The 72,089-nt window shown below is 41.7% G+C and overlaps 3 protein-coding genes and 1 long non-coding RNA gene across 5 annotated transcripts in view; 3 read left to right on the plus strand and 1 right to left on the minus strand.

Moving 5' to 3' along the window:
• Positions 1–1,434: 1,434 nt before the first annotated feature.
• On the minus strand, positions 1,435–16,570 carry atp1b2a (ATPase Na+/K+ transporting subunit beta 2a). Its single transcript, XM_076289824.1, has 7 exons — positions 16,360–16,570; positions 8,163–8,291; positions 7,811–7,915; positions 7,458–7,675; positions 6,972–7,028; positions 3,575–3,670; positions 1,435–3,406 (listed from the first exon to the last, which is right to left on the minus strand). The coding sequence occupies exons 1-7, from the start codon at positions 16,457–16,459 to the stop codon at positions 3,239–3,241; spliced, it is 873 nt and encodes a 290-aa protein (XP_076145939.1). The 5' UTR covers positions 16,460–16,570; the 3' UTR covers positions 1,435–3,238.
• A 5,555-nt stretch (positions 16,571–22,125) lies between these two features.
• On the plus strand, positions 22,126–24,058 carry LOC143128153 (uncharacterized). The gene is made up of 4 exons (XR_012987830.1): positions 22,126–22,252; positions 22,397–22,456; positions 22,616–22,761; positions 23,234–24,058. It is a non-coding gene; the product is annotated as an uncharacterized LOC143128153 (long non-coding RNA).
• Positions 24,059–49,489: 25,431 nt separating this feature from the next.
• On the plus strand, positions 49,490–60,407 carry mogat3a (monoacylglycerol O-acyltransferase 3a). The gene is made up of 7 exons (XM_076289529.1): positions 49,490–49,855; positions 50,903–51,081; positions 51,858–52,062; positions 58,586–58,760; positions 58,886–59,085; positions 59,216–59,295; positions 59,548–60,407. The coding sequence occupies exons 1-7, from the start codon at positions 49,762–49,764 to the stop codon at positions 59,620–59,622; spliced, it is 1,008 nt and encodes a 335-aa protein (XP_076145644.1). The 5' UTR covers positions 49,490–49,761; the 3' UTR covers positions 59,623–60,407.
• A 196-nt stretch (positions 60,408–60,603) lies between these two features.
• The window catches only part of tsc22d4 (TSC22 domain family member 4), an 18,866-nt gene continuing 7,380 nt past the window's right edge, over positions 60,604–72,089 (plus strand). Inside the window, exons 1-2 of one of the 2 annotated variants that reach the window (XM_076289528.1) lie at positions 60,604–64,677; positions 66,517–66,674. In XM_076289528.1, coding sequence (XP_076145643.1) covers positions 63,808–64,677; positions 66,517–66,674 — 1,028 coding nt within the window. In that variant the 5' untranslated portion in view covers positions 60,604–63,807. The remainder of the gene's footprint in view (positions 64,678–66,516; positions 66,675–72,089) is intronic. The other variant, XM_076289527.1, reaches the window with a different exon arrangement.

Below are 72,089 nucleotides of genomic sequence, written 5' to 3' on the forward strand. Positions count from 1 at the left end.
ACTCATTTAACTACAACCCTGCCACTAGTATTTCCCATATGAAATATATGGCAGTTGCAACAGGCAGAAATACAAGACTGTCCCTTTTCCAGTCCTCATGCACTGGGAACAGGATAGCACTACAAGGGACAGTATCAATGAGGTGTTCTATGGATATGTGTGAAGTGGTTTGTGGAGACCCAGTGTCCCATACACAGAGGGCACTCCAATCCATGTTTGGTCAACTTTTTGCTCTATAAATGTTGTGGTGACTCTGCAGTGGCCTGTACTCTCTCCCTCCTACTGATTGCATGGGGAAGTGTTTGACAGGCCTGAATGGGAGCATAAAACTGCCATGGTATAGAGTGCCACTCTGCACAAGGTAAGAGTCTACAAAGAAATGGTGTTGATTCAATTAGTGCTGCACCATGTAAACATATTTTTTCCCATGAACAGACCAGAGTTGATATGAAGAGATTTTTTATGTCAAGGCGATGTCTGTAGTAATGTGTTTTTTCATATGTATTTAAATATTTATCTAGACGCTCTCTTTTTAATGTGAGCACATAAACACACATACATACTCACTCACACTTTCAAATTATGCTCAAAGTATAACTATGGTGCCCCCCCCCCAAAAAAACATAAACAATACGACACACAGAACAGGCGATGAGACGAGGGAATACTGAGAGAAAAAGGAAAGTGGTCTTGTGCCACAGTCAAGCCCCAAAGACGCTCATAGCAGCATCACTATCCTTATGGTGACAACAAATAAACTGACCAGCACCAAGTGAGCTAGTACTGTGCTTACAAGCACTAAATTGAAAAACGTGTTATGCTTATCTGCCTCTGTTGAAATCGATGCGGTTTCTTACTAGCGCCATGTTAACTAGCCCCATGCATATTAGCCATATGCTAACAAATATCAGTTTATTGAGTGCCAGGCTAACAAGAACTGAAATAGAAAAAAACTGTCTTTTTCCTCCCCAGTACTAGGCTCTAAAATCCAGTCTTGTTCAGTGCTGTGCTACTGAACGTTCTCTATACAATGGAACAAAAACAGTAAATCTAATAACTTGAAAAAAAGACGTGAATAAAAAACACCAGGATGCTATTTTTAGAGACTACCTTCATCAGTCATCGACACACTTTTAAGATCAGCATTGGCAAATCATATGGTTTGATATTTTACATACCTCCCCCTCTGTTCTATACTCTTTTTCCTCCTCTTTCTTTCTAAGAAAGAGAGGAATGCACCCCCCCCCCCCCCCCACCCTCAGTAATATGTACAGTTAGCCACGCAACACACAATCAAGATATATTGCTTTGAGGACAAAAAAGAGAAAGAAGATATGATTTCATAGAGGAATGAAAAGAAAAAAAAGAAATTGTCTAACATTTCTCATAAAGTGATCATTATGTGGCCCAATAGAATATGACTAATGTGACTGGTCCAGGCATTTCAACGTGGAACTTGATTGGTTGTTTATGAATTAAGAGCTAAATGGAGTTTTAGCCATTTAGAATCGATATAGTGCAACCATGATAACAATTACTGAATACACACTCCAGACTTTGGAGTACTGCATGCTTGAAAAATGTATGAGTTTATCAGTTTATCTATGTATGTATGTATATGTTTGTACTTGTATGTGTGTGTGTGAGTGTGTGTGTGTGTGTGTGTGTGTGTGTGTTAATGTGTTTGTGTATGTGTATGTGTTAATGTGTTTGTGTGTATGCATTAAAACAGATAATAAAGGTACTGTATGTTCGTGGGCTATATCAGTGTATCAAGTGTACCATTACTTTACCATGATATCATTATGAAACAACTTTAGAGGTCATCATAAATTTAGCCCATTAGCAGTGCATGAACATGGTCAAATAAATATGTATAAATGCAATCAATTTCATAAACAATCCAAATAAAAAACAACAATGCAATAAAGTCATAAATAAATATGTAAAAATAAATAAATAGGTCAATGAATGAAGCAGGAGCCTTCTTAATCAACGCCCCAAAACAAAACAAACAAACAACAGAGGTAGAGAGGGAATAATTGGTAAGAGAAAAGACAGCATGAGCAAGAAATCATAGCAAAGATAAAGAAGAACAAAAAACAAAAGACAAGAAGGAATAGAGGGGGAAATAATGGAGAGAGACTATTAATCAAATAAAAAAAACACTTTGGTAAATTACAAACAAGAATGGAGCAAAGAGCGGAAAAACAAAAATAGGAAAGGAAGGGGGAAAAGAAACTAACAGAGAAGAAAAAAAGAAGGGAAAAAAGAAAAACAGAGAGAAAGAGACAGCATAGCAGAAAGGAAGGGGGATGGAGAGAGGAGAGTGCCTCCAGATTAGGATTACAGATTAAAGGGATTAGATAGACGCATCAATAAAACACAGAGAGACACCTGCTTGACTAAAACAGTAACACTGACCCTGCCAAAGATATCATCATCTTCCTCATCATCATAATCATCATCATCAACAACAGCATTGTAATCATTAGCATCATTGGTGAAGTAGATTTATATGGCTAAATGAATTGACTCATAATTCCCTGCTCCTTTGTCAAGAACTACCCCCTCCCTGCACCACCACCTTCTGGTCCCTCCCCCTGCTTCTGATTGGGTGTGTTGCAATCGGATGACTGGCAGGAACTCTTAGTGGGGTGAACAATGGAGTAAACAATTTGACAGGTTCATCTATGGACACACACACACACACACACACACACACACACACACACACACACACACACACACACACACACACACACACACACAGAGAGACACACACATAAACACATACGCACACACTATAGCATGCCCCCCCTCTCTTTGTAGAATGAACAGAGGTGTAAATCGAAGAAGGAAGGACTGACAACTGGGATTGTCTGTACAACATTTCCCAGAATCTTCTGAGCCCTCTGGCACAGGAAGTAGTAAATGTGGGGATTTCACAATCACTACAGTTGAGGAGAGGACACAGATAGAAAACATTGCTTGACTGTGCGAGCGTTTATGCGTGCAGAGTGTGTGTATGTGCGTATTTATGTTTTTGCTTTTGTGTATTTGTGTGTGTGTGTGAATTGCAAAGTAAATGTATGTATGTGTTTTTGTGTATGTGTGTAAAAAGAATGCAATACACATGTTTGTGTTGAGCTGGTGTGTGTGTGTATGTGTGTGTGTGTGTGTGTATGTGTGTGTGTTAGTGGTGTGCACGCGCATTTGGTTGGCAGATACTGGCGCTCTAGTCGTTCTTGTTGATTCTCAGCCTGAAGGAGACACGTCCGGCAAACTTGTCCCTCTCACTGAGCTCAGTAATGGTGTCTGAATTGATCTTGCACTCCACATTCACATCCATGTTATAGGTGATATTCAGGAATTTGACAGCCACCAGCGGTTGAGAGTAATTCACCTAAAAGAAAAGATGTGGAGAAAGAGAGAGAGAGAGAGAGAGAAGAAAGTTCTGACTTCTGAGGTCTAGCGTGTCTAAATATTTAGACAAACATGCACATGTATTTGCGTGTGTGTGTGTGTATGTGTGCATGTGAGAGAGACTTCATGTATGTGGTGTGTGTCTTACCTGTGACCTGCTTCCATAGTAAGGGTAGTACATGAGATTGAAGCTGCCATTGGTGGGGAAGTATGCTATCTCACCAATACTGTCACTGTCCTCTTTCTGTGGAACATGAATACAGGTGTTTCACATGGGTCTGGGTTACAGAGAAGCCTTTGCTTTCCAAATGGGTAGAGAGGTACACTAGTTTTGCTACAGAGAAGCATTTATAGGGGATATGAAGCTTCTTCTGCTAAAATCTAGAAGGGGTCAAAAGGATGCAATGCTTCAAAAAATCCTGCTAAATAACAAATAACAGCATTATGCCCCTTTAAGGAACATCTAACAGATTTTTACAGATTAATAGATTTTATTTTTGATCGAAGGACAAAGGGAAGAAATCAGCAGTAAGAAACGACTACAGGCCAATGTCTACTAATGGCTAACTCCAGTCATCTACATTCTGTGGCTGTATGGTCTACTCTGTACAGCTTACCCATTCATTTTCTCCAATTTTGTATCTCTAAAGACAGATGTGTGGGAACAGAGGGATAGATGTGAAGAGGGAGATTAGATGGGAAAATGATGCGGGCACACACACACACACACACACACACACACACACACACACACACACACAGACACACACACACACACACACACCTTTTAACAAGGCTTATATGTTGATTGTGGAATATTTCTTCAGCTATGAGACTAACACATAGAGGTGGGCCATACAGTATATAGGAATGCATTTCTTTTCTTCATTCTTCTTTAGGATTAAAGCCCGATTTGATTCTGATTGGGCTATTGGGCACTGCAGTTAATACACAGGTGCGGCTTTATTCTGTTATACATCGTCCTGCGGTTCATACACGATGTGGCTAATACACAGAAAATTATTGTACTCTCTCTCTCTCTCTCTCTCTCACACACACACACACACACACACACATACATACATACTCACATACACACAAGTTCACAACATATGCAGAGTGAAATGCTCTTGGAGGGTGATATTTACATAAATGATGATATGAAATGGGGATATTAATGTTCCCTAAGGCCAACTAATCTTCATTAATGATCAGTGCTGGAAGAAGTTTGCTAATGAAAGTGGGTTGAAGACCTCAGTCCTCATACTCAGTTTCAGCTATTAGTAAGTCTACGCTACCAGCTGTCATTGTCATCCAAAAAAGTAATCATTTGCGCCATTGTGTTTTCAATGACACAGGCTGTAAGAGCAGCAGACATAGCCTAAACTAGGCCTAGCCTACATACATTATCACAATAACCCATTTTCAAATTAAAAGTCCCCATAAAGGCAGAAGGCCTTTTCATTCAAACAAATATATAATTAAATGAAAGGGGAAAAAACAAGAATATAACATGTAAACATATGCACATGTTATAAGGGGTTATTTGCAATGAGCTACCCCTGCCTTGACTACAGAATAGAGGTTAAATATAGGCCTGACAGTGTTGCTTTGTTTAGGCTATAAGATAAGGTTTAGGCTATAAGATTTAACATTTTCTACCCTCAGTAAATGTCATGTTAAGGTTAGTTTAACAGGTGTTACCTTTACATTATTCAAAGCTTGCTCAGAAGCTATAGGGTTACTCCCTTGATGTAGTATGTGATGAGATCAAAGTTCTAATAGACTTGCTTAAAATTAGTTGAATATAAGAACCTGTGTAGGTTTGTATAGGCTGTATAGTAATATGCTATCAATATATTATAATATAATATATTTTAAGTCAATTTGTCAATTAGTTTCCACAAAATTCCCCAGAAGTCACCATTTAAGGAATTATTTTTCAAAATTTTCGTCACAGGGAGCATGCAGGCCCAAGTATTTTATCACATGGGGCCCTCTTTCTCCAGCAGCACCCAATTAATAATTAGTATTTTTGTAAAATGTGACAGCCTATTTTTGAATGTGATACCTTGACTGGCAAATTATATGAGACAGCAAGGGTGTGTGTGTGTGTGTACTGCGTATGGTCGTGGGCCTTTTTAGAAGAAAGTCCAGTAAACCTTTTCTGATTTTCATTTGTCATTTTGTCTTGATTGAGAGAGAATGATATAATAGTGAAAGAAAGAGTGTAGTGCTGGAGAAGTGGTGTGTGCTCTTCCTACACATAACAATGAAATAACTTTTTATCTTGGGTTAGGATTAAATAACAAATAATTGTGTATAGGCCAGTGTTTTTATTGAAGCAAAAAAGGAACAAAGTATCCAGTAACTGTAACAGTAACATACTGTAAGTAAGATACAGTAAGATACTTGATTTGAATTGTAAGCATTGCTACACTTTCTTACTCAGAAAGTTAAGTAACAAAAATGACAGTAATCTGTTACTTTATAATTAGTCACCCCCAACACTGAATTTCGAAAGGTTGCCGCTAGTTGCAGCTCGAAGTTAAGAATTTCTGTATATACCCTGAATAAAGCTTAACCAACTTTATTATAAGGGTCCCCCATACTGATAGTTATATATTACTAATATATTAATTAAGCTTAACCAACTTTATTATAAGGGTCCCCCATACTGATAGTTTTATATTACTAATATATTAATAAAGCTCAACCAACTTTATTATAAGGGGCCCCACGCTTATAGCTATATACTACTAATATATTAATTAAGCTTAACCAACTTTATTGCAAGCGTTTCTGGCGCCGACAAGAGTGGCGGCATGTCAAGGTAGCTCCGTGTTTTTTTCTTGAATTTCCCCTTCGGGATTAATAAAGTATCTATCTATCTATCTATCTATTGTAAGGGTCCTATGGGGAGTGGTTCATATTGGGATAGGCAGAAGCACAGTTTAATATCAATTAGTTAAATAATAATAAGTCATTAGCTTTTCTATTAACATATAGTTTGTAAATAAACATTTAACATTTAAATGATGTAAGAAATAACTGTTAATTAGTGCCAAAAATACATTTAGTTAACTATTAACACATATTAATACAATATTAGTTAATAGATTTGCTAAAACATTAACATACAGATTTTATGCAAGCAACAAATATTGAATTAATGATGAAAAAACTATTAACTTGTGCCAAATAGATATGTTAGTAACAATTAACAAATATTAACAAAGGGTTAGGTAATTACTAGTTTGCTATTTATTATGGCACCTTATTATGGAGTGTTACCGTATAATTTTATGAAAGCATGGGTGTCTTACATTTGTTCTACAATGACATTATTTCATCTTACAATTCTGTATGAACTACGATGTACGATAATAATAATCTTTAACTTTGGATGGCCAAAATATTTGACTACTTCATGTCTATACAGATTGTTCCCTAAAACTAAATGAATTAACTTGTTATTAGCCTACATGTCAATAACATTTATCGATCACCTTTGACTAGTAATCTGAGGGTTAGTTGGGACTGACCTTAGCCCCACAAGTGACATAAGGAGATTGGCTTTTCCCTGGCAGCATTCCAATAACCTGTGGAAAGGTGAAATGTCAGAGTTTACAATGATTTAATTAAATCATCAAAAGGACACAGTGCTGTTCATTTAGTGCATTTGACAGTGATAAGTGGGTTAAGGTTAAAGTAGTTGTTGCTTTGGCTAAGCAGTCACTAGTTAACTAGTGCTCTAGTGGCTAGTTAACTAGTGCTCTAGCTCACTGGCTATTCAAACCTAAAAAACCTTGCCCTATTGATTCCTTAAAGAGAGGGCTCTTTCTCCAAAACTAGTCACAATCATAGGTTTTCTGAATGTATTGAAACGGATGAATCTACATTGGTATGAAACGGGAGCACAAATCAGGCTTAAGCATGTCTCTGTGAGGGGGAACTGAGGCACATGCACTGCAGCATGACTCACGATCATCCCCATCTCACCACACCTCTCTCTCCAACGCACTTATTACCCGGTTGAGCTTGATGAAGACGCAGGGCTGGCCGTTCTCGTAGCCAAAGGTGCGCTCGGCGGAGGTGGCGCCCAAGCCAGAGCATTCCCCGAGCATGGTACGGTTGAATTGGCAGGAGCGCTTGGGGTTGTTGCGCACCTCACCACTGTCCTCCTGCACGTAGAACTGGTCTGGGGGGCACACGTCGTTGTTCAGGGCTTGCAGGCTGTCGTTGTATGCTGGCAGCGAGAGAGAGCAAGAGAAATAAGGGTGAGGAGGAACGGAAAGATGAAGAGTTAATGAAAGAACACAAGTGAAGAAAAACATCGAGAAATACGTGAAAAGACACACACAAACACACACAGACTACTTACGGCCCAAGAAGCTATTCAGTTTCTGGACATATGTGTCCCAGCTCTCAGTTTGGTCAATGTTGTAGATAATCTCCAGTGCCTGTCCTTTTGGTCGGATCATCATTCCTACTCACACACACATGCACACATGAACAAACACCGTCATTAGAATCATTAGACACATTAGAATCATTAGACACATTAGCTCTTTCTATTCTATTTAACAGCTCCAGGTTGTCGAGTATCTGTATGTGTATCTGTATGTGTGTGTGTGTGTGTGTGTGTGTGTGTGTGTGTGTGTGTGTGTGTGTGTGTGTGTGTGTGTGTGTGTGTTTGTGTGTGTGTGTGTGTGTCAAGTGATCATTAAGTGTACCTGGAATGGCCAGACGGTCCTGCCAGGTGGGCTGGTAGTCGTTCAGAGTGAGCAGCATGACGTACATGGTGAGGGCGAACATCCCTGCCAGGAACGTGTAGAACACCAGGTAGAAGAGCAGAATCAAGCCTGCAACAAATACACACACACACACACACACACACTTCTTATTTTGCTTGTTTACCCATATTACATACATGACATCTACAAGATAACATTACAATTGAGGGCAGAGCTTCACCTTGTAAGGGGTGACACTTTTAGCTCAGTCTAGACTTTAGATTCAGACAAGCAGAGTCTCCACAATGCAAGCCCTCTGGCTTTGGCTCTTCACAGAAAGAGCAAGTAACTATGAAAGTGTCCTGGTTCCTGATCCTTTCCCATGTCAACCTATATGGAGGACCCAACTGAAGCCATTGAGAGTGATACTTAATTAGGGTTAAGTCCCATTTTTGGTGATCAGATTGTAGAATTTTGAAAACATCAGCGCTGTTCCTAAGTAGTTCCTTCTTTGCTGAGGACCTTGATGACGCTTCTTGCATCACTACCGGGATTAGTGCATGAACACAAGTCATGGCCATAAGTAGTGACAGAAAAACATGTCATTGTCACCCCCATGGATTGTCGATCAATGAATGAATCTATTTATTTAGAGTGCAAAATCACAATGCAGTATGGTCTCAATACACTATAAAATCCCAAATAATCCAATAACATGAATAAAATCTCTAATTGGATAAAAAAATATCTAGTGGTTTGAAGTCATGAGTCAGCATGTCTCTGGATGGCAGACTGTCCAACCTCAAATGTCCATTATACTCTTAGTTGAGAGTACTGAACTCCATGTCTTATGAGTTTTACATTCATAGTTTGTGTCCTGGTGTGTCTTATTTATGTTTGTTATTATGTGTTCTTTAACATATGAGATGACATTTTGTTCCTGTACCACCATTCCTGAGTAGATTCTTGTGTGATTGTGTTCTTGTGTAATATCATAATATGATGTTTTTGCAGTGTGTGCCACAGCTCTGCATGGGTGCATCCCTTAGGTCAGTATTGATCTGCTCTGGATTGCCAGACTGGCACTCATCAGGGTCTGATTACTTAAGCTGGGATGGCCAACAGCATCTCTCAGCAACCTGGGAGGATATTTAACTCTGATTATTTGCTTGTTTAGTTGAGCAGGTAGATCTTTATGTGAAGCAATGCTGTCTCTCCCGTGATGCAAACTAATTGGCCCAACTGGGTCTTTATTCATCTGTGGTATCAAAAATCATCAGCATACTACATAATTATATAGGTCAAACTTACTCCACACAGATTGTATATATTTTTAAATCCTCCAAAATTGCACCTCTGTGAACATTGATATACTGATCTCCAAAGCACACTGCACATGTGACTGAACTGAGTCGTGAGCTGAACTGTTGAATACTGGAAACAGCATCTCTTCCCCATATTGCCTATTATAGCTTACAGTGGTCTTTGGTCAGTTATAGCTTTACAGTGGTTTTTGGGCTTTTCTGGCCTTTGTCCTGGCTAGTAGTGTCATCTCTAATCTTCTCACAGCTTGCCTGGACATAGCCAAGGCCAAGGTTGACCGAGAAAGACTGACAGGCTGCTCTTGTAGCCACGTGCGTAATGCTTTCAGTTAACCCAGCCACATTAGCCTTTGCCTTTTCCTGTGCTTCCTCAGCATTATGAACTGCTTGTTCCACACTGGGGTGAAAGAGGGCAGCTTACCTGTCAAATGGACACCTGCCATGACTTGCAATGTTTGCTTTCAGCAAAAACACATGGTGTGAAGATATCAGAAGCATGCAGAATTGGACCATGTGAGAGCTCATGGACTTGGAAAATATAGTTAACAAATAACATTGTTTAATAGTATGACCTCAGACAGTGATGGTCCCACTATCCCACTGTCTCTACATACATCATTTTGTTTCTGAATATATATTCAGACGGGGGGGGGGTTCTTGTTTTGGATTGTCTTTTAATCCAAAACAAGAGGTTATGAAACTGAGTAGAAAGGATGAGATGTTACACCATTTATTCAGGATTCTATCAACGTGTCCGATATACACACACACACACACACACACACACACACACACACACACACACACACACACACACACACACACACACACACACACACACACACACACACAGTACTGAAGTGATAAACTGGACTCACTCACTCACAATGGACTGATTCTGAGATTGGATTGACCCAAGTACAACTCTAGTGGACTATTCACTGTCCAAGGATCACTAAAAACTGTACTGAGACAGAGATGTCATGTGTGCAGGCGTGTGTGTGTGTGTGTGTGTGTGTGTGTGTGTGTGTGACGTTCCATCATCAGTAGAGAGACGTGACCCAGATTTCCACCTATTGGGAGCCTCCTACATCCAGCCTTTGTGTTTTCCCTCCCACTTGCCCTTCCTCTCTCTCTCTCTCCATCACTGACCAAATGTCAGAACAGACCGAGGGTAATCCTCTTTACCTCTAAACCCTGTCGTCCTCTTTCACTCCCCTTCTCCCTGTTTGCCTCTGTCTACATCCTTCCTTTTCAATCACTCTCTCCATTTATCGCTTTTTCAATTTGCAGATTCAGCAGCACTTAGGTGGTCCATACCACTCATCTATCTATCTATCTATCTATCTATCTATCTATCTATCTATCTATCTATCTATCTATTTAGAGTAATGATCTATGAACACACACACACAGTCACATGCAGAATTCAAGTATAATTCTACTTAAAATTTGTGTTATTTGTGTATATACACATTTACAAACACACACACACACACACACACCCACGAACACACACACACACACACACACACACACACGCACGCACACATCCCCCCTGATGTGATTAATCCTGGTAGTTGCTCCCAGATTAACATACTGGAATGACTGGGATGGGGGGCAAAGAGACAGAGAGAGTGTGTCAGGATGTGTGCGTGTGCCTATGTGTATGCCTGTTTGTGTGTGTGTTTGTGTGCGTGCGTGCGTGCGTGTGTGTGAAAGAGAGAGAGAGACCAAGAGCGAGAAGGACAGAGAGAGATCAGTGGGGGGATGGTGGTCTATGCTGGATTAAAATAGGCAAGGGGGCAGAGCAGTCTGGCAGTCTGTTGACATTCAGGGGGAAAAACGTCACCATGCGTCCGCAGTGCCTCACCACACCATGCCACTGCCCCAGCCACCATTCCAGCTCTCATATGGCTGCCACCATCTTGGCTCTCACAGAGACAATATTGTCGGGGGAATTCTGGGCAGCTGAATAAGAGGCTGTTTCCTTGAAGTGCTCATATAAAGACGGACTTCAGTTGCTTGTATTCACATTTTTTAATTCTTTCACATATGAATATAGATAAACAGATGTGTGTCATTATCCATTTCATATTTCAAAGAGAGCATTTCTTATGAAACAAAAACTCCACTCACTAAAATTGAATGGCAAATTTATGGTGTGTGGTACTAAAATAACATACTTTTTACTGGAGAAAAAAAGGCAATAATCCAGAATCACATTCTGAAAAGGAATATTCTATATTTTGGTTTGTCTCTACCATAAATCACACACTCTCCCCCTCTCTCTACCTCTTTCTCTAATTCTTTTTCTTTCTCTCTCTCTCTCTTGCTGTCTTTGTCTCCATCCCTGTCTGAGGGTTACATAATTATGGAGGAACAAATGGTGAGTCTAGGAAACAGTTGCCCTGCACTAAAAACTCCATTCATTGTGCCTCATACCCCTCCTCATACTTCTTATAACTGATAGTAACAAAGGCATGTGTAATTTCTTACAACGGTCTCCACATATCTGAGGACTGGAGATGTATTTGAACTCACAGTTCAAATTGTAGTGATACCTGGCCTGACAGACTCCCACCATTCTCCTAAAACTAAAGTGCAGAATGACCATCAGCAAGGAATGTTTCTGTCTTCAGTGTACGTGTGTGTGTGTGTGTGTGTGTGTGTGTGTGTGTGTGTGTGTGTGTGTGTGTGTGTGTGTGTGTGTGTGTGTGTGTGTGTGTGTGTGTGTGTGTGTGTGTGTGTGTGTGCGTGTGCGTGTGTGTTTGCATGTGTGTGTGCATGTATGTGTGTGTGTGTGTGTGTACGTGTGCATGTTTATAGACACAGGGACAGGGAACCTAGGTTACTGTGAGTCATCTCAGCCCGTGGCTGTACTGTGTGTGTGTGTGTGTGTGTGTGTGTGTGTGTGTGTGTGTGTCTGTGTGTTGTCCCGGAGTATATGCTCTGTCATTTTGTATCAAGTCTGTCTTTGCTAACCCTGAAGCTGATGTTCTTCCCTTCCTCTCTCTCTCCATTTTCCATTTTTCTCCTTTTCCTCTCCTCCTCTAATAACTAATGGAGTTTTTACTTTCTCTTCTTCCACTCCCCTTCAATAATACACATCCCTTCCTCACACACACGCACACACACACACACACACACACAACATGTGTGTTTCAAGGCTGCAATCACAATATACAGTACTTGTGTGTATGGGGGACATGCCCCCCTCCAATATTGAAATATGCTGAAAACTCACTCACCATAATCACTTGCAGACATTATTAGAAACTACACTTAAGTTATTGTTAATAGAATAGTATTCTATACATAACTAGCCCATCCATTCCTGAACATCATGCAAGAAACTTGTTTACTGATCATATTTGCAATGCTTTCACTCTGGTGCACTTAGAGGCACCTAAAGGGAGAGAAAGAGAGAGCAGATGATGATGCCAATTGGGCAGGGATAGAAGGTGGCATGGAGTGAATGGGAAAGAGGCAGATATTGTTAGTTAAAGTGATAATGCAATTACAAAATGGATTTATAAAAGTTATTTCTTGGTTAGGGTGAGGTTGCATTGGTTTGGATAGTGTTTATGATCACATGGAACCATGGTAATAGCCACGCATTGAAAAATATTGCATGTTTTTAAGAAGGAGGATTCAGTGTGTGTACATGGGTGTGGACATGGCTTTTAATGATAAAATCATGAAGTACCAACCCATACGGACAAAACTATGTGACCTAGGCTATCAATGCAAGCTAGTGGTGTTGATCTTTGGCAGCTTGGGTCATGTCCACAATCTTGTTTTCAGTGGGTTAAGGCTGACAGGGCTCTCCAGCAGAAAAACAAAACAGCTGGCAAAGTTTTGCTCCATATCTGCAGTTATAGGCAGCCTTGCAGTATGGCGCAGGAGATGTTTTTTGTACCCCTGAATACCACTGAGTGACAAAGCCCTATCTTATCTCTTGAAATATTTGAATCCTGTCTGTTGTAATGTGATTTGTGGATTTAAATAAAGAATTAAAATGTGTGTGTGTGTGTGTGTGTGTGTGTGTGTGTGAGTTTGCGCATGCTTGCGCGTGTGATCTGTGATCTGTAATCTCCGATCTGTCAGTGTGTCCTGCCTGCACCAGTGCGTCTGTGTGAGCAGTAAGAGTGTGGGCGGTAGCCTCTCCAGGAGGAGGCCTGCTGTTTGGGCCGAGCTAATGAGGCTAATGCTAATGAAGTGGCCACCAGCGGCCGGCCCTAGCAAGGCATCACTCCGCACTCACATGATGAGTCAGCTAGCAGAGAGAGCCGGCTTGGAGAGCTGGGACGCTGGAAGTGGAAGCAGTGGTGTGAAAACAGAGTGAGTGGGGGACAGAGAGGGAGAGATGGAGGGAATGAGAGAGATAGGGAGGGAGAGAGAGGCCTGGACACAGAGAGAGAGAGAGAAAGAGAAAGAGAAAGAGAGAGAGAGAGAGAGAGAGAGAGAGAGAGAGATGCACATCTACATGTAAAAATGCAAACTATACTCCTAAATCCAGTTGTTTTTTGTGTCAATCCTAGCTTAGGGCTGTTTTGGGCCAGAAAAGTAGAAGGACATTTGTTGCTCTTGACTCTTACCCTTCCCTTTATCACATACATACACAGCACATGTAAAAGGATGGACTAACAGAAAGACTGAATTCACTAGAATTCACTAGAAATAGATGTAGCCTCACAGTCCTGTTTTATGGTGTGTATGTTGCATATTTGAGATTGCTCATGAATGTTACAATATATTTGTTAATTCTACATTTGTCTCGGCTAGCACAGTCATGTATGGCTACTCCATAATAATAAGCTTCATTTGTATAGCACCTTTCATACACAGAATGCAGCTCAAAGTGTTTTACATTTGGACCATGTAACACAATAATAGAGAAGAGTCAGTCATTATCAGTCACTCCTCTTCATTGCTGTGGCTGTTTATGATCCGATCAGCAACTATATACTGCAAACCATTAGAAATGGTCCCTGATGCCAAATCAATCATTTCTCAAAATGACATTTGATCTATTTCGTCATCATCTTGCCATGTATCCATTCAATCTGTCTCTCATTTGACACACAACATCTCTCTAACTCTGCATCTACATATCTCTGTTTTTACTATGTTCTTGCCATGGTCATCAACCTTGTCAATCATCTGTTCTGTTTGATTGACACACCATCCTCAATGATGCATATTCCATCCATCAGGTCTTGAATAAAATAAGAATTGGACCAGGCTACATGTCTGTATCAGGGAAGATAAGTTGACAGGTTTTGACCAATATGACCTCCCTATTTTCAATTGATGCATTGATTCACAACCTTGCATTGTACAAAATGTGGCAAGCATAATGGTATCATCTCCCTGTGAGTTGTGCTTTGCGGTGTACAGCGGGAGAGCTGTCTAGCCCTGTAGATTCCAATTACATTAGATGGCCTTCAGAGTAATGGTAGACTGCAACCCGACTGTGAGGACACGGACACTGGCGGATGCGGCCACTGTCCCTTCTGTGGCCACGGGCAACAGTGACCTGGGTTGCTCCGCAAGCCTTTAGAAACCCTGGATGATTTTATCTGACACCGTCAGCTGTGGCTACAGCTGCATTTTAAATTGTGAATTCAATACCTTAACTACTAATCCATATACATGACGTTTTTCATTCCCATTGTTCCAGCTTTTTTCTCACATATACACCTACCCACACACATGCACACCCACACAAACACACACCCACACTGAGGTGACATGCAACTGCATCACCTCAGGTTATCTCTCGCTCTGCTACCCTCTGGACACCCCAATACGCGCAGTCCAAGCGAATCGCTAACGGGATGGCTGGCGCGGCATTTCCGCTAGATGTCGGGCCTGCACGCTATGCAGCGCGAGCCCTGAGCTAGTATGTTGGATGACAGAGATTAAGATGAGGCAGCTTTGCATGAACCAGATGAGGCAGACGGTCTCTGTGTGGAGACCAACGTCACGTCACGTGAACCACGTCACTGAATCGGTGAAGAACGGCCTATTCCATCCTTACGATGATTCGACCTCATGCGATAACCTTGCCTGCGCGCTGACATTATTATTATGAATGTTAACGCAACTGAGCAGTCGCGCGCACGCAGGCCCATATGTATTAAAACTATAGCCAATCAATCCTGTTTCAAGCTCCAGTTTCTACCTGGCTGTAACCTCCTGTTTCAGATTCTTTCTGTGTAAATCTAATCTCCTCATTTCTCTGAAATTCATCTACACATGATGATGACAGACAGAGAAAGGTACTGTACGACAATTAATAGTACAGGCCTCTCCTGTAGACTAGAAAAGAGTCTGGACACACGCGCACCACACACACACACACACTCTCTCTCTCTCTCTCCAGACGCATTGCGCAAGGGTTCCGGTAAAACCCAGAATTAATTAAATAAGGGAGGAAAACCCAGGCTGGGTCTGATACCGACAGCAATAGAACCGGCTCGGGCTACCCTGTCCGAGATGATCTATGACTAAAATTGCGAGCAACCGCGTCTCATCCGTTGATTAATTTCTATAGACGCCGACATCGACGCGAAATTAACGGTGCCCTTAGCCTACTCTTCTGCAGACGCGGTGAATCTGGACTATTATGTAACGCCACCAGTGCCGCTTCGACTCAGTGCGCTTGTCATATCACAACTGGGACAAAGCGGGCAAGGATACCCCATACAACTGTTTTCGCAACACACTCAAGCCCCTGTCAGGAAGCCGAATAAGTACTGCAACATATTAGCCTTTATATGAAGTGCCACTGATTCTGAGGGTAGGGTGGGGGTGGATGTGACGGGAAATGAAGGCCACAATCGCTACCGGCGCCGTTAGACACTCACCCCAGCTGCTAGCTGTCCTCCCCATCACTTCGTGCGTCCGCGGGTTCCAGAAGAACTCCTTCCATCCTCCGGTGTTTCCCTTATCGTCTTCCTTAGACATGGTGCAGGTACGATCTACTCGCTACAACCCGCGGCGGATGGAGAAATAACGAAACAGACTGAGATGAAATGTGAGACAGCACCGTATAACGGAACACCGCGCGCCCTGAGGCAATCCGTCCGGCCCTGGTGAATGGCAAGAGAAAGGAAAAATGTCAGCAACCTGAAAATGTGCTATGGAAAGGTAGTGTGCCGTCTGCCTGTTTTCTTTAAATATGAAATAAAATTAAATGCGCGTGGCTCAGTGAGCGAGCAAACGCTTTTTTCTCCCCTCCTTAAAACCGGACGGAGTGTCGCAGCGCGCGCGGGTAGCCCAGTGATACTGCGGTAAAACGCGCTGAGGCTTTTAAGCGTGCTCGCGCACTCGCGCTCCCCTTGCCTCCCCTCCTCTCGTCCTCCCCTCCCCCTTCTTCTGCAGAACAGACGCTCCACATCCCCCTCCCCCACACTGCCTCTATCCCTCTCCCTCTACCCGTTCCATCTCCGCAGACACGCAGAGAACGACACAATTAGATGGCGTCATCAGCCAGTAGCAGCGCTCAGCTCTCCCCGTCGTCCCGCCCTCCTCCTTTATTCTCTTGTCTCTCCATCAGTGCTTTGATTTTGTGTCGCCTGTTCGAGGATTGACAGCTTACAGAACGAACTGGTTTAAGGCTGGGATTCCCTTTGTCCGTCCTCTTTTGCTGCCTGTAGAGAACCACTGTGCGCTAATGAGACCCGTTAGGAAGGGATGCTATGAACGTGTGATTTATGGGAGGTTTGCAGATGGATGGTGTCCTGTAGATGTAGATGCGCTTCATAAACTTCTTTCACACAGCTGACCGAACTTTTCAAAGCAGAGGTGGCCAATAGTAATTGGTGCAAAGGGATAGAAGTGAACTGTCTGCACACACAATCATTGTGTGCGCACATGCATACACACACACACACACACACACACATGCCAGATACTACACAGATATCGCATCAAAACATTGAGTGAATTCTTAGGCATTGCACGGATGTCATAGGTAGGTACAGTATGTAAAAAAGTAGTGAAGCTTAATTTATTGTCCAGGCAATCACACCTGCATCAGGTCAGGCCTAATAGATCTCCTCAACTGCCAGCAGTTGTATACCCAGAGGTGGGCACAAATACATCTATTTTGTTACAAATTACAAATACTGGCTCATGAAATGTAACAAAATAAAATACAAAATACTGATGTGAAAAATGTATTTAATTAAAAAACAAGTAATTAGTCATTTGGAAATACAAAAATACCCACACAATAATCATGGTATACTAACAAGGCATATTATTGAAAATGTATCCCCAAGAGACAAGAAATACTATTTTTGATTGGCTGGCAGGGGGCTATTGATTCTGTACATTGGGGCACCTATGAAGTAGATCTGGTAAAATGTTTTAATCACCATCCCATATCAATGTAAACAATGATTGAACTGACAAGCAGGCTTTGCAACAGTGGAATCAACTGTAACAAAGCAAACTACCCACCATCATTTTCCGTAACCAATGAAAGTAATACAACAAATTGAACAGGTCGGCCTGTTTTTAAACTGAACTACATTTCCCTTGTGCTATAAATGCATGCCTGCTGGCAACATGGGGGATAAACAGAATAACAACCTATAAGGTGTCCCAATATACGAAATGAATTAACTTGGGAGAGAATTCCACTCCGGGAGGTCTTTGTCTCCGTCTCCTCCATTATTTCTGCATATCAGGACACCTCAGCGGATGTTACTCCTTACATAAATCCTCATATCAAATCCAAGTTTTAATACTGTCCTGTAGTGAGAATGAACATCAGCTATTAGGTACTCAAGGTCATGGGGTCAAAGGCTGTGGTCCTAATATTCTCTCTCAGTATCTTATCTGTATCGTTTTCAAATTTTAGTCTTGTAGCACTTAACACACCTGACAATTCAAGCTCCTAGTTACTTTTTTAATTTCTTTCAACTTTCTGACATGTTCTAAGGGGTTTTAAGGGGCTTTAAGTTGTCTACAGGGTGACAAAAATTGACATAAACAAACAAATTGGGTTTACACCCCATGTTGTCCTTACAGAAGGGTGATAAAGTTGACCATTTTGGCTCCCACAATTGACTTTTCTTTTAATTTTTTTCAACTTTACACATATTCAGAGGGATCGTAATAAAAGAAAGTTGGATCTAACACATTTAAGTTGGTCACAATGTGGCATACCACAGTAAGGGAAATGGAAAATGGGTAAACATTTCATGCTTTTCTTCCAAAAAGGTAATGAAATGTTTAGGTCAACTTTACAGTTGAATATAGGGAATTGCCCAAAGGATATCTCCAGGCACCCTGCCTATTCTTAAAACCAGATTCACCAAGATTCTGGCCTTTGGCTTTATGATAAGCATTGCCTATTGCCATGGTTACTACCCGCTATAATATAGCGGGTATGACATTTTGGCTTATTTGAGAAGTATTTAAGTAGTTGAAATACTCAAATACAATCCCTCAAAGTATTTTGTTACAAACTACATTTGAGTTTTTCCAATCCTGCAAAATACAAATCACAAAATACGCTAAAGTAATTAAATACGTATTTTAAATACATATAATTGAAATACTGCCCATGTCTGTGTATACCCCAATAATAGTTTGTGACCATCTTGATGACAATAGTCAGAGTTTTTCTGGTCCATCCCGGCACTGCTGGAATACCATGTTGTGACAGTATTCTGATGACCGAAAACGTCAACTTTGCACTTTATTTTTTGACGGAATAAACTTTCTGTCTTCGCCAGTTACTGGTGTGGGAGTTCTCTTTTGGATTGTAGGACTTTAAAGGGATATTCCACCATTTGGGGAATTACACTCATTCTCCCCTTGAGTTAACAATTGATTTTTACCTTTCTCCAGTTCATCCAGCTGTTCTCTGAGTCTGGCGATAACAGTTTTAGCTCCAGCCTAGCATAGATCATTGACTCTGATTAGACCATTAGCTTTTCGCCTGCTAGCATCACGTTTAAAAGTGACTAAGATTTCCGGTAATTTTCCTATTTAAAACTTGTCTCATCTCAAGTTAGAAAGTGTAATAAGACCAACGAAAAATTAAACATGCTAGGCTGATTTGACATGGAACTATACTCTCATTCCAGCGTAATAATCAAGGAACACCATAGGCACAGCAGCACAATGATATCATGCAGCACCTGAAAATAGTCCCTGTAGGTTAACTTCCAGCAACAAGGTTGAGCTGCAGCAGACTAATTGGTTAGTGACTGGATTATTACGCCTGAATGAGAGTTTAGTTCCATGTCAAATCAGCCTAGAAAATCGCTGGAACCCACCAGGCCTTGAATTGTTGGTGCGATACCCTATCTGTTGTTTTCATGCAATTACACAAAAAAATTACATGGAGTATGTCCTATTTGCCATAGTATGTTCAGTACATTTGATGATAATTCAGTATGTTCAGTACATTTGATGTAATTATATACATGTTGTATAGTTGACATTACAATATACTTTGAATATTTCACCAGTAGATATTTACAGAAAGTATAACATATTACAATTGACTAGAAAATGTAATTCTGAGGAATTACCAGTGCATGAAAATGCAAAACATATATTATCATAAAATGCAAAAACAAACTTTTATTAGGAAACAGTTGGTGGGAGTCATAGGAGTCATAGTTGATGATAACTGACAGTTGGAATGGCTGATTTGAAGTTTGAACTAAGTTTCTAATTGGGTGGGAAGAATAACAACTAGAAAATGTAATTCCAAGGAATTACCAGTGCATGAAAATGCAAAAAATATATTAACATAAAATGCAAAAACACACAAACAGTTGTGGGCAGAGGAAACAGTTGGTGGGAGTCATAGGAGTCATAGTTGATGATAACCGACAGTTGGAATGGCTGAACAGTTAAATAGTTGAGTAGTTTTAATGGTTAAATTATTTAATAGTGAATTATTGTAGTGAGGATTCTTATTTCGAAACATTTGAGGGAAGAGGAAACAGTTGCCGGGAGTCATAGGAGTCATAGTTGATGACAACTGACAGTTGGAATGGCTGAACAGTTAAAAGATAGATAGATAGATAGATAGATACTTTATTGATCCCCAGGGGAAATTCAAGGTCTCAGCAGCATACATACAACATACACATTCTTTAACAGCAGAAAGAGTAATTAAAGTATATAATATGAAAACACAACTAAGCAGTAAGGACAGTAGAAGATAAAGAATATGCTAAATATACTAAAATACAAATTATACTAACACTTAATACAATATATAAAAATATACTAAAATACAAATTACAAAATACAAATTATACTAACACTTAATCTAAATCAATTCTAAAAACAGTATCCACATAGTGGTGATTAATAAATCAGAGGCGCTTGCAATGACTGAGGCAGGGACTGAGCCTGTGATTCTCTGTGCATAGTAAGGTATGGTAAGGTGCTCTAAGGTGCTCTGTGTGAATGAGTGTGAATGAGTGTCATGGTGGTAGTGCAATGGTGATAGTGGTCATGGTGATAGAGCAAATAAGTAAGTCAACAGTGCAACAATGAAGAAATAAAGTAAAGTAAAGTCTATATATCTATATATTTAACTATTTAAGAAAATGTGGCCACAGTTCGGCTGTGGCATGGAGGGGGGGGGTTATGCATATGTGCTAATGTGCTAATATAGCACGCAAACAGTGAGGCATAAAGACAGTGGTACAAGTGGCTAGTGGACAGACAGTACCAAACATGGAGGGGGTGAAGAGGCAGACAGACTATGCAGAGAAGTCTATCTCTCCTCTTCCCTTAAGTGAGGCATTGAACAGTTCAATGGCCCTGGGGACAAATTACTTTCTCAGTTGTGCAAGGCAGTGAGCGAAGTCTCCAGCTGATCAGGCTCTTCTGCTTAACAATAGTGCTGTGGAGTGGGTGACACTCATTGTCCAGGATGTTGATCAGTTTGTTCAGGGTCCTTTTTTATCAGATAGTAAAGTGATGCACTCCAGTTCAGCTCCCACTACAGAGCCAGCTTTCCTTACCAGCCTGTCAATTCGCCCCACATCCTTCTTCCTTGTGCTTCCTCCCCAGCATACTACTGCATAGAAGAGGACGCTGGCAACAACAGACTGGTAGAACATCCTGAGGAGCTTACTGCACACATTGAAGGACCGCAGCCTCCTCAGGAAGTACAGCCTGCTCTGCCCTTTCTTGTAGAGTGCATCAGTGTTGGCTGACCAGTCCAGTTTATTGTCCAGGTGGAGACCCAGATACTTGTAGGTGCTAACCACCTCCACATTGACCCCATCAATGAGGACTGGTAGCAGAGTGGGCTTAGACCTGCGGAAATCCACCACCATCTCCTTGGTCTTTGAAGTGTTAAGTTGAAGATGATTGAGTTTGCACCATTGCACAAAGTCCTCCACCAGGCTCCTGTACTCCTCCTCCTGCCCGTTCCTGATACACCCCACAATTGCAGTATCATCAGAAAACTGCATGTGGCATGACTCGGTGTTGTAGCAGAAGTCAGATGTGTACAGGGTGAACAGGACTGGAGAGAGCACAGTTCCCTGTGGCGCTCCGGTGCTGCAGATCACAGTGTCAAAACGTTGGATAGGTAATAGTTACACAATTTAATAGGGAATTATTGTCTAATAAACTTTTTTTCGAACAGAAGCCAGCAGGGACTAATGCAGATGAGGTGAAGCGCATAGGGAGTGCGATCCATGGCCAGTCATAATCCTCCTGCTTATGGCACACTTCAAAGAAACACCTGAGGGACTCCTGAGGGATGTTAGTGTGAAATGATTATATTATGAAGTTTTCAAAAATGATATTGATGTTGTTACCAACAACTATAGCTAACCAACAACAGTCTTGAGGTTAGAAATATTAGGCCTACTACACATTTTGAATCCATTTTTCTTTGTCTTTTAGGTGTTGGCAGCAGCTGACAAACACTACAGCTTCCTGACTCTCCAAGACTAATTGTCTTAGGTAGGCTAGTCTATTTTTTTGTAATCAGTTGTAAAGCATTGCAAAGACAGATGCTATGAAGGACACACATCAGTTTAACGATATGTTTATGTGGAAGGCAACAGAATTTATTTGCATGTAAACCATTTGTTTATTTATGTTTTGGTGAATTGCTCACAGCAAGCGTTTGGATGCTGAGCATCGAGTCAGGTGGTTGTGCCTCCACACCCCAACTTCGTGGCTGGAATGGCAGCACTACAACTTCACTACAACTTCAATCTGGTGTACCAGGAGCAAGCATCTTGCACACTGGAATTCATTCAAAGGTAACTATGTGCTTGAAGTAGAATGTGGTTGATCATTATTTTGTAAAGTTTGCTATTATGAACAGAGATTTTATTTTGCTTTAAGTCTACTTACAGTAAATCCCTTTAACATGATTTTTGAGTTTATAAAAAGTGTAAGTTAACACTTTATTTACCCAAATGCTTTATATTATTGCAGAACCAATTCATTGTATAATAATGATAATCCTGTAACTGTTATGACCCTATAATTTTCCCTATATTAGTCATTGCATTGCAGAGCTACTTCCTGGTTCAGCTTGCCTGGACAGCACAACTGAAATGAAATGAATAATAAATACCAGCTTAATTTTTCTGTTGCAGGTTTTCTGTACTTAATCTGAAAAAGGCAAATCAGCTTGATTTGCCCAGCCTGATGTATTTTGCACTCTCTTGTAGAGCAGTTAAGGCACTTTTTCATGAAGTTTATTTTCATGTGATTTTGTGATTTCAGATGCTTCATTGGACTGAACCCCTCCAGTGGGACCAAGACAACAAAGGTAGTAAGCCAAAAAAGCGGGAAGGTACAGGAGAAGAACAGCAACTGCATTAACCCTCTTGTCTCCTCTCTACTCAAGCGGCTGATGGATTTTGAATGGCTTCAATTGTAAGTCATATACAAACGACTTCCTCACAATTTGAACGGACATTGTTCTAATCTTCCAAAGTTTTATTTTATTATTTTTTTAATAAAATGTTTTGATCAGTTATTTTAATCCAGGTCCTGATTTTAAATTGGGTCTTTAACCCGCATGTTGTCTTTTGGTCAAATTTGACCCGTTTTCAAGGTTTCTATAACAGAAATGTTCTTTCAACCAAATTGCCAAAAAGTAACACGAATGGTTCCTCAAAAATAAGTAACAAAAAGGATGAAAGTGCACCCAGAACACAAGGGTTAAAGGAATATTCCATCATTTGGGGAATTACACTCGTTTTCCACCTCCCCTTGAGTTCAACAATTGATTTTTACCTTTTTTCTGTTCATCAAGCCGTTCTCTGAGTCTGGCGATACCACTGGATGAACTGGAGAAAGGTAAATATCAATTGTTTAACTCAAGGGAGATGGAAAATGAGTGTAATTCCCCAATTGATGGAATATCCCTTTAAGATAAATTAAGATTATGACGATTTTTGCTATTGCAAGACCTTGTTGCAACTCCTAATTTGAATTCCAATGAATGTTTAATGAGCTGTTAAGAAAAAGAAAAGTTACCTTCTGAAAATGTACTGTAATGTAACACTGTATTGCGTTTTAATAATAAAATGTCATGATTTTGCAGCTCGGACTCTGGTTTTATTTAACAGTTGAAGAGAATCTAATGCAATTAAAAGCAAGCCTGGTCTTATTAAACACTAATATATGTTTGTTTGTCATGTTTTGCAAATTAAGCTTAAAATTATGAATTATGAATACAGCTATTTAGTGGCAAAAATAGTTGGCAGGTAACTCATGTAATTTGAATTTGATACAAGATAATATTGTAAATTAAAATACAATAAATGGTTGTTTATCATATAAAACAATACATTGTTGTGTTTTATATACGGCAAAAAACTGTAAAACGTATCCAGTAATATGTTGTAATTAATGTTTACAGTAATTAACAAAACTTTTACAGCACTTTATGGGCAACTTTTTTGCCTGTTCTTTACTGTAAATTCTACAGGAAATTTGTTACAGTGTAGTGTGCCGTGAGAGATCATCAGGTGTGCCGCAGAAAATTACCCATATGTCACTAACTGGTCCAGAAAAGCAACTGTTGCATCAAAGAATTTATAACCACAGGCTCTCATTGATTGTATGATTGCACCATTTGTGGTATGCAGGCATTGTACAACGGGGGCCCCATATCCAGTATTCACAGAATAATCACATATCCAGTTCATAACAACAATTAAATTAGATATAGTCACCTACAAATGAAACAGAGGGCGCTTGTTTTATTGAGCAGGTCTTGCATAGAAGCCATAATTAGACATTTAGTAGAAGTGGATTACCTGTGAATGAGTTGTGTTGTATTGTTGGCCGATGAGTGTGAATGATGAGTGATTAGGACCGTGATTTGAATAGATTTATCAGTTTGTTGTTTTGAGAGGACACCTTCTGTGTTGCTTGTGAATCAGTAGAGGAAATAAATCTACCGGATTTTGAACGATATCTCAGCCTTCCGTCTCATAACTTCTCGTCGGCGTTACAATATGTTGTCAAATGTGGTCATTTGAATGTTGATTGTCAGAAACCTTGCCGTATTGAAATGGTAACGTTCAAAGTGACCAAATCTAACATCTCCTATTTTAAACCATCAAAACGGCCAAAAGTCATAGTTCTTTTGATAAAACTGGTATATGTCAAATTAAATAAAACATAAAACATATTGTAATGAGGTTTTTAGTTATCAAAAAACTATTTTTTTTCCCTCCATGTAGGCCTAAATAGTGTTAATTTTTAGTTATCTTCATGTAGTTGATCTACCTTTAACTATGAAATAACATTCATGCCCATTGCTTGAAATATTTATGAGTTTGAGGAGCCCAAAACTTCAGCCTCATCCTTAGGCCTAGTCCACACGTACGAAACCGATCTTTTTTTCCTCCGTCTTCCCTGAAACCGCATCAAGAAAATGTGCGTCCAAACGGATCCATCTCAACACGACTCAACACGTTACTTCATACCCCAGGCCTATAGGTGGCACTGTTTCTTTACAGAAATTGACCAAAACTTGCGCTTTACAAACAGACAGATAGGCTACGACCAAATGGCTAGTGCAAGGAAACCAGAATTGTTTGTGTGGACTGATGGTGAACTGTCAACTGTAGTCAACTGTAAAACTAATAAACTTTATTTTACGGTTTGTAAAGGGTGTAGTCCCGTCCTTTATTTGGCTAATGCAGGTAGGCCTAATCACCTTTACTTTCTTTGGTTGTAGGATAGTCCGTGATTCACATTAGTTTTGGCTATCACTGCAATTAGGCTACTAAACGCAAGGCTTACCCAAGTTCTAGGCTATTCTGTCGCCACATTTATACTATTGCTATAAAACCTTCGTTAACAGTCAATAGCCTACTTTTGCCTGCATCAAATCGCGCATTCGCATTCAGTGTGCTACCATCGGCTTAACATGAGTTCTAAGCGTCTTTGTATGCTTATATCTGATTTCACTCGACTGTGAATGCATGTATGTTGTAAGACATGTAAAATAAATGAATGACACTGGCACTACGCACAAATTAATGTAGCCTAAACTTACACCGCACTTTCCTAATAACTTAAGTTCTCTCGCGTCACTGACAGTAGCTAGAATGCATAAAAAAAACACCGGGAAAAACAGTGTTCAGTCCACCAAGTCATAAGCTATCGGCGCTGCGCAGCACCAGTTGTGATATTTATCTTACAGAGTGTAGGTAATGTCATGTATGAAAACTAGTATTGTTAGGCAATACTATAAGTGCAAGTCCAGGGCAGCTGAGGTGTGGCAATGACATCATTGATACGCAAGCAGGATGTGCGGTTTCGCTGTCTAAACGAATTCAAACGGGCTACGGTTTCAGATTTCTCCACTCTGGGACCAGGTTTCAGAAAAGTGCGGTTTCGGGCAGTGCGTTTACAGGATTAGTTTGGACGCTCGGCCAAGACGAAGCAAAACCTCTGCGTTTAACCTAAAAAGCGTCTCCGTGTGGACAGGCCCTTAGTCTCCATTCATTTACGGGTGTTGAGTAAATTAAGTGTTATGAGTGTACAAGTGTTGCCCCTACCAATATGGCTACCGCGTTTACATGATCCTTCTAATAGAACTCAACGGACAATGCAAATTCATATCTCAATAATTTTTGTGCTTGATAACGATAATTAGTCGATATCCTTTAAAAATGTGTTTTTAAAATTCTGAGTTACTACACACCTCATTATTTATGGATAGCATCATTACGATAATAATCAATAGCCTGTGATTTTTCAACCAACTCAACCAATGCATTGTCACTCTAAGACACATTTCCAATTGCACCCCCACTTGTGTGTGTGGCAATGGCATGGTCTAGCCAGCATTAGCTAAGAAGATAGATAACAGTTTTCCAAGAGAAAGTCTGAAGCTGAAGTTCCTTTCAAACCTTTACTTAGGATTCACTGTAAAACTAAGCACGAAATAAACATTAGTGTGTGCGTGTGACAATGTGGACCCACGAGCATGATCGCTAGTGACTTGCTCTGCTGCAGCCAGGGGCTTCTCCTGCATGCACCTCCTGTTTTAGTGAATGTATGGGGTTTCAATGTGTGATTTTGAGTGAAGAAATGTAAATACTCGATAATATAAATTTGCACATTGTTAAAACAACAATCACGATATTATCATCGACGATACTATATTGCCAAAAGTATTGGATCCCCTGCCTTGACTCGCATGTTCAGAAAATAGAACCCTGACATGTTCACCTACAGTTTCATGAGAATCACCCTCAAGCTTTTTAAAGAGCAGTCTTTCAAAGACAGTTTGAGTATTCTTCAACTACAGACCTAAATAAAAATAGACAAATGTGTATTGCTACTCAGGGATAAAACTGGTTGATTGCCTCCAAGGTATCCTTAAGATGCTTTCATGTCTGATTTTTGGACATGATTTCAATTCTAAAGAGTTACCTTACTACCCCAGATACCACCATTTGCCATCAAACAGCCTGATACCGTTGGACATGGCTCTATTGCTCGTCATTGAAAGCACAAGCTCACCATCTAGTGGTAAGACAGTTGTTACAAGACTACTTGTAAAATGAGAGCTATGGGCCATATTAGGCCCATATTACCACAGCTTTAATGCCCAGTTCCAACAGTCAACAATTTATATAAAGTGAACTTTCAGTCAACACTGCAGAGCCTGCATCCCGCCTCTCCCCTTTCACCAAAAATGAACGAGAATGAACAAAATCCCCAATCTCCAAGCTATCTTTTGACCAAGAATAATCCACAAGGGAATGAGGATATTTGTAAGTAGATAAGCTCCAGTGTAATTTCACCTGCATGTAGAATGATGTAGGATTTAATGCCACACAACCTCTTGTGCAGGCCATGGTTCTTTCCCAACTGGACTATTGCAAATCATTATTAGCTGGCCTACCCGTTTGTGTAGTGAGATTTATATAGATGATTTGGAATCATCTTTAAATAGATGATTTGGAATCATCTTTAATTAGCGAAACAGGACACATGTAACACCTCTGTTAGTTCCATTCGTTTTGGTGAATTTCTTGAGCCATCATTAATATTTGCACAGCAGTTAGAGCAAACTGCACCGCATAATAGATAATATAGAAAGTGGATTATTATTAAATGATATCAGTGACCATCTACCAGTGTTTGTAATCTACAGCTGTGCGCTCAGGTTGGCTGAAAGGAATGAAATGATAGGAAGGAGATTAAGGTTGAAACTCTAAACAAGTTCAGAAATGAATTAAGTGCACAAGACTGGAGAAAGGTTTATGATGCAGAGGAGGTTGATTATGCTTATGATTCCTTCTTGCAAACTTTTTTGATGTTATATGACAGAAGCTGTCCAATTCAGCAAAGCAGAAAACGAGCAAACCGCTCAGATAAACCCTGGGTTACAAAGGGTCTGTTGAATGCCTGTAAAAAAAGAACACCTTATACAGAGAGTTTATTAAGTATAGAAATAAGGATAAAGAAAGGAAGTATAAAATATATAAAAATAAATTAACTGAAATTATGCGAAATTGTAAAAAAGATTATTATAATAAACTACTAGATAAGAATAAAATATAAAGGAAACATGGAAGATATTAAATTCAATTATAAGAAATAAATCGACCAGCTCTGGCTTGCCAGAAGAATTTCTAGACAATGATAAGATTATTAATGATAAAAAGGAGATGGTGGAAGGCTTCAACAAATTTCTTTGTAAATGTGGGCCCCAAACTGGCAGAGCAGATAAACCTTCCGCAAGGGGGAAGTGTATCACATTATTTGGGTAAGAGGAAACCAGACACCATATTTTTGAAGGATACAGATAAAAATGAAATTATTGATATTGTTAATACGTTTAAAAATAAAACATCAACAGACTGGAATGGTGAAATTGATTTGACAATAGTAAAAAAAGTTATTATTAATATAGCAGATCCCTTAGCACATATCTGTAACCTTTCACTTAAAACGGGCTCCTTCCCAACCAAAATGAAAACTGCTAAGGTAATTCCGATCTTCAAAGAAGGTGGAAAAAATCTCTACAATAACTACAGACCAGTTTCCCTGCTCTCCCAGTTTTCCAAAATTTTGGAAAAAATATTTTCTTCTAGGTTGGACAGTTTGAAATTCAGACAAACATGAATTACTCATACAGTAGATAGTCAATATGGTTTTAGGACAAACCGATCAACATCATTGGCACTCATGGACTTAGTAGAAGAACTGACAAGCACAATAGATAACAAAAAGTTTGCAATAGGGGTATTCATTGATCTGAAGAAGGCATTTAACACAATAAACCATGATATATTGCTACACAAACTGGAAAGATGTGGGATCAGAGGGGTTGGACTTAATTGGTTAAAAAGCTACATAGGACAAAGAAAACAGTTTGTGCAGATAGGGGATAACAGGTCCACCCAAATGAATATTACCTGTGGTGTGCCGCAAGGGTCAATACTGGGACCAAAACCATTTATTATATATATAAATGACATAAGTAATGCTTCTATGATCATGAAAAATGTGATTGTGATTGTGTGTGATTGATTGTGAAATGTGATGACACAAATGTATTGAGAGAAGGTGGAATAGAACATTATGTCCAATATTCCAATATATGGTTTAATGTTCTGCATTATGTCCAATATTCCAATATGTGGTTTAATGTTCTGCATTTCTCATTCGTGGGTCACTTTGATACTAAAAGTATGATTCTATGTAATGACTGTATGATATCTGTACTGTCCCTGTGTATATCTGTGTGTGACTGTATTTAGAGATAAGCAGGAATATTATGACTTTGCAGTGTTTCACTGTTCTGCTTGGCTGCGTCAGTAGCTATCTGCTCCGGATTGCCAGGTTGCCACTAATCAGGGTCTGATTCAGTGTAGTCCACGTGAGATGGGATGACCAACGCCATCTCCCGTCAGCCTGGAAGGATACTTAAACCCTAACTATTTCCTTGTATAGTTAGAGCAGCTGATGGATCTTTAGGTGAAGTCATGCTGTCTCTCCCTTGATGCGCATCATTGTAAATAAACTCTATTTCTGATTTTTCATACTATTGGTCTGACTGGGTCTCTATTAAATCTACGGTATCAAAATTACCATTAGTATTCTGTGAAGGAGGGAACCTCAAACAGTTGCTGGAGGTTGTCTCTACTGAGTTAACCAAGTTGAAATTGTGCTTTGATATAAATAGATTATCACTCAATGTAAAGAAAACCAAATTTATGGTTTTTGGCAAACGTAACACACAAGCAAACACACACATTTCTTATTCTTCTTATTTCTGAAATTAAAAATATTAAAGTTTATGGATTTAAAAGATTTTAAAACTTCACAAATTGTATTTAAAGCAAGAAACAGCCTACTTCCAGGAAACATTCAAAGATGGTTTTGTGACAGACTAGGAGATTATAATTTAAGAGGGAGACTGAAACTGAGGCAACCAACGGTACACTCTACTCTCAAAAGCAGGTGCATATCTGTCTGTGGGGTGAAGTTGTGGAACAACTTAACAGATAAGACCAAAGATTGCAAACATATTGCACAGTTTAAAAAGCATCTCAAATTATACACAATAGCAAAATATGAGATGTGTGAAAATAATCAGTGATGGAAATGACAAGTAGTTTACTATATTAAATTGTACTCATTAAAGGCTATGTATGTATGTGTGTGTGTGTGTGTGTGTGTGTGTGTGTGTGTGTGTGTGTGTGTGTGTGTGTGTGTGTGTGTGCAGGGATGGGCACAAATACATCAAAATGTATTTCCAAATAAAATACCAAATACCCACCTTAAAAATGTATCAAAATAAACTACAAAATACAGCAGCCAAAAATGTATTAAAATAAAATACTGTATTTTTGTATTTTCAAAATACTACAAAATACTTCTTTCTAAAAGCCTTTTTCATCTATCCCATCCCTACCTGGAAAAACATCTGAAAGCAAGAGACTCCTTCCATAATCAGTCAACAGATGAGATATGCTGACCCCTCATGTTAGACATCCCAATATAAACCTCTGCCAGGGTCGGTTCCAGCGGGTGGGGGTGGGGCATGAGGACTGAAGGGGGGGGGGGGGGGGGGGGCACCTCACCTCACCTCACTTTTATTAGTTATTTTTCCAAAATTGCCATATAATAAAGATTTTCCTTCGAGCCTTCGAAAAGGACATAGTGGTCATAGTGTTTAATAGACTAGCACACAGCGTTAAATAGAATAGTTGCATAGCTACAATACAAGCAAATAGGCTATAACAGACTCACCACTATCAGGCCTAGGCTACAGCTGAGTGCAAAATCTCATCATCACTGTGTCTTTCCATTAATTTTGAAACGTTCTTGTAAGATCCTGCTCAAAAGCCAATTGCACATAGGGCCTTCTGATAATATTGCAACATTGAACATGGGCTATGTGATCGCTCGAAATGTTCTTTAAAGTGCATAACTCTAACACATTTACGATTGGATGGATTCCATGGATCCGATTTTCACCTCAACAAAGGAACCAATCAAGGAACAGAATGGAGGGTGGACAGCAAGACGATGATGACACACTGAAGCGGTTATGAGCTACGTACAGACGCATTTGATAGACATTCGTAGCACCCAATAAATGGCTCTGGGCATTCGTAAACCACGTCTCAAATACGAGAAAATGAATGTGTAGTTCCCAGACCCAACCTCAATGAGATAAGGTCTGGCGTTAGCCAGGCTACAGTATGTGGCTAGGCAGAGGCACCAAATGTGATGGAAAGTTTAAGAGCGAACAGGACACTCGGCATGGCTTTTAGTATCTGCTCTGACAGTCCACTTTTATTGACTGAGTCTACTGCTTGAGTTTAGAGATGTACTGTTTTACAGCAACAGGAATGCCGACTCCACAACTGCTGCACTTCCCAGCCAGTTGGCGTTAATATTTAGAAAATTAAGCTAGGTAGCATTTTAACCTTTTAAGTTATTTAATACCACCACCACCACACTTATGGTGAGTTTCATCACAGATTAATAATTTTGTATACACCTGAAACTGGTGTGTGCACAACCTCTATCAATGTAAATATAAAAAAGTTAAAATAAAAAAATAAATAATCAGGTTGTCACATTAATACCATCCAATCAGTTAAGCGAATTAGAAGCCAATTATTATGACATTATCAACCATTTCTTATTTAAAATGTGCAAAATTGGAAATGTCATTGTTTGAGGTATCTTGTCAAGTTACCATAGCACTGAAATATTTCACAGGTCAGAGAACTCTGAAGCAGAGGGGCTTGACCATGCAAGGGTACCACAGACAGACAGAGGCAGAGATTCTGTGCTTTATAGATAGTTAGATAGATGTCATCACAGTGTTTCACAGAAAGTATTTTACAGTATTTTGAAAATACAAAAATACACAACACTGAAGTATTTTGATACAAAATACAAAGGCATTTTCATTATCTCAATAAAATACAAATGACAAAATAGTATTTTGTATTTGAAATACGTATTTTAAATACATGTATTAGAAATACTGCCCATCCCTGTGTGTGTGTGTGTATATGTGTGTGTGTGTGTTTGTGTAGGTATGGGTGTATGTGTGTCTTTTTTTGAACAAAATGTGACTTTTCATTTTTATTTTTGTTGTCTATGTCTATGTTGATTCTTAAATATTGTATTTGCTAATGTCTACATGTTCAAAAAAATAAATGATCCAAATCCAAAATAGTGCAAATATTTATACCAATGAAACATTGACCTGACATGACCATGAAAGTCCTGACGCCATTGTTTATTACAAACAGTCAAACTGTTTTGTCTTGTTGTCAATATGACAGTTTACTAAAGTATTTTTAATGAACAAACAATGCCCCAAGCAGCACTATTTTCTATTTCAAAACTACAAAGTTACACATTATTGTGTGTGGAGGGGGTTGATTGCAAGACAGTGGATATGTTTCAAAGTGTTTTCTGTTGACAGACATTGTGACAGTATAAAGAAAACAAAGGATTTTACAGCATTGTGCAAATGAAAAATGACCAATATACTGTACATCTTTCTATACATCCTGACATTCCTGTCTGTCAGGTCACCTTTATTTATATGCTAGGACTGACAACTAGTTATGACAGCTAGTTCAACAAATTTGCATGTAATGACACAAGCGATTAAATAAGGCCAATTTGTTCTACACGGTAGGACTATTCAGCAGGGAACCAGTACATGCACAATGCACAAAATCTGTTGCATGGATGTACTTAAGCATTGCTATTTGTTCACGGAGTTGAGCAAAGGAGTTGAGCATGGAGTTTGAACAAACAGTTTTGAGAATTTCAATTCTGATCTGAGAAATGTGCCAAAGCAACTGAGAAAAACTGTAATAGTGGTTTATTAAGGTTTAATATGATTGAAATACCACTGACATTTATTTTTAGTAGTTAGGCTGTAATTTCAACTTTCTCATCTTAATTGAAATACCATTGAAGTCCCGTTAATCTGTAATTATAATTTTAACATAATTTTAATTTCGGACTTGTAACCGGAGGGTTGCCGGTTGGAACTCCGACCAGTAGGAACGGCTGAAGTGCCCTTGAGCAAGGCATCTAACCCCTCACTGCTCCCCGAGCGCCGCTGTAGCAGGAAGCTCACTGCTCCGGGTTAGTGTGTGCTTCACCTCACTGTGTGCTCACTGTGTGTTCACTGTGTGCTGAGTGTGTTTCACTAATTGACCAAATTTCCCTATACTTATACTTATAGATACAACAACACATACAATACAATTAATGCAGTGAAAATAGGAAGACCCTGTAAATAGCAGCAGTAGAATGTAAAATAATATAAATAAATAGATTACAAGATGTGTTAACTAAAAGCTCTCATATACAGGTATGTTTTCAGGTCTTTTTAAAGATGTTTACAGAATTTGCCTGTTTGAACAGGTGTTCCATAGCTGTGGTGCATAATGGATAAAGCTTCTCCGCTTTCGTGGAGCATTTTGGGCACAATTAAAAGATTAGCATTGGAAGCTCAGAGATATATGAAGGTGCTATGCCATTTAGAGCTTTGTAAGTCATTAACATCAATTCTATAGGAAACAGGGAGCCAGTGCAGTTCAGCTAACACAGGGCTGGTGTTCCCTCTTCTTGATCTTAGTTAAAAGTCTAGCAGAAGAGTTTTGTATGAGTTCCAATTTTTTCATATGCTTTTTTGGGAGACCAGTGAAAAGTGCATTGGAGTAGTCTAACCTACTAGTGATAAAGACATGGATTAATTTCTCATCTTCACGCATCATGTTGCGTTAAAAAAGGCAGCACTTTGGCAATGTTTCTGTTTCTGGAAATAAACTGTCTGGGTAACTTTACTGACTATGGGCTTAGAGCTTAAATCTGTATCTATGATGACTTGTGATTTGACTTGGTGTGTCAGGTGCGTCATTTAGCTTAAAAAAATTGTTGCTCATTCACTGATTAATGGAGGCTAAGCATGCGAGAAGAGAGCAAAGGCCATCTGGGTTTGTTGGCTCCACAGAAATAATTGGGTATCGTCTGAATAGCTGTGAAGGTTACATTATGCTGACTTATGATGTTTCCTAACGGAAGCATATAAGGAAAAGAGCAGAGGACCAAGACAGCTCCCTTGGGCCACACCGAAGGGCAAATCATGTTTTACAGACACATGATCCCCTAGATTGACATAAAAAAATCTCTGCCAGTAAACCAGTTTAAAACATTATCAGAGAGACTAACCCACTTTGCAAGGTGGTGAATTAAAACATTACACAGCAAATTCTGGCCTTTGGAATAAACTCTCTGGGAGTTTATATCAACTACATTTGAGTGTACATGTGAGACCATCGAATGTACTCCAGGGAAAAGTTAAAGTAACTATTTTCCGGGAGTTGATTTTAAACTCTTTTCTGGAGTTAAAACTGAACACTTGTGGGAGTTAAAATGTTAATCCCATGTGGGGTAAAATACAACTCTCACCTGGAGTTAATTTTAATGTGAACTCTTTCATGGTGTTGACAGTTAACACTTAAAATGTGTTTTATTTAACACTTTTCAGAGTTAATAATTAAAAACACAAATAATATTTTAGGTGAAAATGACTACAGAAAACATTCATTACCACAGATTTTTATTTTAAATTCAAGTTTGACATTTTGAATGACAAACTGTTTAAACATCTTACAGCCAACCAACCAAACTTATTGTAATTAGTGCAGCCCCAATTTCATATTCAAAACAATTGACAAGCAGTTGGATATTTAAAAAATCATGTTAGTACCACATCTCTGTAGTGCAGAAAGTGCAAACATTGTATAAAAGCATTGCTGACAAGATAACAAAGAACTTTTCTGTAATACAGTAATGTATTAACATGAGGTAGACTTTTAACCTGTAATTTGTACATAAACATGTACACAAAAACAATGGTGAATTCCATATATTAAGTCAGCAATGTCACAACATACAACATACAATCACACCCATAGCACATTTAAGCATCAACATATTTGAAATGTCTTAATCTATCCATTTCTAGAACCAGTATCTTTCTTGGGATGTTTTCACTTAAAATACAAAACAATAATCTTAACAATATTAAGACATTAATTAAGCTGGGATTTGAAGAAAGGCCAACAAGAACAAAGTATGGAAGTTATAAGATTAAATTTTTTGCGCGGGTGCTGTCCATGACCGGCTTAATCATTTGAGATCCAGCACCGCTTTGAGGACTGCATAGAGTGCTTGAGAGGGACAACGTATCTGTACGCCTTGGGCAGGAAGACCCCTCACCATCTAGCTGCAGTAGTGTAAAATCTGAGGACCACAAATAACAACATTAGGTTACAGGGCACATACAATCATAAATTAAGAAACACAAAACTGCCATATACAGTAGGGTGCCAAGGAAGATCGATCAAGAACTAGTACATTGTAATTTCAAAAGATCTCTTGACACCAAAGAACACCAAGGTTTAGTTTACTTAAATCACAACTTGCCCCATTAGATGAGAGCCATTTTGTATTTCATAATACACATTTACTATAAGCCTGCCTACCACAAGGTGTGAGTGTCACACATTCCATCAGGTTGGAGTAGTCTGCAAACTCTGTTGGGTGTGAGCCATCAGCTATGTTCAGGGTGTCATTTTTTGACAAACAGTAATACAAATCTTTAAAAGCTTTCCTGCAAAAAATAAACAAACTAGGAAATGTTCAATCCCCTTACCATTTAACATTGGTACTTCTTACTTCTGCAAGTTCTTGAAAGACATCCTCATCCGCCCTGCTCATCTGCGACTTTTAGCACTTAATTTTCTGGTATGAGAAACTTCTGCATCACTGAAGCACAACATTCATTTATTAAATTATTATTTCCCCTTTAATGACATCAGACAACACATAGGTACATCACCTACCTGCATTGATAACATCTGAGAAGCTGACCTCTTCCATTTTCACATATTTGTTTGTCCTTCCATATTGTACCTTCAACAACATCTTGACCACTGGAGGGAAAAATAATAATTTTACCAATAATAAATGCAACATGTGGACTGTCATTCTAACAAAAGAGTATTTGTGGTAGCTGTTATTCAATCTATAACATGTTTAGCATAATATTCAGTGGTCATAGTCATGTCTTTACAATGAAAATGATTGACAGACAGCTTCTAAGCTTATAATAAAAGAGTTACCGTCAAACTATCTAACATGTTCACTGACATCCAGAAAGAGTTCACACGTGACAGATAACACCACAACACGTAACAGAAAAGAACAGTTTCAAACAACACTAACGTTACTGCTTGTTAGCTAGGGAAAAGTTAGGTTTAGCAACTAAGGCGACTGTGTTTCGTTATAACAGCCTCTCACGTGAGACAGACAGTAGCTGTGCAAGCTGTCCGACTGTTCTCAAGCAAAGCCTTACCGTGTCGTAATTCCCTCACAGGTCCCCTTCTCGCATCCGTTAGCTGCTACGGTCCAGCCGTGCTGGGTCAACTAAGGAAACAACAACGTTACTGTTCAGTATACGTTGACATGACAAGAAACAGCGTAGGCTAATGTGAACTTAAATACACAAAGAAATTACAGTAATGACGAGTATGATGTTATTCCATGCGCGAATGTGCAAAAAGTTTTGAGGCTGTCTAGGCTCTGGGGCTAACTTAAAAAAAAAGTTCGGGGCTAACTTCAGCAGCTAGCTTGCTAAAGAGTTTGGCCTCGCAAAAATCAGTCTTCGACAAAACATAAAAATGTGCCGTTATATACTGATAGAAGTCTAATATAACGTTAGTTTGAGGAGTAAAATGGCACTTTTACCTGCCTCACGAGTCCAACAGGTTTGGGGCAAACTACAGCAGCTAGCTGCTAGCAAATTTGGCCATTGCAGTCTGACAAAATATACAAATGTCCCATTATTATACGTCCTATTATCGTCTTAAAGTCCTGCACAGCCTAATATAACACTAGAAGTAAACGTATAGTAAAGTAAGTATAGTAACATTAGAAGTAAAATCACACTTTTACCTGGCTCAAGAGTCATGGTGAAGTCCAAGTGAAAACTGCTGAGCTGAGCAAGCTGAGACAAAGCTGTTAACTAAGGTGTAGTGTTGAACCAGGCTCCTCAACACCCAATAAATGAACACCTAAATATTACACCACCAAAGAGTACCCTGAACACAAGCTGTAGTTAAATGTAGAGAATAAACTCCCAAAATCTAACACTTTAACACTTTTCCGTTTAACTCCAGATTTTTGAACTCCAGAAATTTGCTGTGTATGATCAATGGTGTCGAATGCTGCACTCAAATCTAGAAGAAAGAATAAGGATTAAGGGTAACACTTTATAATAACTACACATAAGTCATACTTTATAAGGCATTTGTAAACTATTAGTAATGGTTAGTTCATCATTAGTAAAGTATTCCTCATACATTATTTCTCATCAATAAAGTATTTGTATACACAGAAACGGTTTGCTCATAGTAAATAAACCTATCTAAAATGTGTTATAAAATGTAACACTTAATAAATGATGCAATGATAATTTGTTGATGAAGTAATATTTCCATTATTTAACAGTTGTTACATACACAATAATGGTTAGTTAGGGTATGGATACATCTTTTATAAACCACTTCCTAATAATATAATTCAAGATTAACTCAGGAGTTAAAAGTGGTTAGTTAATGATATTGTGTGAGCTCATCTAATGTGAGAACTGTCTTTGCCTTGCAAAACATTTACAAATGAGCATTTAGCAATTTTATCCATAGCGACTTACACATGTCAATTACATTAAATGCCAGTGTCACAACAGTATAAGCTTAGCCTGACGAGCCAGACCCACATTAAAATGTAGGGTCTGGGGACTCACCATTCGCAGTGCTCAGGCGCTGCCTGATGCACACGCGTCCAGCTCTGCGGGGCCAATGGTGGCGCTTGCTCCAATTTCTGCCTCCCTTTTTTCGCCAATCACCTCGCAGCGACTGCTCATTTCTTACCAATGGAATATTCGCTGCTTCATTTCCTGCCAATCAAACGCCGCACCGGCTCTTCCATTTCTGGCCACTCATGTCATCCAGCGCGGTCTGTCATCTCTCTGCGAATCACGGATCCATCCAAGGTAGGCTATGGCATGTTTTCTATATTTAATTAATTATTTAGTTTATTAATTAGTTACATTTCTCCAGCTAGCTAGCTAGCTAAGACTATGGGACAGGGACAGTGTTAGTGTCATTAACTAGCATTAGCGGTAAGTAACTATTAATGTAACGTAAAGTATGTTGTTGACGCTAGCTGTGAACATTAGAACCAACAATTTACGATTGCGAAGTTGTTACGATAGCGTTATAGGCCCATCTATCATACGTTGTTAGGATAGTTTACAATGTTGACAGTCATAATCATAATTGTAATTACGAAGTTGTTACAATTGTGCTCTGTTGAAAAGATGCCATCAATTGTGCTGTGTTTAAAAGATGGCATCAATGAAGAAAAAAACACATCGGGCGATGGGAGACGAGGTGTGGTATGCCAGACTTAAAAAGTATGCCAACTCAGGGACCTGGCCCTCAGAATTAGGTAACAGGCCTGGCCCTAGGTTGAAAAAATGGCATGACCTCTATAAAAAGGTTAGTTTACAGTACTCTATGTGTTCTGTGTGTGTGCTATTATGGATCAATAGGAAAAGTGAACTACCAATCAATGAATGAAAACCAGTGTAATTCACCTGTCTTGTGTCTTAGTATGCACAGTATGCATGTCTGCGTTACAGATTGAGAAATGTCCGGCGCAGCTTAGGAGCCAGACATCACTTTTTATGGGTCAGGGTCAGCAGACATGTGCATGTGGTTTCCACTCTGCTGAGGTAATGTGTGTCACTTATTATTCTGACAGCAGTATTGATATCTTTGGTGACGATTTAAAGTGATTATTTTTAATTCCTCAGCCTCGAAGTGCAACACCAGGTCTCAAGGCCACAGGTGTCACACCATCAGTTTCAGGTCTGACCGCTCATAATGCCACAGGTGTCACACCATCTGGTCCAGGTCTGACCACTCATAATGCCACAGGTGTCACACCATCAGGTCCAGGTCTGACTGCTCATAATGCCACAGGTGTCACACCAGGAGCGCCTCCCGCTGCTGCACCTGGACCATCAGGTACCTCCCCTTTCAAGCCCTGGAAAGTGCTTAATAAACTGGTGTCAAGTCCTGCCTATTCTTTTATCAAACAATATTTTTGTATTGTTTTCTTGTCTAATCTTTTAATACTTCGCATTAACATTTTACCCTTGTGATCTAGTTTTGCTCTACTTTAGTCAGTGATCAATATACAGATACTCAATAATTTATTCCTTTTCAGTTGACAAGACCAGAAGTTGCTGGGACACATGATGCTGTGCCAGTTGCTGGACTGGCACATCCAAAAACATCACCTCCTGCTCAGGTAAAACAAAAATGGCCACATAGCCCATATTCAGCAGTATAAGAATCGCACATGATTAACTACTCAACTTGTATGTCTCATAGCATCCATCTGTCACCACCAACAACATCTCTGCTACACCCCAGCCCTCCTCTTCCCAGCCTCTTTTTTCTACCCCTGTGACCCGATCACTTGTAGCACAGATGTACTCTGAACCTTCAACTTCTGTGAGTGTTTTTTTATCGTGTAAAGTAGAGTGATTCTGACATTATACTTCTCTTTATTTGCTCGCATTGTCTCTCTCTCACACACAGACATATAGTCACTCACTTTCTTTGTGTCTGTGGATCAGACTTCTATTAGTGTGGCCCCCACCAACAGACATCTTGCTGTCATGTATCAGGACCCAGCTGCATCCTCCATCCCAGCCCCTCTTCCTCTCTCGTCGCCTGTCAATTTTTGGTTGCCAGCAGAGATGAGGAGATGCATCCCTGCACAAGACCAGAGATGGATTGCATCCACACTGTGGGAGAATGGACGGTTGAGGTCTGGTTTAAAGCTGTGGTATGAACCACCTCCCCCTGCCTTGATTTACCATCAGGTGCCCACACCTGATCCATTTTTTGGTCACCGCCTTTTTGTGTGGATGCCCTACCACCACTGGAGAGTGAAGCTGCCCTGTCTTAACTGTGGCAAGCAGCTGACTAGCTCTGGGATCCATAAGAGGGTACGTCAGGTCTTGGACATAGATCAATACTATCTGATGATGACTGAGAGCCTCCGGTGCACCACTTGCCGGGTATCACACATCTCATCAAGCCAGACAATCCTGGATCAGCTGGACCTTCCCCACCGGTCTCAATTTAGGATTATCCTCACTCAGAAGTGAGTGTGCTCACTCTCTTATTTTAGTTATGGCGTGATCTGTTGTATGTTATCTGTTATTTCATTTATGCTATTAACTGATCTGAGTGTTCCTGCTTCACAGATATGCCTGTGACATACGGGTAATCAGGCTGATGAGGGAGAGAACACTGGGCAATAGTTCACGCCGGCTAGTGAGACAACTCTGTGAGAACCACAGTGAAGAGTGGTTGGGTCGTCTTTCCAGATACCTGGGGGAGTGTGAGCCATATGTTGAGCATCCCAGCCTCTTCCAGGTTGTTTGCCAGGAGCCCCCAGAGCCTGTGGCTGTTCCTACAGACAGGTGGCTCTTGTCTGTCTATGGCAAAGACATTTTGCGTAGACTGGATCATGTGAAGGCCTCGATCACATCCACATTTGGGACAGTCCTCAAAATGGACTCAACCAAGAAAGTATGTATGTTAGACAAGCGTGCTGCATGTTTATTGAAAATGGAAATGTTTTCTGACAATGCTTCAGCGTTCTCTTATGAAAAATGTTGTTTGTGGGAATGTGTCATTTCAGATAACCAGGAAATTGGCAGGGCCAGCTAAGGGAACAGCACAGTGGTTATCGTCCGTAAGCAACGAGAAGGGCCAGATTCTTAACAGTGTCCTCACAGCAAACGAGGGGTCTGGCCTTGATTTGATGGCAGAGGGCCTCATGAACAGATACGCCCAGGCGAGGCAGACCCCCTCCTAAGCTGTTGTATGTAGACTGTGACTGTTGCAGGGACACAGGGGGCGAGACCAAGTTGAAGGAGAGGTTCAGCAAGTGGCCAGACCTTATTGTCCGGTTGGACATATACCACTTCATGAGGCGTCTAGCTATCGGCTGTACCTCCGACGCCCACTCTCTCTACCCGACTTTTATGAGTCGTCTCGCCTCCTGCATCTTTGAGTTAGATCCAAATGACCTTGCCTTACTGCGCTTGGCAAAGAGGAAGCAGCTGAGTAAGGAGGGCGTTCCTGGGCTGAGTGAGGCAATGGTGGACCGGAAAATCACCAAGGATGACTTAAAGCAGTATTGCCGGCGGCGAACAAGAGGAGAAGAGACCACCATGCAGCTTATTGACAACATGCTGCTGGAGCTGATGGGGGACAAGGGCAGAGACCTGATGGGTGTTCCATTATTGGACACCATCAGAAAGCAACACATCTGGCGAGTGCAGAAGAGACATGTCAGGTGCATACAAGATGTAGCTGGTATCCCCCTTTATACGGAGACTGGAACTACGTGTATCGGGGGCATTCAACTCACCAGCTACAGGTGTGCAAGAGGGTCGTCATCATTAGAGTCCTTCCACCTCCACCTCAATAGGTTCATCCCAGGTGAGTTTGAATAAATAGTTGACATAATATCTGTGTTTATTAGTAAAGATAGCCATTGCATCGTTTGTTGTAATTGTTCTGCTGTATCATCCTTATCATCAACCGTTGTTTATTCTGGGGAAACTGACTGAGCATTCAGCTCTTCTACAGCAATGCCAGCGTATCCAAGCCTAGCACACAGACGAACAAACAAGTTAAACAACAAACAAACAAAAATAGGCTAAAAGGAGCGGCACATCTGGCCAGCGTCCCCGTTACTAGGCAACCTGACATACAATACATTGACACACAGAACAAAAGATGCCGGATGGAGCGGCGTAGTTGCCAGCATACCCCTGACACCAAGACATACAAGACAGACAACAAACAAATTAACAAATACTAAAAAGTAAAAAGAAAATTTCATATTAAGTCCAATGTCTAACTGGCTGAAAATGTCCAAGGGCAATGATTGCTTGGGTGAAACTGTGCACAGCAAACAGGGTCACTTGTGTCATATGTCACTTGTGTTTTAGGTACTCAGGCCAACAGCCTGAATTTTCAGCTGTATTTGTTGGAAGGACTTAATAGGTGGAATAAGGACAGGGCTGAGGCATCTGTGGCAGGTAAACCCTCAGGCTTCCTCACCTACTCTGGCGCACTTCTGCAGAGCATCAACACCAGCTCTGTAAAAGTGTTGGGCAGGAAGTTTGTTCCCACCTTCCATCCACCTGCACAATATACTGGTAAGTGTACACATTAAATCACTAGTTACATTAAAAAAGATTGATAGCGCCAAAACTAGCGGCAGAATGTCATTGTAAAATATGTATGGAATGCATAAAATAATGCTAGAAAGAGAAAGTCTGAATGCTGCTGAATGCTTGTTTACTTAACAGTTGCATCCAGTATAACCTGTTTGTCTTGTCCTCTTCCAGGTGAATTGATCGGCATTGATTATTTGTATAATCAGACTGGACATTCATCACCAGTGTACAGAGGGTCTGAAGAGACAGATAGCCTATTGGAGGAGATTTTGCCAGAGGAACAGGAGGATGAGGGCTTCATGGAGCAGGTAGATGAGCTTTTGGACATTGACACCACTACACTACTCCCTTCTCTGCTCTCCCCGCCGCTTCCTCCTCCACCACTGGCTCCACCGCCTCCTCCTCCACCACTGGCCTCACCGCCTCCTCCATCACCACTGGCCCCACCGCCTCCTCCATCACCACTGGCCCCACCGCCTCCTCCATCACCATTGGCCCCACCGCCTCCTCCATCACCACTGCCCCCACCGCCTCCTCCATCACCACTGGCCCCACTGCCTCCTCCATCACCACTGGCCCCACTGCCTCCTCCATCGCCTTGTACACTGGCCCCACCGCCTCCTCCATCACCACTGGCCTCACCGCCTCCTCCATCGCCTTTTACACTGGCCCTGTCGCCTCTAACTCCTGCTCTGTTGGTCCAGCCATCAGAACTGGTAAGCAAACAATTACTTAAGACTGAAATTATCCTACATTACTCATATGTCAAACTACATGTATCTAAATAGTAATTCATCATATGAATACGATTGTCTCCCTCATAACTTTTACTCATTATGTTTTTATTTACTCTATTATTTCAGGCTGTAGACGAACATAACATGCCAGGCATGGACAAGGTGGACAGCCTAGCTGAGTTCCTGGTGGATCTGCGTCATGAGCCATCCTTGACCCTTACCAACCAGCAGGCTGGCAGAATTGTAAGTCTGTGGCAGAACCTGTTGCCATATGACCAACAACGTGTGGCCTTTGCTGCACGGTACCAAGAACGGCTCAACCAAGGACGGTTCCGTTCTCCTAAAAAGAAAAAGGACTTCACACCAGGAGTGGAGAGCATGAAGCGCTGTGTGCTCAGTGCATCTGGTTCCCCAGCACAGTGGCCGGCCTGCTGCAGAGTGGTTGAGGCCATTTTTGTAAGGCTGTGTGGAATTCACAAAAGTCCAAAGAAGGGCGATGGGACTTCATCATACAGGACTATAACAGGATCCGGCAGCTTGTCCTTGGCAACGGAATGGTCATGGAAAGTACCACTTTGCAGCTGATTCACATCAACACCCGGACCACACAGCAGTGGTACAGCCAGCGGTTAAAAAGGCAGGATGAAAGGATTCTTCTGCAAGGGATCAACCTTCCACCTCCTCGCCCTGTTGCTGCTGAACCACTTCCCTCAGCCAGCCTTCGCCCTGTTATCCTTCCTCCAACCCCTGGTGTCCAGCTCAGTTACAATCTGCCCCTGAGCACAGTAGGGCAAGCCAGCGTTAAGAGGCGAGCAGCAGACCCTGTTGGTGCCCCACCTACCATCTATGCAAGACCTGTACCAAGGCAGCTTTTCCCAAAGCCAGCAACTGCCTCAGCCACACCACCTCCTGTTGTCTTTGCCCATTTCCCTCCACTTACATCTTTCCCTACTCCAGTTGTTTTCACCCTCCCTCAGAGCCCAGACACTGAATTTTCCCCTTCACCTGCTCCCTCAGTGCATCCCAGACCTCCTGCTATCCCACACCAGCCCTCACCTGGCCCACAGAAACCCACCTCCAAGGCCAGGTTTAATAAACGAACAGTGGAGGCGAATTCATGCCGGAAATGTGGACAGTTCCGGACAAAGGCAACTGGCCACAGTCAGTTTAAGGGCACTATATACTGCCCAAATACAGAGCCTCTGTCAAAAGAAGAGTGGCTGAAAGTACTGAAAAGTAAATTGTAAATGTGTACACTACTATTTTGAGGTTGTTTATAGTGATGTTCATATGTTCTCATGTTCTTCGTGTGTGTGTGGGTGTGTGAGTGTGTGAGAGAGAGAGAGAGAGAGAGAGGGGAGAGGGTGAGAGAGAGAGAGAGAGAGAGAATGTGTGTGTATGTGCAAATAAATAAATTTTAATTGGTTTTCATTGTGTCTTCTGCATTTTTTGCCTTCTGCCAAGAGGTATTTATATTCATATACATATATATTTATATTCTTATACAGATTCTGCACAGTGGCTAAAGTCAGATAAAATAGGTGCAATATCTAAAGTAGTATAATTTATTTAATTCAAATTAAATTATACATTTGAAATGGTGTGATATTGTAATTTATTAACATGTGTTACAAGAAATGAAGTGCAGGTTGGAAAGAGGGAGTTTGAACACATTCTACAGCAGGGGTCGGCAAATAGTGGCCCGCGGGCCAATTTTGGCCCGCCATTGATTCTATCTGGCCCGCGAGATGACGTTAATTTGCTGTTGAATGAATTTTTTTTTTAACCCCATGTTTTTAAAAAGAAAAAAAGGCCTACAGCAATCCCATCAATTTCAAAACATTTATTGAGGTATAGATGATAGTCCTACTAAAGTGACAAAACAGGTGGAACATCCTTGCAGTTATCCATGACGCACAGGTCGGAACGGTATTGGCACGCGAGTGCGCGTAATCTTGTGCAAAAAAAAAACAACAGTGTCCTGTCTCCCTCTTCCAGTGGGCAAGGTCAAAAATAGCCTATGTTTCGTTAAATTAATAGGCTTGGCATTAAGAAATGCAGGCAGGCTCAACACATACCTCTGCTTCCATTCTTCTTTGTAGGTCCTGCATTCTGAATCAATTTTTCTTTTCAAGGCTTTTGACAACGACATTTTGCATCGATAACTAGCATATAGCAATGTTCAGCTAATCATTTACACGTCATCCAAAAGAATAATATTTGTAGCCTACACATTAGTTACGGCAAGTTGCTAGGCAAGTCGCCTGTTTCATGAGAGACGACAGGAGATGCAGCAGGCGGCATAAAAACAGCGCACATAAGCAAATAAACGTTTTTAATGGAATTAAATTAAATGCATTTTAAAAGTTAGATGATGTTTATTTTAATATAATATAATAATTAATAATTTAAATAGTAGGCCTATAACCCCCCCCCCCCCCCCCCCCATTACAAAAGCTATGGCCCGCGATGCCATTGTCTGAAAAAAAATTGGCCCGGGTCCAAACGTAATTGCCGACCCCTGTTCTACAGACAATGAAATTCATTGTAAAGTAGCCTAATTATCACAAATTACTGACCCATTGTCAAAATTATATTAATATGCTCATTTCTAAATAATATAATACATTTGTCAGGCTACTTTTTACAGGTACAGCCCATGGTGTATGTTTAGAACTCCTTACTCTGTGAATCTGAGTGTTATAGCTCATCTGTGCATTAAGATAAAAGAGTACGCTTGCTGCCCCTAGTGGTATGGCGGCAAACACATCCAAAATATCAGAAAATTAATAAAATACACTTTGCAGACATTTTTTGATGATTAAAATGTCCCGATATATCCACCTGCTTCATTCACACTCCTTTCTTTTCCTCTTTCTCTTCTTTTCCTCTTCTTCCCCCCTTTTCCCCTCCCTTTCTCTTCTTCCCCCCTCCAGGTAGACGAATGTTCCCCTCGCCAGGCGCGAGGGGCGGGATAATCGGTTGTCTTTCAAATAGGATCAAGTAGGATAGCACTACAACTCATGAGTCCCATGCGTCTTCCCATCAGCGGAGATAGCTGGCTAGTTCAAACTTTTGCCAACTTAAAAAAAGCTTAACTTGTGTCAAGCTGTTCACCAACAGCAACATCCACATTCTTTGTTTTCAAGTAGCAGGGAATTCACACCGAACTGTTTCAACTCTGCCATCAACCATTACCGGTATGTTAAGCCCGCCCAACGTCTATCTATATTATATAATTCAATTGATTGTTTTAATAGCACTGAGCAGAGGTGGTGTTGCCCTCAGTAAAACAGCACAACGAACAGAAAGCAAACAGTTACAAACAGTCAGGCACTTGGCTTCATTTGATGGAACACACTGAACAGCAGGCGGCGTGGCGTGGCGTAAAACAACGGGAGATCAGGGGAAAGCGGTCGTAACGGCAGCCGGTGCATCAGGCCGGATTCGAACCGGCGATGCAATTCTTATGTGCTAAAGCACAGGGCCGTCTTCTCGACGTGTGCCACGGAGACGCTGCTTAACGCAGTGCTCTGTATTATATACATGATTAGAGTCTCGTGACGCTGCTGGCTATTGCGTGTAGGTCAAAGTCTGCTGCTTGGCTGCATCCCCCTATTTTGTAAAATTGATTTTTATTCATCTGGGTGTTGCAATTGATATCAATGATTAATATGATTGCCCTCAGTAAAAAAGCACAACAAACAGGACGCAAACAGTTACAAACAGTCAGGTAGGCCTACTTGGGTTCATAAGATGTCGCGTGCCATCGGGAACGCGATGACCAGCGGGCGGTGTGGTGTAAAACTACGTGAGATTGCAGGAAAACGTCCGTAGCGGCGGCCGGTGCATCAGACTGGATTCAAATCTGCGATGAAATTCACAGCGCTGCCTTTTCTATGCGTGCCACGGAGACGCTGATTAACGCAGTGCTCATTATATACATGATTAGAGTCTCGTGACGCCGGCTACTGCGTGTGTAGGTCAAAGTCCGGCGATCGCGGCATTCTCCTATTTTGTAAAATTTATTTTTATTCCTCTGGGTGTTGCAATTGATATCAATGATTAATATGATTGCCCTCAGTAAAAAAGTACAAGAAACAGGACGCAAACAGTTACAAACAGTCAGGTTCTTGGCTTCATAAGATGTCGCGGGCGATTGGGAACGCGATGATCAGAGGGCGGCGTCGCGTAAAACAACGTGAGACCGCGGAAACAGCAGCCGGTGCATCAGGCCGGATTCAAACCGGCAATGCAATTCTTAAAGTGCTATATAGCACAGCGCTGCCTTTTCTATGTGTGCCACGGAGACGCTGATTAATGCAGTGCTCATTATATACATGATTAGAGTCTCATGACGCTGGCTACTGCGTGTGTAGGTCAAAGTCCGCCGATCGCGGCATTCCCCTATTTTGTAAAATTGATTTTTATTCCTCTGGGTGTTGCAATTGATAACAATGATTAATATGATTGCCCTCAGTACAAAAGCACAAGAAACAGGACGCAAACAGTTACAAACAGTCAGGTTCTTTGCTTCAAGATGTCGCGGGCGATCGGGAACGCGATGACCAGAGGGCGGCGTCGCGTAAAACAACGTGAGACCATACCGGCGGCCGGATTCGAACCGGCAACGCAATAGGGTGTGGGCGTCATGACGTAATTACTCCGCCATGTTGATTGCCTCCTTTACCGCTACTCAGACTACTGCCTATGACTACTGCGTAATGTACTCCCTCTCAGCCGTTAATAATGCTGATTTTGTCAACATACCGGTACCTGGCTTCTCTATTGAATGCGTCCCGGTAAATTCCAGATCCTTTTCGGGATTATTCCAGATCCTTTTCGGGATTTTAACATATTTCTTCTATCTATTTTTCTATCTATTCTTTCTCAACTCTACTTCTAGCTACATCTCTTCATTCAACAACGTTATGTCAGAGTTATTTTAACGTTCGCGTAGCCATCAACATGGCCGCCACGTCCCACAATGCAACGCGGATCCCACGCCCTATTCTTAAAGTGCTATGTAGCACAGCGCTGCCTTTTCTATGTGTGCCAAGGAGACACTGATTAATGTAGTGCTCATTATATACATGATTAGAGTCTCTTGACCCTGGCTACTGCGTGTGTAGGTCAAAGTCCTACATAGCATTTTTTTTATATTGATCCAGTTGTTATGTTTTCTGTTACTTTTGCTTATGCTTATGTATTTTCAACTTTATTGGAACTATTTTTGTTTTTAACTATGTATACTGTCGTTTTGGACAAAAGCGTCTGCGAAATACCATAACTATGATCCCCTTATACGGTCATTATGCCAAGTCAACAACAGCATACACAAAGGCACTAAATAATAATGGAAGGATAACACGTTGTTATGATCGAATACATTTGAAAAATGTTATGCTTTTGATGCATGGGGTGCAATGTTCATATCATGCTAAAATATTTGTACATAAACCAAAAATAAAATGTTTATGGTTTAATTTGCTCTATTTAAAATCCAATCCATTCTAAGGGCCACAGTGGGGCACGTGAATGTGTTTCAAAGCCCACAGGCTATAACATGAAGATTTTGCAAAGCAAAACCTTAGAATAAGAAATAAATCCAATAGCAAACCATTTTATCCAACCAAATCAGAAGACGCATGATTAAAGATTTCGACCAAACTGATTTGTACTGTTATAACCACTGCTGAGATTTGTCTGTCCTTTAGCCTACCAATATGTTCAAGTAGTCTAGCTGTAATAGCAGGACCTACAAATTGAGTAGTGGCGCGTCTACTATTGTGCGATTGGTTCAACTGACACCAAAGTTAGGGGTGGGGCTGTGACGCAATGCATTTTTGGGAGTGTTCAAGCCAGCAATCACAGAGGGACAGAAAGTTCAGGCTTGGAAGCTAATTAGTGCTGTACACTTCAGCGTGAGTTGTGTTTTTGACAGATCCATCCTGTTCACAACTAGGTTGCACAATCAGAGCATAACTTCATTGAGTTTCTGCGTCTGAGACTAACGGGGAATTTGGGAACTCTAGTCTAGGCAACAGGTCCCACCTCAACTCCATTGCTCTCTGCGCGGCGTGTGAAACAACGAAAGACTGATGAGTTTATGAGAGAGCTTTGTTGTCTCGACTGCAGTCATGAAGATCGAGTTTGCGCCGCTGAACGTGCCGTTCCACAGACGCCTTCAAACGGCCGCTGTGGTTCAGTGGGTCTTCTCCTTCCTTGCGCTGGGTGAGTAGCTGCTCCTCCGCTGTAACGGAGAGGGGTTCCCTTCCCACCGGGTTGTTGATGATGATGGGGGAGGTAGCCCCGATGCACCCAGAGACGTGTTGTGCACTCACGTGTGCTAAGTTAACTGTGATCTAAGTTTTGCTTGTGTGTGTCTCTGTACATAAAAGCAGAGAAGGAGAAAGAAACGTGTTTGTTTTTCTGCATCACTTAGTCAAAATTGAAGAACACAGAGTGACCGTGTAGCTTGCTTTTCTGGGGTGCCTCCAAACCGATGGTCTAGCCCCTCTGCTAACAAGGAGGGCACTGGTCACAGCAGACTGCTGGTTCCTCTACTGAGGAAAGTGTGGACACCAGACAGGCTTTTTGTTGCTGATCTCATGTTGCCGATACGTTGGCGTCTGTAACATTTAATAGCTTACTGCCTGTGTCAGGTTACATTGTAGGCGAGGCTTTTGCTAAAAGTTATGGGCTTTCTGAAATACCATTATACTGAATGCTATTATGATTTGCATCTGACTTATAGGCATGTTGAGCTGGTTTTGAGCAGTTTTTTGGGACTGCCCTCTGTGACCTCCAATAGAATGTTGCTCAACTCACTCTTCAATCAAAGGCAAGGTTTACACTGTCACTGCTAAAATTGAATTTAGGCCTACTACAAACTACACAGATTGTATGCAGAGGTACAGTCTTAAAATAACCGCTGTCTGGTCAACTCTGTAATTTAATGTAACTTTAATGTAACAACTTTCTGCAAGTGTGTGTTTGTCTGTGTGACATTTCTTCTTTGTGTGTGCTTGTGTGTCCACTTGTGTAGTGACCTTGATAAACTGTGACAAAGAGCTTCTGCCACCCTGACCAGAACCCCACTTGGCACTGTCATCCCAGTCACCTCTTAGGCCCTTCAATGACATGCACTTACTAATAGTCACATGTGCTTGCCCCACACATGGAGTCTGACACAATCACCCAGATGGTATTGATACTTTAAAGAGGAATCCTTCTGGATTGTTTGCCTCTCTCACTCTAAGACGTTGTCTTTCTCCGCAGCTCAATGTTGCCTGGCAGCATACGTCCTCCTGTGTCTCAGTGATTGGTGGGTCCTCGGCGCACTCTATGCCGGTTGGCTGTACCTTGACAGGGACACACCAATCACAGGGGGTCGGAAATCACACTGGGTCCGGAGCTGGACGATGTGGCACTACTTTAGAGACTACTTCCCTATTACAGTGAGTTAAACACACACAGGCACACCTACATGAACGAACCACACGGTATCCTAAGAGAGAAATCTTTCTCACACACTAAGCACCCAAAAGTGTCTCTCTCTCACTCACTCACTCACTCACTTACTCACACACACACACACACACACACACACACACGTGCGCCTAGATACACAAATCATACAGTCCTTCTTACATAGTCTCACTCAAGCACACCCTCACATACTCCTTCTCTGGAGTTTTCATTGTGTGTGATTGTAAACACAGTTAATTGTTTAGTTAAGTATGCTCCCAGCGGATTGCCTGTGGCCTGTTTTCCTTTTTTACTAAGTTGCTCACAGGTAGGTGCTTACTTCACATCCTGTTCTTTCTGGACAGTCTGCACAAATTGTACTGTATATATATATACAGTGCATAATTCCAATTTTAAAGTTTTTTTTGTTTTGTTGCTAATTTAGCTTTGTGTGGCCGCTTAAGAAACAGCAGTGGTGGCCCTGTAAATGGAAGCAACCATAGTGACCACTCAGACTGAGTAATAAACAGTTCCCGCCAATTAGTGTTTCTCCAGGAGCATAGATGGGAGGGATGGGATTGAATGGCTCTAGAGCTCAAATATCAAAAGCCTTTCACCTAATTCACAGACTTTACCTTTAAGGGTGAAGTTATGGAAATAATGGTTAAATAAACAGGTGTGTTTTTTTAACCCCTCTCCCTCCATTCATTTTTTCTGTCCCATTACCTCTCTCTCTCTCTCACCCTCTCTCACACACACCCTGTAGTTGGTGAAAACAGCTGATCTGGACCCCAGTCATAACTACATCTTTGGGTTCCATCCACATGGGGTTCTTGTTGCCGGGGGATTCGGGAACTTCTGCACAGAAGCTTCCGGCTTTTCAACTCTTTTCCCGGGACTCACGCCATACCTGCTCATGCTGCCGTTTTGGTTCCGAGTGCCATTCTTCAGGGACTACATCATGTCTGGAGGTAGGTGTGTTTGTGTGTATTTGTGTGGGCTTGTGTGAAAAGAGTATTATTATTTTAATTGTTTTGAAACGGTGTCAAAAATGCCTATGCCTTGTGTTGCCCAGAAATCCACTAAAGTTAGCATGCTAACCAGCCAGAGACAGACGGCTCTCTTGTAATAACACTTTGTACAAAGCAGGTCAATGGAAGAGTGCCATTGGTGTGTTCAAAACAACTTGAATCCTGCAGAACTCTACACACAGCCCCTTTAAATGTGCAAAAGTAAGGATGAGCCAGTACTCACTGGCTGTTTGTTTGTCTGTGTGTGTGTCAGAGAGAGAGAGAGTGTCAGTTTGTTTTCACACTCTATCTATCTATCGTGTGTGTGTGTGTGTGTGTGTGTGTGTGTGTGTGTGTGTGTGTTAGACCAGTGGTTCTCAAATGGGGGTACGCGTACCCCTGGGGGTACGTGAAGGCACTCCAGGGGGTACGTGAGATTTTATGAAAACAGACGAAGTGACTGCAAAATAATAACGTCATGTACAAAAACCAACTGCACACTCATTACTCTCGTTTGAATTACTCGCGGACCTGTGATCGGATAGATATCCACGCATGTCAGATGAAAGAGGAGACACAGACCTATCATTTGATACCAAGTACATCCTTCTGGGTTATAAAACAGTCGAAGTGACAGCAAAATAATAACTTCATATAGCTCGACTTACCTCACGTTTTTGTCTGTTTTTGTGGCAAAGCATGTTTATAATCCAACGCTATTGTGTGTTTCTCTATGGCAAAGAATGTTCATAATCCGGTTTTGAGATCCTAGCAAATTCCTGCATGGCATTCAATTCAAGGCTCACATTGCATCCCAATTTGTTCGACAAAGAAACACCTTTTTTGCCTTTACTTTGTTCATGGCAACACAGTAAAAAGTTGTAGAGAATCATGAGTGCAGACAGGCACACACACGTAAACTCGGGTCAAGTCAGGTCAGATCAGTTCGTGTTCCAGATATGGAGCGCAGAAAGGTCATTTTTAATCACTAAATAAAAAAATGGCATTTATTTCTGTAAGGCGCACACCACATATGTCTGTAAATTGCTCAGCCCCAGAGAATCCCTCCCACTTGGCAATATTGCCAGATTCAGGACAGTCTGCCCTACACACACATGAAATGCATGTAGAGCTATGAGCTTGCTGTGGTGAGATACATGTCAAAATATAAGGTTTTTTATAATTTTTATATTTTCATTCTTTAAAAATCTAAATAAAATCAATGCTAGTACTAATACATGAAATGATGGCAGATCTGGATAGCCCAGACTCTGCCGGAAAAAAAACAATATGTAATATGTGTGTGTGGCACTTACAATGACCAGAATAAATCCTTATGAATAAAGGTAGTGAAAATGCTCTAAAAAAACTAAGGGTTAAAATATACATATATTTAAAAAGTAGAATCCATGCAAAAATACTTAAAAAACAATTATTTAATAAATATTTCAGGAAAATATAAGTTGTATGTGTTTATTAGTTCCAAAGTTTAATAAATTAGACACTGATGGCACAGTGCTCTGTTTTAAGTCTTTTTTCTCAACTAAAAATGCTTTGCGCTGGTTAGGGGGTACTTGGCTGAAAAAATATTTCACAGGGGGTACATCACTGAAAAAAGGTTGAGAACCACTGCTTTAGACAGTGGGGGAGTTTGCCCTCTGTGTTTGTCTGGCTGTTCTCCCTCTGTCCTCCATTGTGTAAACAGTCCTCATGAAAGTTTACAGTGAAGAAATAATTGAACCCATCCCAATTGGGCAATGGCTACACACACACACACACACACACACCACTCCACTTGCACACTTGTACACTTTGCAACTTGTTGCTGTTGTCCTGAAAACACAACACTTCTGCTGCTCTTACATAACTTGCACCACTATGCCACTTTATTTCTTACTTAGGTCAAACAGAACTACCTCAGCCTCTTATTGGCCTGACTTTGCACTAGTATTTTATTTTATTGACTGTCTATGCACAATTTCAACCAAATTTTGCTGCTCTTATTTTTTCATTATATGTGCCCTCTTATTTACTTATTTACTTACTTTTTTGTTTACTTGAATGTTATGTTTGTCTGTGGACTTAAAATTGGTAAAATATGTCTTGTCTCCACCGTGGGATAGTGAGAAACGTAATTTCGATCTCTTTGTATGTCTGGAACATGTGAAGAAATTGACAATAAAGCTGACTTTGACTTTGACTTTGACTTTGACACACACACACCAGCCTTGTTCCCTCACCTCCTGTCTAGTACCACAGATCAGATCTGCCTTACATATGAAGAGGTGGTGGTGTGTCTTACATCTTACATCTCAAGCAGCAGTACATCTCTTTCTGTCACCATTACACAAATCCAAACAACCCTACACACAACCACGTACACACTTCATGCTATATGTCAAGCCTTTGAGTCTGTTCACCTTATGCTAGGAAAATAAAGTTGGAGATTTCCCTGTTCCAAAGTTGTGGCAGATGGATTCACACTGAGTTTACACGTTGGACCTACTATGAGTGGCGTTTTTATCATTTTTTCTGGTACAATGTCAGACTTTCAGGTTTGTCTGGAATGCAGCATAGGCACACGGCTGTGCTCAGGTGTGGGTTAAGTAGGGACAATGCGACAGACACATAGGAACTGAAACTGTCATCTTGGCCTTGCGCTTCCTGTATGACAGTACAACTTCCTCTTAGTCTTCCTAGACAGCTGCTTTACATATTGCCACTTAACATGACAGCTGCTGCCCTATTCGCTTGCAGAGACATGCTGCAGCTGCCCCGGTGTGTTGGATGGATGTGCACTAAGGTGACGTCTTAGGTGTGGGTGGTTGTCACTCAGTCTGTTTTTAAGATCTGATTAGTAATTGTCCATAAGAGGGGCCAGATTTGACAGATTCTGTAATGCACAATTTTTGGTTATTTGTGTAGTCATGTATTTACATTTGTGTGTGGGTTTTAATCTGTGCATGGGCGTGTTTGAACAAGTGTAACTGTGACTGTCCATGTACGGGTACAGTATGTGTGAACGTGTGTGTGTGTGTTGACTCATGGGTGTGTGTGTGTGTGTTTGATCTGATGTTGTCATCATGTTTCTTGCGCTTGAGGTTCATCTGACACAGCGCTTGCCCAACCCTAACCCAACCAGTAGACTTTCATCACTGTGGAGTCAAGCAGACCAGTGTGCTCATCAGCTGACCTGACCTGAACTGACGTCTCCAAGTTGAGAGTTGCCACTCCCTCTAACTAGATTTCTTCACTCTCCGTTCATTCCTCTCAATAAACTCTAGACCAGTTGTTCTCAAAGTGTGGGGCAGTGTAGAGACATGACATTGGGCGCGACGAACAGGAGGACATTTATCTTAGCTTGTCTTTATTAATGCCGTTCTTTTTGACAAGGAAGATAATACATTCAAAACAAAATAGTCACACACACAAACATAGGAGTCATAAACAGTCCTACATATACATTAAAACAATATCAGATCTAAGGGACAGAGACAAAAAATGTAACATGGAACCACAATGCTAAAATAATATTTGCACGTTACCATTTTGATAGATTCAGGTGGGGCTTGAAAATGTCCCACTTCCAAAGTGAGCAATGATGGAAAAAGATAATGAGTATGATTGCTCTACACAACATTTGAAGCTGAAACATCTGCAGTATTTGCAGTATATTATGCCCTCCATGAGGTGTGTGTGTGTGTGTGTGTGTGTGTGTGAGTGAGAGAGAGAGAGGTCTGATGATGTAGAGTAGTCATCATTACATTCTTCTGATTAATTTCTAAATTTTAGTTCTAGCCATTTTACAGAAAGCAAGACTCAAGGTTTGACTAAAGCACATAATGTGATGACTACTTCTGAGTGGTGTATCTAATCATTGCTGTAAAACTGATACGCCACTGAGTATTTTGAATGCTCTTTTAGTCTCTTTTTCCATGAATTGGCGGTGTGGTGATTTTTGTGGATGATGAGTTCATGAAAGTAGGATGACTGTTTTGGTCTTTAGGATCAGATGACCCAAGTGAGTCATGACATTTTTTTGCAAACTTGTAACTCTGGGCTTAGGCGGGGATCACATTGGAAATAACAAAGCAGCAGTGGTAAAGCGCAACGCAACACTCAGACCATAATCATTTTTATCTTGTTCCTGAGTTACCTGATTCTAAGAGGCGGTGTCTCTGATCATTCTGAATCACACCTGATGTACATGCAGATACTCTCCCATAGAATGTTTTCTTTGCCTCCTCCACAAACACGTTATCATATCGAATTTCATTTTGTGCTTGCAGTCAGTCTGCTTTCCATCCAGACTCCTTATGGTGGAAATAATTAACATGTGTAAAATCCTCATTTATAGTGCATACAGAAAGTATTCACAGCACTTCACTTTTTCCACATTTCGTTATGTTACAGCCTAATTCCAAAATGGATTAAATATTTTTTTTCCTCAAAATTCTACACACAATACCCCATAATGACAACATGAGTTTTTTTTTTTTTAAATGGTTGCAAATCTATTAGAAATAAAGAACAAAAATATAATTTGTACATAAGTATTCACAGCCTTTGCTCAATACGATCTTTGGAATATGAAGCCACAAGTACCCTGGAAATCCAGAGTTCTCGTGATAAATTCCAATTTTGAGGGGAACCTTATGACTTGACAAACAAAGATGGCTGCACCCCTAATTGATGGTAGTTGAGATGTAGTTCTTTGTATTTGTACTACGTTGGCCATTTTAATGTTGATTTTAAATGCTCTTACACACTGCTCTTACATTGCTGCTTTAATCCGGTGACCAATGTATGCATTGCATGGTCTTGAGACCGCTGCTGCCCTGGTGACGTCCGTGTTCTTCCCCACTAAGACAAACGGGAATGCTATACAAGTGCTACATTAAGTCACGTTCGCGTGTAGAGCAACTCGGGCGGGGGAGTGTACGATACAAATGGATTGCAGCATGATGCTCATTACCTATGCCCATGAAACCGAGCTGCACCAATCACATCGGTGTATCTGATAAAGGCAGGCCAGAGGCGAGCTAAACAGATGATAACAGCGCTGCGATATCGATGTCCGGAAACATTGGTCGTAGTGTTATCCAATTGTGTTGACGTCCGGAATCGGTCAGTAAACATTGGTTGAAGTGTTAATCAATTGGGTGCAGTGATATTTTCAAGTGCATGCTTGGTGCTGCCCCTCAAGTTGGGCCATTTTCATTACTCATAGCCAGACCCTTAAAGGCACACTATGCAGGTTTTTTAGCTTAATTTACCTTCATTTAACAGCTTCAGAGTCATTGGAATGGTTATATGACTTTTTTCGGGTTGAATGGTGGCCGTCTCGCTTCCCCCTAGTGCCTGTGAGCGGAAAAACCACCTTTGCAACTGTGGGCCGGCGGGCCGACGGCCTCAGTGTCAGGAAGTATAACGAGTGTAATGAAAGGCACCGGCTAGAAAAAGGTAGCGATGGAGTTTCTCAGACATTTGTCATGACAAAGCCAGCGAAAAAGAAGCAAAAACCGAGAAAACAGTAAGGAAATTGCCAATACTGCATAGTTTACCTTTAAATCTTTCGGATTGGGTCAGGTCCTCCAGGCTAAGCCACAAGCTTGGCACACCTATCGTTGGCCAGTTTCGCCCATTCCTCTTCACAGAACCTCTCGAACTCCATTGGTTGTATGGGGAGCTTCAGTGCAAAGCCATTTTCAGATCCCAGATTCAGATTCAAGTCTGGGCTCTTGGCTGGGCCTCTCTAGGACATTCACAGAGTTGTCCTGAAGCTACTCCTTCTTCCAGGATGTCTCTGTACATTGCTACATTCATCTTTCTCTCAATCCTGACTAGTCTCCCAGTTCCTGCCGCTGAAAAACATCCCCACAGCATGATGCTGCCACCACCATGCTTCTCCCCCGATCACTCAGTTTAGAAGGACGGCTAGCTCTAGGAAGAGTCCTGGTGGTTCCAAACTTCTTCCATTTATGGATGATGGAGGCCATTGTGCTCACTGGGACCTTTAAAGCAGCAGAATGTTTTCTGTACCCTACCCCAGTTCTGTGCCTCGAGACAATCCTGTCTGGAGGTCTACAGACAAAACTTCATGCTTGTTTTGTGGTCTGACGTGCACTGTTAACTGTGGGACCTTATATAGACAGGTGCCTTTCCAAATCATGTCCAATCAACTAAATTTTCCACAGGTGAACTCCAATTAAGCTGTAGAAACATCTCAAGGATTATCAGCGGAAACAGAATGCACCTGAGCTCAATTTTGAGCTTGATCGCAATGGCTGTGAATACTTATGTACAAGGGATTTCTACGTTTTTTTATTTTTAATAAATTTGCAAAAATCTCAAACAAACCTTTTTTAAAGTTGTCATTATGGGGTATTATGTGTAGATTTTTTTGTACATTATCTTTTCTTTTTGGTTGGTTGGTTGTTTTGGTTGGCTCATGACCTTTTCCTCTTGATCTTGGACCTCTCAGGACTGGTATCCAGTGAGAAGGCCAGTGCCAGCTACATCATCAGTCGGCCCGAGGGCGGACACGTTGCCGTGGTTGCAGTGGGCGGGGCGCCAGAGTCGCTTGATGCCCGACCGGGAGAGCTGACCCTTCAGCTGCTGCAGCGCAAGGGCTTCATCAAGCTCGCTCTGAAACATGGGTGAGTGTATGTGGTTTTGTGTGTGAACACTCATTGGGTCTTCAAGGCTGCAGTGAAACAAGAGGGATTGTGAGGGTGGTACATTTGATGTGTGTGTGTGTGTGCGTGCGCGCGTGTGTGTACAGGGCATGGCTGGTTCCAGTGTTCTCCTTTGGTGAGAATGAGCTCTTTGACCAGATGGAGAACCCTAGAGGGTCCGCTCTCCGGCGCATGCAGGACCGTCTCCAGAGGATAATGGGTGTGGCCTTGCCCCTCTTCCATGCCCGAGGTGTCTTCCAGTATAGCTTTGGCGTGCTGCCCTATAGAAAGCCCATAAACACCGTTGGTAAGAACCCCACACCTTACCATTGCAGTAATTCAAACATAATCAGTAATCACTTGCTAACATCTACATTATGGTTCTGTATTATATTCTCTCTCTTTCTTTCTTTATTTCTTTCTTTCTTTCTATACAGTGGGCCGGCCCATTCCAGTTGTGCAGACTCCATCTCCTAGTAAAGAAGACATAGAAAACCTCCATAAGCTCTACATTGAGGTTAGTGTTGATTGGCATGTCTTTAAATAGTAGGGAAATGACGAACACAGTGTGGGTAGAATGAGTGTTGTCATAAGGTGAAAAGATCATTGTGACAAGGAAGTATGTGTCCTGAGTAATCATTTGCACATGTAGGACTGAACTGAGAGGTAAAACAGGTTTGTGAATGTATATGTAAATAATCATTTTGTGTGTGTGTTCGTCTTTTTCTATGAGAGAGAGAGATGAGTAAACCACTCTTACTGTTCACAGGGTCTCACCCAGGTGTTTGAGGAGAATAAAACAAATTATGGCATCGCTGAAGACAAGCATCTCAAGTTCATCTGACACCTCTGTTACAACCTCATTCTGTCTGTCTGTCCTTCTACTTGTCTGTCTGCCAAACTGTCTGCCTGCCTGTGTGTCACTGACAGCCATTCTGTCTGGAATTCTGTTGATTATTCTAAAGGGCAATCACCTTATGTACACACACAGATCTGCCGTCTGCGTGTGTGTGTGTGTGTGCGTGCGTGCGTGCGTGCGTGTGTGCGTGTGTGTGTTAATGAGAGAGTGACGTGACAGAATGTGATTCAAATGGTTCATTTGCAATAATTTTGTGTGTGTGTGTGTGTGTGTTGTATGTTACCATGTAGGGAAGCACATTCACTCTCAAAACTATAGTAATATGAATGAATTTAGGGAATTATCTATTTGTCAAACATAATACTGAACTCAAGGCTCAGAGTCTATTTATCGGAAGTGAGGTGAGGAAGTTTACATGCATTGTATCTATGTTGCCTGAAAATGCTAATTATATTAACAACACAAAACCTGTCTATTGACATTTCAGACCCTCCAGACCATGTCTATCATTACAACTGCCTCTTTGTATAGAGTATATATACTTATACTTGTGTGTTTGTGTGTGTGTGTGTGTGCGCGCACACAAAAAATACTCAGAGATATGGGACACTGGTAAACCCAGGCGTTCAGGTTCGTTTTCTGGAGAAATCCATCTAGCTTGACAAGCCATTTAGTGCCATAGTTCTTAGTTGGTGGTTAAAACTGCTCATTTGTGTCATAGTTCTGTGATAAACATACAAACAATAAAATTGTGACTGATTTTGATTTTATTTAGGCCTACTTGAAAAGCATTTTGTAACCTGTGTGAAAGAGTTCCACTTTCAACGACTCGGAAAGAATGATCGTTATAACGTTTGAATTCCAAAGGACGATCGGAGTTATTAAGCTTGATTTTATTAACATATAATGCGTCAGAGGGCGCCAAAGACCAGCTCTCTGTATTAGCTCTTCGTCTTCCTGGGCTCGATACTCTGGTTGATCTGGGGCTGGTCGCGTAATATGATGATTCCGGGCCGGGAGAGGAGGCGATCTCAGGTCTGACCTCCACGCTGCAGGGCAGGAAGTTTAACAACTGGTGCGTGCTACATCTGCGAGCGCTTATGGCTGGAGAATCTAACTTAACCTGTTGAGGAGTGAATTCTTTAAGACAATGCCGTTCCCCAGAGAGTGAATTTTTTCCCTGGCTCCTACTAGAATTCTAAGCAAACGTTCTATAATTTCAGTGTTCTTAAAATTGTTTGGCAGAAAAGTCCCTGAGGATAATTGTTGCGTAATGTTATAGAACCTTTTTTGAAAACGTTCTAATCACATATTTGTGATCGTACTCCCAGGGGTCCAGCTGCATCTGATCACATTTGTGACCGTAGCCTACTCTTCAACAGGTTAATTATGGGTAATAACACATCAGAGTTATGTTAATAGCCTATAACATTAGAAAAAGTTACAGATAACATGTTATTTGTATGTCCAGTTATTATAAGAGAAGCACAGTTTTGAGCAATATAGCGATTACATTTTTTTAAAGTAGTCAGCGGGAGATTGTTGGAAAAGTAGTTGGGTAACGTTAGCAGTCGTCGTCTTTTTCTGCCTGCATCCGGAGCGTCTAGCTCAGTTGCATAGGTGAGGAGTCGAGATTATCCAGAGAGAAGGGATGCTCCGCCGACGCATCGTGCGTCCGAGGGCGGGACTTCCGTTTGAAGAAAACTTGTCAACAGTTTCGCACCAGAAACAAATAAACATGTAGTTTGATTTCGCGAGAAGGGGTGCAACAACTCAGCAAACGGGCACGAATCCGGGTTATGGAGAGACGCACAGGCCGATAAACCCAAAATGAGCTTGTTCAGGCACTAGCAGTATTTAAAACTCTACTGAGCAGTCTGAGCGAGCCGTGAACGTCTCTGTCAATAGTTGTGCGCTGAAGTCTACCAGTGTCCAACGAGAAGGGAACTTATTTCTTGTGAAACGGGTGGACAGCTGCTCCACAGTTGAAGATCGTGAGCTCGCCACAGAACCTCGCCTATAGCTCGTTTTGGTTCCAGTGGCAATTTGTCGTAGAATCGCATTGCTTCAAAATCACAACTTGGACTCGATTCGAGCCTGGAAGAGGTGTGACGGACGAGAAGTGGAGAGACAGACCGAGTGTGTGAGTGACAGAAACAGGGTGTTGTAAATTTGAGAAACAATGGTGTTGGATTAACCTGTTTACTGTTTTCTCACAACAAAGATTTATAAACGCACTATTCGTACTTTGGTAACACTTGAATGGGCCTCAAGAGGAACACTACACGCCCCCTTTAACTTTTTTTTCCGATGTGAAGGGTTGAGGATATTCTCCCTAAAAGCCTGGCACAAGCTTCTGTGGATGCGTTTTGGCTCAAATATTCGTCACCCGGACAAATGATGTGGGAGGAACATTGCGCAAGGTATACTACATCAGTGCAGTAGCCTTTCTTTTCCTGGAGATTAAAGCTCATGTGAATGACTGACTGAGCCTGGAGAAAAAAAAACATTCACACAAATGAATGCGTGAAATGTACGTAATTTCTCTTCGATGTCCAGACTATATCAGATGTGGACATCTGGGCTCATGATAGGCACACCTTTGGTTCACAATTTCAGTCGAAAAGCTGAAAAGCTGACGGTTGGATGTTGCGTCATTTGCGGCATGGTGCGAATGCAACCGTTTCTGAAGTGTGTTGGTAGGCCTATATTACATCAAATAATAGTTTGAAACCACAGCGTTCCACGGGCCCCCAGTCAGGAATCTAAATTGGCCCCGGAGACGTCAGAGTTTTGGCTGCAACACTCTATTGGATTAAAAACGTTGCCTTTGTCCAATACGTGACCCTCAGCACAAATGCCTACAGCGGAAAGTTGTTCACCGATTTTTCTGGGAAAACCTCTAGATAATCCACAGCATGGATTACCCGTGGTAATCTACAGTTAGACTTAGGGCTGGGTGTTTCTTCTTTCGGTGTGAAAGTCTTCCCCTGTCGTGTCGACCCAGCCTCTGACACTGCTCACGGTAACGGAGATAAACATTACCTGTCGATGAGCAGCGTAAAAGACAAATATTTTTGAACTGCTAGTTTAGATTAGTTATTTTGTTGTTGTCGCTGTGTATTTATTTTTAGGCTATTGTTATCTTTGACCCGAGGGACAAGGGATTCACCCAATTTGACCTGATCGACGCGCACGTACGAGATCCACATCCTTTGGTGGAATGTATCCCGTGGCGCAGGCGCAATAACACTGTCAGACAAGCCATCTATAAATACGCGAAGTGAGGAGGACGCCTTGTTCGTCTTCAGCCAAGTGTGCCTTGCGCAACCTCTGGGCAGAGAGCTGCCTGCTCCTGTGCAAAAAGGCTTGGCACCAGGTCTCACTTTCTCCTTTTTTAAAAAACAAAACATTACAAAGTTTTCACTCTTTTTCAGAAGATCGCACAGTGAGGGCTTATTGGAAAGTTTTATGTGTTTTTAAAAGTTTTAAAGTGCACAGAAGGAGTGTAGTTGCAAGCCTATGGGAAGGCCTGTGTGAGTTCACCTGAGGACTGTTTTTGAGTGTGATCTGTGGAATGTAACCAGATGCTCCCCTGTGGGTTTGCTGATGAAAAGAGACCATTATTTTTCCTCACCCCCCGAAGCACTCTCTGTCCCTGTCTGAGTGGAGATACTTGGATGTTCCATGATACTTTTGGTTGACCTCAGAGATTTGTTTTCTCATTCTGTGTCACCCAGTTGCATTGGTGTGTATGTGTGTGTTGGAATCTGGGCATTAAAGGGACACCAGGCAAGCCTGATGCTTTTTCTCTACGAAACTCCCCCTCGCTCGGTCTGAAGCTCTTTTCCTTTTCTTTGCGTCTTCTGTCAAGGGTTTTCGCTGCTTCTTCGCCGGCTCTGCCATTATACACACGTCGGCGGGTAGGATACACTGAACTTGCAAGCGGGATATTCTTCCTACAGGCAGTAGGGGCGGGCGAGGGAGTCTTCATTCGCCCTGTAATGAGTCATTTAACCATATACCGACTTACGAAAATGAGTAATTAGCACGAAAACGTTGCCTGGTGTCCCTTTAACCAGAAAAGAGATATGAGTCTTCACACTCAGGGCTAACACACACTCAATTACAGCACACACACTGACACACTTACACAATTTCACCTTAACGATGAGTGGGGGTAAGAAAAAAAGTGGTTTTCAGATCACTAGTGTGACGTCTGACTACAGCCAATGGACAACGGATAGCCCCACGGCCCAAAACCCTGCGGCTGCAGACGCCAGCCCTACTGGGGTGCTTAGCAATGGTGGCCAGAGCACCATGGCTTCCCCGTCTCTCCCTCACCGACAGCAGCCGACAGCCGACAGGAGCTCGACGGACATCCCTCAGGCTGTGCCCAACGGGCCCAGCCCTTTCCTCGCCCTCAGCCCGCCTTCCTCGCAAACGGACAGGAGCTCCAGCCAACCGGCTACGCCCGTTCTCTCACGCCGGCAGAGTGAAGCTGAGCAGCAGGGCAGTGGCGGGGGCAGCGGCGGCGGTCTGAGCAGTAGCGGCGGGGCGTCTCGCTTCCGCGTGGTGCGCCTGGGCCAGGGCCTCGGGGAGCCGTACCGACGCGGCCGCTGGACCTGTGTGGACCAGCTGGAGCGGCCCGAGCCCGAGCCGCGCCTCCGCCGCGTGCTGGACAGCATGCGGCACGCTCACTCGCTGGAGTCGCTGGAGACGGTGGGCCTGGAGAGCGGCGGCGTCGGCGGTGCAGTGGCCGGCGCAGCGCTCAAACCGCTGGGGCTGGCCAAGGGTCTGCGCGGGGCGACGGCAGCAGCAGTGGGGCCCATCGTCCACTCACAGGGCACCACCCACCTGCTGGCGCACCAGCAGCAGCCACAGCGGAGGCTGGCCGGGGGGGCGGGAGGGGGCGCTCTAAGCGGGCCGCCCTCGCCAACGCATGCCAGCCCCGAGCCACCCAGCCTGCTGTCACCAGCCACTCCACGCATGCGCAACATTCCGCCACCACTCAGGCTGGACATGGATGCCACCGGAAAGGTAAAAAAATACACACACACATTCACTCACAGACACACAAGTTTACAGAGTTAGACAGACACATTCCCACACTGTAAGCACACGTTCTTATAGACACAGCAACAAGCCTACGTTCAGTACAAGTACTGTTGTACATACACACTTGCACATTTATTTATGTACTCATGTATGAATATTGTTAATATAACACTTAGTTTAGAGGGCAGGAGTTATGTCAGTGATACTGACTAGTTAACACTGATTTTGTGTAAAAGGTCACATATTACCCCCCCTTTTTTCACAAATGTATCTCAATAATTCCTTGTGGTCTTAATAAAACATCTGGTGTACTAGTCATTACAACACCATTTTCAATTCTGCCTGCCCTGTTCAGAGTGCCCTATTTGTGTCCCTGTTCCTTTACACACAAGCATTACATCACATTGCTCCGTGGCTTTGCTTTGACATTTTAGTTTAGTTCCCAAGCTTGTTTTGCACTTTTGTTCTTTAGGCAGAGACCAAATAGGTAAAATTGAGGCGGTTTTATTCAACAAGCTTCCTTTAATGACATCATGAAGGGAAAAGTTCTGAATTGGCTCATTTTCATCTCATTTCCAGACCAAGGCAGCCCATAAACAACTGTGTTATTTTGGTGTTGTGGGATCAATTGCCATCCCAAATACCGAAATACATGTGTAAAAGCACTGAAAAGTAACATTTTTCATAATATGTGACTGATCATTTTTCTAACAATTAGATTAATAGGAAATGTGCAAAACCACATCCACTGACTGCAAACCATGCTTGATTTCAGTAAGGCGTATATAGCAGTTATATTAATGTTAGTATTACTGTTAACAGTGTGACATATTATGGTATCATCACATGCAGAGATATGCAAAATAACTTGTTGTTTATTGAGGGGCTGGTAATTGGATTTTATGGACCTTTTGATTTGGGCCAGTCTTGATCACATACATTAGACACGCATATTCAATGACACACACACACACACACACACAAATGCATGTGCATGCACATACAAGTTTATGTCGAACTAATTTCTCTCATAAATCCTTATTGAAACAGATATGTATACTGTAATGCACACTATGCATCTAATTCAGTCTAACATACAATCTCTACCCTCATTCGCACATTCACTCGTACTTCTCACATTCACACACACTTTCTCACACACACAGATTATTCACAGGCAGACTCATATTTGTAGTGTTCATTGCCACTCAGTGAGTTTGTGACTCAGCCTGATTCACATGTACATTTTCCATCAAAGCCACAGCTGAACAGTGAAACAGGAAACAGGAAGTCTACTAAACAGGATGTCTGTCCAACTTGCATACTCGCTGTTTGCTGGGTTAATCTGCAAACTGTTGACATTATAACACATGAGGATAAAGCTTTAATCAACTGGCTGTTAGTGGGTAAAACAGACAAACATGGTAGCTGGTATGGACTGATAAAAAAGTAATTCTTTATATCAGACACAGTATTGTTTCAGATTCAGATTATGTTTTGAACAATGCTGTAATGAACTTCCTGGTTTCCCTTACAATTCATGACCCTGACGTCAAAACTGTATGCATCACCAGGGCAGACATTGCACACCTGTTATTAAGAAGTGTAGAGACCAGGTGTTTCCTTCCCATGCTTGCCAAACCAGCTCTCGGAACAAGCCTGAGCACATGTTGCAGTCAGCCGAGTCTACTGTGTCATGCAATGCTTTTAAAGACATACAGGCCTTGAGAGAAAGTGAAGACATCAATTTAGTTTTTTTCCCCAGCTGGTCTTTGTGGATCTCCTAACCCCCCTGTCTGTCTGTGTTTCCTTGTCAATCAGTTCCGTATGACCCAATCCCAGCCCAGCTCCCCTGGTTCCCACCTGGGAGGTCGAGATGGTCTGTTCCACCCGAGCCTCACACCCATTCAGACACCCTCAGCGCTTGCCCTGGCACAGTCCATGTTTGGAGTGGGGGGTGCCTTTGAGGTGGATGAAAGGTGGGTATTTGTGTGTGTGTGTGTGTGTGTGTGTGTGTGTGTGTGTGTGTGCGTGCATGTGTGTGTGTGTGCACGCACATGCTATTATGAAATAGCAATGTAGTGTTAAATACTGACTCAAGACGGCGTGAGACGGAGGGCTGAATGCTCAGCCCTGCCCTTTATAGTGGAGCGTTACCGTGATGTCACGCGTCACCGTGGGTCAGTCAGAGTTTAGAATGAGGCGGCCAAGAGATCATCTCTACTCTGTTGTGCTGTTCTGCCTCATTTGGGTTGAAGTTGTTAGTTTCAAAAAAGACACCTCAGATAAAAGCACGGAATTCTCTGCATGGAATTGTAGCTCTATATTTAGAGCTGGAGCACTGATGAGCGGGGTTGCATTTTTGGAGACAAGGCTAGAAGGCCACTGTGAAGCTGCGGCTCCGCTGGAGGCCATGTTGGCTCTGGTCCAGCGGCACCCTCCTGAACTTCACAGACCAGTGTGCACAGTCTCAGCCACTGTCTAAATACCTCGGCAAACACACACACACACATATGCTGGAGCACACAGACAACCGAACATGAAGCAGACTCACACATGAATCATTGAAGTGATGAACATACAGCCAAATACACATGTACACACACAGACACATACATGGGTTATATAATATGTGCATGTTAGCATCAACACCCCTTAGAAAGTATACTCACGTGTTTCGTATGCATGCACATCATACAGTGCGTACAGTAAGCTCTCACTCTTTCCCTTCAGCCCCCCCTGCTCTCTTTTACTTTCTCTTTCTCTCTCTCTCTGTCTTTCAGTGTGATTAGGGTTTGTGGTTTGTGAGAGCAAGAGAGAATAGAGCCCCTATTCATGCAGAGAGAGGGAGGAGTGTAGTGAGAGAAAGCAGGGCAGAGAGAAGGAAAGCAATGAAGGATAGGGGGGAAGGGAGGCAGGAAAAGAGGGAGCAAGGAAAGAGGGAGAAGGAGAGGCCCCAGGAAAACCTGTGTGTGTGTGTGTGTGTGTGTGTGTGTGTGTGTGTGTGTGTGTGTGTGTGTGGCTGTGTACATATGTATTAGCATTTGTTTGAGTGTGTGTGTGCCTGTGAATTGTTGAGTTGTCCTCACGTTAACTCCCATAAAGTTTATGTATACCTTGAAGGGATTGTGTGTGTGTGTGTGTGTGTATGTGTGTGTGTGTGTGTGTGTGTGTGTGTGTGTGTGTGTGTGTGTGTGTGTGTGTTGAACAGCATTTGCTTCATCTCTGACCAGGATAGTGTGTATCTCTCTATGGCCATTTTCAGCTTAAGTTCATGGTCAGGCTATAAGGGGAAGTAGAGTCAGCTTTGATATGTGTGGCAATAGAGTGATGTGTGCACAAGAGATAGACTGATAATGAGAGAGAGAAGAAAGAGAGGGACAGAAAAAGATTGGTATTTTTATTTCTTATATGCATCACAGTAAAGGGCAGTTCAGTTTGTATGGTAAACATGATGCTGCACACAGTGAACTGTGTGTGTTTGTGCGTGCCTTTTTGCATGCACACAGGCAGATTAGGGACAGTGTACATCTGGGTAAGTGTGTTTATGTTTTGTGTGTCAGTATGTGGCTGTGCATTTGTGTGTGTGTGTGTGTGTGTGTGTGTGTGTGTGTGTGTGTGTGTGTGTGTTTGTTATCTGCCACAACACTAGCTTATGTTGATACCTTATCCTCTTGTCAATATTTATGGAATTCAATAGAACAGTGTGTGCACCTGTGTGTGTGAGAGAGAAAGAGAGATAGGGAGAGATAAAGAGAAAGAAAGAGAGAAAGAAGTTTCTTAACAATTACAAAGCCTGAATCATTGCCTAATAAACACAGGGCTTTACATAATAGCATGCTTGTGCAAGACAGGAGCCTGATCGCACCTCTGGAGAGCTGTCAGTCCCACAGGCCCTACCCTTCTCCCAGTGAGTCACTAGTCATTTTTGCACTGAGTAATATGCCGCCTTTTGTGCACCTATATGGCGGAATGCTGGACGTTTTCCGCCGAGGCGGAACGGCAGCTCGACATGGCCTGCCAATTTTACCATTTACCACCAAGAGGGATAGACATAAAGGTGCAACATGTTGTTCCGTCACCAGTGTAAATGCGTTAAGGCGGAATGGGGGAATTTGGGTGGCCGTTTTGATGACTACATGTGTCCAACCCACCACTGGAGATTTGAAATCTGACTGATCAAAAGCAGCAATAGCAGAGACGGCACATTACAGAAATCTGCACATAACTTAGGAGCTGGACATTAGCTAACGTAACTAGCAAACAAACTAGCAACATGCTATGCAGCCTTTACCTTTATGGTCTACAAGTATCCACAGTTATCCATAGTTAGCAGTGGTGCGCGGTTCTGGTCAAAAGCGGCCCGAGCTTGCCCGATATTTTAATCAACCCGAACGCAACTCGGACCACGAATATTAATTAAGACAAAATTATACCCGACCCACGATCCGACCCGCTTATTTACAAAATGTTTGGTTATAGTCTACCATGCAGTGTGAGTAGGCCATTTCTGTAAAGTAAACTTTATGCAGTAGAACTACATACAGGTAGTCATGCAGGACATAGGCTAATGTTTGCGCAGAATGAGAATAAGAGCGCAGGCACGCAGGCAACCAGCTAGGATTAGCTAAACACTAAGACGAAACTTCAAGGCCAAAGCACATACACTGTTTAAAGTCACAGACACAACGAACTAAGGTAACTTTTATACGCATAGGCTACCAATGCGTGAACCTACCACCATGGCATGACCTATACATAGATATGGCTGTGTGTAGTCTGTGTAACATTACATTCCTGCTGGCGCCCTTTACCCATGACATCCCTTATCCAATTCTCATGGCTGTAGGCTAAAAGTTTAATATGGGCAGGTGGTAAAGTATCAGCATTATTTTACTGAGCGACTTGTCATAGTCTAAAAAAGTTGTTCCAGTGTATAATATAAAGCAATCTATTGCTTGCTTGAGGTTTGGGAATTGCACTTTCTCGCTTTGGCTGGGAGGGCTTGCCGCATTTGTGAGGAGTCATGTTGGTCGTGCCTGTTTTGTGGCTGTCATACTTTTAGCTTTGCAAGAAGTGCATAGAACATAACTTCCACTACTCATCTTCTCTAACCTTTCCAAATATTTCCCATATATGGCTTTTCCTGGAGGGGTGTCTTTATTATTTTAACTTCTCGCGTCTCCAGCTTCTCTACCGTCTACCGTTCTTTTTCCGGTTCCGGCGCCGACAAGAGTGGCAGCATGTCGAGGTAGCTCCGTGTCTTTGTATTTTTTTTTTCTACGTCTTTTGTTTACTTTTTACTTCGCTTGAATTTCCCCTTGGGGATCAATAAAGTATCTATCTATCTATCTATCTATCTATCTATCTACATCTTCATCCTTCCGGGTACAGGTAGTCTATGTGAAATGTGCTATACTAAAACTGACTTGACTTGACTTGACTTGACTATGTGGCAAGTATGCTGCAAACAATTATATCTTTGAAAAGCAATTATGACTTCAATATTGATGTTAGTCTCGTGATACTTCAAGTATTTCTTAAAAATATATATGTATATTTAACTAATTTGAACTGACTCGGCCGCAAATGACCCGAATATCATTCAAATATTTTTTTATGACTCGTAACCGCAGGTGACCGCGGTTATCCGCCTGTTACCGCTTAATTTCGGGCGGACCACGCAACACTGATAGTTAGTCCACTGTTATCTCAGTCATGCATTCTTCTCGATGTGAGATAGTTAGAGATAGAGATAGTCTGGCCATATTCTACTATCACACAGGTCTAACTAAATTCAAAATCTTCTCCAGAAACACTCTTTGTTGTAGAACTATATGGACCTGAATATGAAAATTTGCGATGGTAGCAGGCTTACAAACTGTCCTAGTATGATACGCAATTTCTGCCATCCATTAGAGAAGCAATGGCCAACATAACTTAACTGTAGCCTACATCTGTCTCATCTTCAGGGAACACTAACTTGACCCACAACTTTATTTTCATACATTAATTTAATTAACAGGCAAGCCTATATGGCGGTTAAGCTATACATTTTGAGGAATAAAAACATTGAAGAATTAGTGATGGCAAAATCCTAGCCTGGAAAATCCAGACCCTAGGAATCTAGAAAGATTAAGGGTCTGGCCATGACTAATGTAATGGCCCAACTCAAGGGGCGGCACCAAGCACGCAATTGGATAACACTACGACCAATGTTTACTGACTGATTTGTTGCAGCGCTGTCGTCATCTGTTTAGCTCACCTCTGGCCCGCCTATATCAGATACACCGATGTGATTTGGTGCCCCACGATACAAGGGACATAAGTAATGAGCATCATTACTTATTGCCAGAGCTAATTCAAATTGTGCTCCCGCGAGAACTCTGGATTTCCAGGGTAGCAAAATTCCCAGCATGTCAAAGCTATGTGTTTTGAAAATCATGCATAGTTTGTTATGTTACTCCTCACGCCCAATGTTCCACGTCATGCTTCATTTTGCTATTCGGTCTTGCTTCCTGGCTCCTCAACATGTCGAATTGTATGTAAACACTCGCTTTACGAAGTACCAGGCCAGCAATATTTTGCCTCATTTTTAGACACACGATGCGGCATAAAGACGTCTCCTCTTTCCTGTGAATGTTGTGCGATCCCTATCTAAAGACGGTTACTGTAGGGAAGCTGATCAGCTGAACTTCCTGGTCCAGTGTTTGGGGAGTCCGGATGGGCTTCTCTGTCCGCAGTGAATTTCCTGAGTCGGCTCACTTCTCTCTCCAACGGACGAACACACACAAACACACACACACACACACACACGCACACACACACACACACACACAAACGTGCATGTACACATGTCCTCTGTGCCAAGATCATGCCTGTACATGATAACACACATTTCAAATCACATGCCTTCACACATACATACATACACACACACACACACACACACACACACACACACACACACACACACACACACACAGATAGATTGTTGTCTTTAGTGAGGGGACAATGGAAACTTTTTGCCATTCACGCGGAGAGTGGGTGGGCAGAGAATGCAGAGGGCTGTGTGATTGGGCGAGACAGTGAGTAGGCGGGGAACGGAATGAAAGAGTGGCTGTGTTGGCCTATCACTGAAACTTGGCTGTGTATGTGTCGTGTGTGTGTGTGTGTCCATGTGTGTTTGTTGTGCGTGAGCATGAGAGAGACACATTGTATGTATGTGGGTAGGTTTGTCTGTGTGAGGGACTTTTGTGAGCATTTGTGTATTTTGTTTTTGTATATGTGTGTCTTTGTGAATATGTGTGTGTGTCTTTAGAAAATGCTAATGTCCCAAGAGAGGGCCACTGAAAAACATACACTACCCCACAGAAGGAGAGTGGTAGCCACAA

Source organism: Alosa pseudoharengus, unplaced genomic scaffold, assembly GCF_046254945.1.
Source record: "Alosa pseudoharengus isolate Yale_2024_CS ecotype anadromous, Long Island Sound unplaced genomic scaffold, YU_APseudo_1.1 YU_APseudo_1.1_scf_17, whole genome shotgun sequence".
NCBI classification, from domain to species: Eukaryota; Metazoa; Chordata; class Actinopteri; order Clupeiformes; family Clupeidae; genus Alosa; species Alosa pseudoharengus.

Coding starts and splice junctions, on each gene's coding strand:
- mogat3a (XM_076289529.1), top strand. CDS start 49,762: ATGAAGATCGAGTTTGCGCCGCTGAACGTGCCGTTCCACAGACGCCTT. Junction 52,063..58,585: donor GGACTACATCATGTCTGGAG/GTAGGTGTGTTT, acceptor TGGACCTCTCAG/GACTGGTATCCAGTGAGAAG. Junction 59,086..59,215: donor AAAGCCCATAAACACCGTTG/GTAAGAACCCCA, acceptor CTTTCTATACAG/TGGGCCGGCCCATTCCAGTT.
- atp1b2a (XM_076289824.1), bottom strand. CDS start 16,459: ATGTCTAAGGAAGACGATAAGGGAAACACCGGAGGATGGAAGGAGTTC. Junction 7,916..8,162: donor GGACCGTCTGGCCATTCCAG/GTACACTTAATG, acceptor GTGTGTGAGTAG/GAATGATGATCCGACCAAAA. Junction 3,671..6,971: donor ATGTCACTTGTGGGGCTAAG/GTCAGTCCCAAC, acceptor CATGTTCCACAG/AAAGAGGACAGTGACAGTAT.